Source organism: Rhinolophus hipposideros (genome assembly GCF_964194185.1).
Source record: "Rhinolophus hipposideros genome assembly, chromosome: 8".
NCBI lineage: Eukaryota > Metazoa > Chordata > Mammalia > Chiroptera > Rhinolophidae > Rhinolophus > Rhinolophus hipposideros.
This window is the reverse complement of record NC_138054.1, coordinates 7,542,562-7,614,650: the sequence shown is the minus strand read 5'-3', so window position 1 is coordinate 7,614,650 and position 72,089 is coordinate 7,542,562. Positions and strand designations below refer to the sequence as shown.

General features: G+C 39.0%; 1 protein-coding gene across 1 annotated transcript; it reads right to left on the bottom strand.

Annotated features, from left to right (window-relative positions):
• Positions 1-50,282: 50,282 nt before the first annotated feature.
• LOC308500986 (E3 ubiquitin-protein ligase RNFT1-like) lies at positions 50,283-51,520 on the bottom strand (the record flags this gene model as incomplete). Its single annotated transcript, XM_081056487.1, is given in 3 exon segments — positions 50,283-50,832; positions 50,834-51,263; positions 51,266-51,520. Coding segments are annotated over 3 exon segments (1,185 nt in total). The 5' UTR covers positions 51,471-51,520.
• Positions 51,521-72,089: the final 20,569 nt, after the last annotated feature.

Sequence of the window (72,089 nt, the reverse complement as noted above, 5' to 3'; positions counted from 1 at the left end):
CTCTAACAAGTAGTTTAGGGGCTCTTTGTTAGAAAGATGAGCCTGTATTTTTGTGAACAGAGGTCAGACTCCCTTCCTGCGCAGCCACTGGGCAGATTTTGCAGGCAGTGGCCCCCTCTGGAGCACTGCTCCACCCATACTGCTCGTGTTCCTTTCCCGTTTTCTTGCACAGTGGCCTCCACACGCTTTCTCTCCTGACAGCTAGCATAGGTGTCTGAGGACCACAGCTGTGCTCAGAGTTTGAGAACACCTTCAACTTTGCTCCATCTGCACACTCTGAAAGCTGGAAGTGCCTGGGCACTTACACCCCTCCCCCAACCCCCAGGCTGGCCCTTGGCTGTCACTGATGTGTGCAGCTGTATCATCACCCCACCTGTCTAGGCCCTGAACTCAGGTGCGGTTGCATTGTCTCTACAGCTCCCCCTGCAGGACCGAGCCAGATTTACCCTCTGTGGCACATCCTTCCACTTTTTCCACTTCCCCATGCCTCTGCTGTCTATCCTAAATATACTCCCTAATAAACCTTATTAAACTTCATCTGGGGGTTTGTTTCGGGGATCTTCACCTAAGACAGCACCCAGTTACCTAAAAGTCCAGATTATTCCAAGACCATTAAAGAGTTAGTTGTTTCATTGTTTAATCCTCAGGGGTGACCCAGCAGTGTGGAAGATTTACTCTATGTGAATCTGCACTTACAGAAGACATTCCCCTAATACACAGTCTCCCTCTGTCACAGTTTTCTCTTGAAGCACTTGGCTTCTTCTGGAATACACGAGCATCTGTCCTGACACAGATGAACCCCATCCTTGGAGACTCTGCTCTCACAGCCTCCCTCCTCCTCCCAGGCTCTGCCGTGGTTGCAGAAGCTCCGCTCCATCTGGAAGTCTGACAGGCGTTTTCCTCCATAGCTTGGAGTTATTGCTGGGTATGTTTGGGAGTTGGCTCAGTTTTAACAATCAGCCCATCAACCCCTCACTGTCTGCCAGTGTCACCTTTGCCTGGGTGGGTTAGAAGCCACAAGGAACAGAAGGCAGACATCTTCACTCATAGCCCTGGTTTTAACAGACATTATCAGCCAACCCAAGACAGTTAGAACTAGAGTCAGAACTAGGGGGTGTGTACGAAAATAGCACCAGTTTTGACAATTTTGAGGGAGACAGCAAAGGTGGCACATTCTGGTGTCATGTGATCCCATAATTGTGCTATGAAGTCACTGTGGCTTTATTAAATCTGTTCGTAGGATTCTCATTTAGAGGGGACCATTTTTCCCTTATTCTGAAATACTATGAAAACTGTGTCTGAGTCTACTCGTTTATTCTCCCACTTGTAGAAAAACAGGACAGGAAATAACTCCCTTTTTCAAAGTTAGAAAATTGGAAGTGATAATGACTATTTATTCACATGAATTGTTCCATGTGAAACCAGATTGAGAAAAGCTCTCTGCTGATGGGCCCACGGAGCAGACAGCAAAATCCAGACGTTTCTGTGACGGATCTCATCAGGAGGTCAATTTGGGGCCCATGGCAGAGATAGGGCAGGCTCCTTTTTGAAAAACCCTGTAGTGAATATTTGTTGAATACTTGCAGAATGCCCAGTAATGTACAGACAGGTGCCGGTGATGGTGGGGTAAGTTACAATGACATTTTTGCCCTTCAGGAATTCTGCTGCAAAAATATTATGTTATATTGTAAAAATATGTTAATTTTGACATTGCTGATCCAGAGATTTTATCGCAAATAATAGTGACATGAGAAATCTCCCTCAGATGGAAAACTTGAGATTTTTTATTTAAGTCACTGCATAATTGTTAAAGGCTGTCTGACTGTGCCAGTGATCCCAAGTCAATGGACAGCTGCTTCCTTCTCATCCTACTTCAGGAAAATTGCAATAAATCACGATTTTATGGGAGCTGTTGCTCATTGTGTCTTTTCTATATCTCTTATTTCTTGAAAGCTTTTTGTGGGAAAGTTAGCTTTAAAAAGACTTAAATTTAATTATTTGGGTAATACATTAATGAAAGTAAACATTACTGACAGGGCTAATAAACTGGAACATGTAACAATTATATTTTTTCCCTAAGTGTCATTTTTGTTACATAATTATTATTGCAAAAACCATTAAGCTTGTTTTTTTTTAAAAAAATGAAACAACATAAAAGTAAAAAGTACACCTCTCCCTCAAACTCCACTTCCTAGATTTGACCTCAGCAGCAATCTACATATTTAAGTGAAAATTAAAATGGAAATATTATTTGAGGCACTGAGATAAGAGATTCCCAAGGAAGGGAGAATCAGTCCAAAGGAGATGGCCAGATAACAGTTATAGAACTCATGTACCTTTACTCACCTTATATAAAGGGTTGGTGTTTTGGAGTTAAATAAGGAGATTTGGGGAGAAAATTTTTGGAAAGTACTGTTGGGATATTGTTGTTTCCCTTCCAAAGTAGGTGTGTTTCCCATTTACCTTATACTCATATAGGGGTTTTAAGGAGACCACTTAGAACTTTAAGGCACCCTTGAAGTTTGGGGGTTTTCTGGGCCAGAATCTGAGACCAACCAAAAAAAAAAAATCTAAACGATGGGAGATTGATTGGCCTGAAGTTCTGAGTGAAGGGGAGACTATTCTAGTGGGAATGATCTATCCTTCCAGAGTTGCAGGAGCTAAGCATAGGCGAGTTTTCCCATGGGCTAGATATAGGCCAGATGAGAAGGAAAAAACCAATGTGGGGTCAACTCCAGTCCATTTAAAGGTGCCAGTTCAACAGCAAGAGACCAGAAGTGAATAGCCAGACTGCAGAGGCTGAGGAAGGAGCGTCGAATGATGAGAAAGAACAAACGTGTGTGCTGGTGAATTAGTAGAAGTATGGAAGAAATCTCTCCAGGGATAGTTGAAAGGGTCTCTGAAGAACCCATGAAAATGCCCACAAGGCAAAAAAAATCAGCTTCTTCTTTTGTCAAGATGAGAAAACTCTGCCTCATCTCACTACCACATAAATGGAGAACCTTCTTGCTCTCTTTTTCGTTTGCTTCCCTCAGGGTCTCATACCTTGAGGGTCAAGAGCTAAGGGATTGGAAGAAGAAGCCAGACAACCAGCCCTTCCCAAAAATGATTTCCTACCTGCCATGACTTGAGCTGGGAAGAAGAAAAGAAATCTCAAACTGAAATCAAGTTTGGAGTGCTGATTAGTAGGTGGATATTACACTATTACTAAGCTGAGACTCTTTTCTGTGACTTAAAATGACTGTAGGAATTTTTATTATATGAAAGTAATCAGAAATATTACACCCTGTCTAAGTTTGTATTCAGGGTCAAAAGAAGAACGACTAACCACACTAAATAAACATCAGGGGTTAGAGTATAGGTTGAGTCCTGCTTGATTCACATGAGAGTTATATAAATGCATATATGAAATCATAGACACACATATACATGTCTTGATATCATAGTTCCCAATATACATGCTCAAGGATTAAGGATTTATTGGCATCTACTGTAAGAACAGCAGTGGCCTCGATTTACCCCGCTGAGAGCAGCATGAGATTACAAGAAACAAGTAAATGGACACCTAAATAAATGCAAGAAACCATCTTGGAATAGAATGTCATCATATTAATTGTGCTCATGTGTTCAGTCACCTTATTATTCAGAATAATTAACAAAAGGCTAATCTTAAAATCTCAGTAACATAGCCAATAAGCTTATTTTGTGTCACATCACCATCTGATACTGGTGGAGAGCTCATCAGCCGTGTAGCTAGTGGTCTCCATGTTCCCCTTGGCAGGGAAAGAGAAAAAGGTAAGGTCCTATTGGCCAGAACACAGTTACGTGGTCCCAACCTAACTGCAAGCAGGGGTGGAAAATGTAGAGAGTGCATAGGTATTTGTGAGCCCTGACCATCTGCTATAGTCATTTACCATATATTCATCAATGTTTATTGAGTAACTACTATATATAAATCAGATACTTTTTGGTAGGGCAAACTCACAACCTTTAGATTTAGAATCAGACATGTCTGGGCATAAATTCCTACCACTTACTGGGTATTAATAATTACCTAGTTTGTAGCTCTCTCTGAGTCTTATTTTCACACCTGTAAAATAAAAATAATTATATGCAACTCCATAGAATTGTTATAAGTAGTAAATGATATAAATCTTTAAAGATCTTGGTACAATAGTAATATGAATAATTCTGGTTACCTTCCACCATTTTGCATGACAGTATTCTGTAAGATAATAAAGATTTCTAAGTAATGATTCCCATTCTCAAAGAGCTTGCAACTTCAGAGACATCAGCAATGCAAGTACTCAAATACTTAAAAGACATTATGAAAGAGCTGTAGGGTTGATATAAATGAGAAGTTCAGTGAATTCAAAGGAAGAACAGTCACTTCTGCCACTGAAGACATCCTGGGAGAGTTGTATTTGAGCTTGGTTTTGAAGAATGAGTGGTTTTGAAGGTGAGACAGGAGGTTCTGGAAATTACGTGTGGACAGAATGATTTAAGTAAAAGTGCAAAGTCAAAAAATTTATGATTATTTGGGAGATGAAAAATAAGACAGTTTTGGCTGCAAAGTGGAGTTTAAAATAGGGGACTGATGAGAAATAGGCTGAAAAAGTAGGCAAGGTGTATGGATTATGGAGGGTCTCCAATGTTAGCTGAAGGAGCTTGAACTTGATCCTGTAGATAATGGGAAATCAATACAAAGTATCAAGGAGTGGAAGCATACTATCAAAGTAATGTGTGTATAAAAAAAGATACAGCATGATGACAAATAAATAACCAAGTCTCCTCCCCCCCACACCACCTTGTCTAACAGGGAGGAGAATCAAGAGAGAAGCAGAATACTTAACCCAACATTGATAACTTACAGGTGAGAGAATTGAGATCAGAGAAATTAAACGACGAGCTTGAGGTATTTAATGAAGGAGGAATGGATACAAGATGTCTGATGTTACCATATTGATGCTGTCACTTTCGTGACTTCTTCTTAATACCTGTTAATATGCTGATAGCCCAGAGCAGCTTGGAATCCTCAGGATTCCCAGTCTTCCCTCTGGATGCCCTTGATATGCTAGTGACTTAGATTTCTAACATTCCCAGAAATGATTATATTCTAATCCATTCAGTGTACGTTTGTTGATTACCTGGTGTACGTCAGGCACTGTGTGTGGTGCTGTGTGGGCACTACAAAAATGACGTAGTGAGATTCTTGCCCTCAAGTATATGGAAAGCATTAAGTAATAACTTAGACAGAGCATTTAGAAATTCAAAGAAGGAGAAGATATTTTAGCTGGGGTTTCTGAAGAGGAAACTTAAGGCAAGAAATGAACTGAAGATGGAATGAATCTCTAAAGTTGGATATTCATGCACTGTGAAAACTGGCAGTCGGGAGAAATCTGACACTCTTCATATCACTCCAGTAAGGGTTTGTCTGCTTCACCTGTCTGTGTATGCAACCCTGGTCTTCAGTGTGCATATGCATGGAGGATTGTAAGTGTATGTGGAAAATGTCTGTATAAACACACATCTTCTCCCTAATAATTATAAACTTTTTGTAGCGGAAATTTGTTCTTTTTTTCCCTTGGTTGTCCATCATCTAATTCCCTCCCTTCTTGACCTTCTACTCAGGGAATATTTAATACAGGACTTCAAGAAGAATTTTTCATTATATCTTGGAAACGTATCCATGACCATTTGTCTGTCCTTATTTTAAGGTCAGATAAACCATTCAGTAGAGTCCCAAAGGTGGGGTGGTGAGAGCAGTCCAGTCCATGTGGCAGGCTACAAGGGAGAGCACTGTCTACAGAAAGTTTAAAAACAATAGCAATGTGAGGACAGAGCCAGGAGTGCAGTTTCCAGGCTCTCGGTCTCACGTTGAAAGGTGCTGGCTCAGGTAGTAAATGGCCATCAACTGTGACTGGATGGCCATCAGCTGCGGCTAGTTGGCCGTCAGCTGTAACCAGTGAGCCATTGGCCACTAATATAACTGCCGTGGCTACGCTAGCAGAAAAATGGTGGCTAGCAAGAAGATGGTGGCTGGCAAGTGCGGATTGCAGTTAGCACGGCAGATTACAGCTAGCGAGGGGAGTCGGTCAGTTGGCAGAAAAGCAGACAGCAGGTCGCACGTTGTGTAAATCCAGTCTCCAGTGAAACGATAGTGGTGTGACTCCACTACCTGTGGCTCCGTGGGTGTTCCTTTTTGGCCTCACCATATCCTGTGTTCTTATGTGGGGAGCGGGACCAGAGATCCCGCCTGTCACCCCGCACGATAAGCAAACCCAGTGAAAAGTTAGTCTCCTTATCCCTCTGCAACTCCTCTCAGCCTAAGTTCTAACAATTGCTTGCACCAGGACCAACTGTTCCCCTTGCCCCACTCTGGACAGCTGGTGGTTGGAGTCAGAGAACCATTCCAACCACTTCCTCCCCGCCCCCCACTCCATCTTCCTTGATGGAAGGGAGGACTGGGGAGGAGAGGAGCCTGGTTTGGGAAGGGCAGTGTTTGGGAGGGAGCATTATTTTTTCCAATCATCACTCATTTGGGAGGAAACAAAAGGCTTCCCAAAGCCAAAGGAGAACCCTTCATCTCCATAGGCTTTCCCTAGCCCTCTCCCAAGGCAATCTACATAGCCAGCCAACTTTCTGGTCTGCTCCTAGTGACTAGAATCAGAGAAAATCACATAATTGGGGAGAGATGGCATGGTGTGGCATTGCCAGGCAAAGTGCAGCCAGTTCTTCCCTTCTGCAAATTTACCAGTTTCCAAGAGGCATGGTGGCTGCAGACCAAGAGGTGTCCACAGAGAGATTGGACAGGGGCTGCCATCTTGCCAGGACTGTTAGTACATGAGGGGGAGGGAAGTGGGCAGGTGAGGCAGTGGGGAGGCCAAACTGTTTGTTCCCACCAGCTTCTCGGGTAGTTAGAAAATATAGCCCTGTGTTCAGGAGTGAGCACTTTATTTGGAGCTCTGCCACCTGATCACAAGGACACACACATGACCATAATAATACCCAGTTAGGTCCAGGGCACACTGATCTCCTCCCTGCCTCCTAGAGGGGGTGGGACCCTTGAATCACAAAAGAGATTCAAGTTTTAAATAAATAAAACAGACTGAGAAGTTCAATCTGTTTTTCCCATTTAAGTGAACTCCAGGTGTAGGCATGCAATTTGAGCTTGGCCAGGCAGGTAACCCATCCTGGCACTTTGAATTTCAATGAATAACAGGAGCACATGGATTGGTTACAGTGAAGGGGCATATTCAGTGTCCCTGCTATGGGACCTTGACTGTGGTTACTGCTACTGAGACCATGGAGCTCCCTTGGCCTCTGCCCATTTTCCAAGCCTGTTTACCTTTCCCAATATCCTAGGATACCGGAAGTGGGTTTCCACAGCTGACAGTCATGGGTCCTGATGGAATCATTAGCTGCTGGATCTTGCCATGTACTTCTTTCCATAGCTTTACAATAGCACTGGACACATAAAATTCTGGGCACAATAGTAAGTATGTAATTTTTTTTCTTTATAAGATGTAAACATTCCCAGATAATGTTCAACAATGTGTTAGCATTTCTGCCATTGATTCCTTGGCTTTTGTAACCCTTACTCTCAGGTTCTCCATCTTGTTCTGTGGCTGCTTTTTTCCTGTCTTCTTTGGCAACTACTTCTCTGCCTGACTTTAAAATGATGGAGTTCCTTAGGCTCAGCTCTGGACTCCCTTTGCATGCTCTTTTCTCTCCCCAGGAGATTTCTTCCCTCTCCTATATTTAAAAAATAATCTGTAACAGGCAGGTATGTTAAACAAAACAAAACAAAACATCTCACTGAGCAAATTTAAACTCATCTTTCTAATTTACAACTCGAATTAGAGCTGATTAGTTGAGACTCCTCACTTCCAGATTAGGGATATTTAAATATATTCCCTTTGAGGAGCCACCGTCTCTTGATAGCTTAAGAACATAAGCAATCCAAAATGGTGCTATGGGGGGGGATGACTCCATTTTACACTGGAAAACCTGGAATCTCGTCATCCTCATCAGTACTGTTGCTTCTTGCTGCCATAACACATGCTACCCAGGAGGGCAGATGTCACTGCTAACCCAGAGCCCGAGGAGATTTCCACAGACAGCATTCCCTTCCTCAGTTCCAGGTGTGGCCAGTGTGCTTCTTGTTTGTGAGTCTCAGATCTCAAGTTTTGCTTTTCCCCAGAGCCCCAGCCACTGGAGGACTGTGTCAGAGTCTGCAGAACTCACTCTGTGGAGATCGAGAATCATTGTTCTCGTCTCCGCTATGAATCTATCAGCTCAGGTCAGCCAGTGCCATCTATCCTGTCCTTCAACACCAAGGTCTCAGGAAGCCCATTTCCCCCATAATGGGTTCTAATATCCTCCCAGAACCCAAGTGTAGCAATAAAGAATCCCCATTGCTTTCCCTAACACTGCATCCCGATGAGATCCAAAAGCCACCCTCCACTATTTGAACTGAGAGTGCTCTTTTGGTGACTTGCCCTCTGAAGGCAGACAAGGTGGTATTTCAAGCTCTATTCATTAGAGTGGTAACCGTCAGAAAAATTGTGTTTGCCATGACCCACAGTAAAACACATATTTTATAAAAAGAAAGATTCAGGAAATGTTCCAGATTAAAAGAGATGAAAGAGACACACAACAGATGAATGCAACACATGATCTCAGATCTTTTTAGCTACAAAAGACATTATTGGAACAATTGTCAAAAATCTCAACATGGCATGTAGATAAGATGATAGTAGATAATAGTACCATTTCAATGTTAATTGCCTGGCTTTGATAATTACACTGTGGTTATATAACATAATTACTATTTAAGACATAAATACAGATATAAGGGTAAAAGGGCATTATGTCTACAATGTCATAAATATATATACACAGAGAGAGAGAAGAGAGAATGCAGCAAATGTTAAATTTTGGGGAATCTGGGTAAAGGATAAATGGTATCTGAGAATTCTTTGACTTTTCCTGCATATTTTCTTTAAATCTAAAATTATGTCAAAATAAATATAATAAAAATAGATTTTACACCACAACTCAGTGAATGTACATATACATATGTGTCCACATGTTTATTTATTCAATTAACATTTAGCAAGTGTTCACCATATACCATTCTAGGCAGGCAATGGATATACACAGTGACCAAAACAGACAAAAATGTCTTTCCAAGGAGCTTTTATACACAAACACACACATACACACACACACGTATATATCTATCTATGCTAATGTATGCATGTGTGTATGTGTGTGTTTATATTTACATATGCATACACAAAATGGGAGCAAAATTTTATTTAAATTATACTTATTACTAGTGGTACATCATGTTTTTAAATTTTCATCTCATTTTAAAAATGAAGCCAATGAGGTGAAAAAAATACTGATTTCATAAACCATTAAGGGATTATAATCATCGATTTACAAAACATAGCACTAGATTAAAGAAATAAAAGCAACAGCCCAAATCACCTCAAATTTAAGTTTTCATCAATAGCATCTCACAACACAAATTTGAGAATCCAACCTAAACCTATTTTCTGATCCCTATTTCTTTATTTCCAACTGCAAACTTGCCATAGCCTCAGCCATTTCAGACTTTCTCAGTCCAAAATTAAACTCTTGATCTTTCCCTTAAGACTGTTCTTCCTTCCTCCACTGTTTCCCATTTCAGGAAATCGCACCTCAACCCACCCATTGCTCATCTTAGAAAGACTGGAGTCATCTTTAACACCTCCCTTTTCTTCACTTCCTATAATGATCAGTAACCAACCTCTGTTGATTTTCTATCCTAAATATAGTTCAAATTCATTTTTTTCTTTTTGTCTGACACTTTTAGTCTAAATTCACCAACATCTTTAACCTATATTATTGTAATAGTTTCCCACTTGGTTTTTCTATTTACAATATTTTTCCACTTCAATCTTTCATATGACAGTCAAAGTGATCTTTTAAATCATAGGCAAGTATGCCATAACTTTTCTGATCTTCCTAGTACTTGTCGTAGAGAGAGACTAACACATTCTTAGCAGCTTATTAAATAAGATTATGTTTGACCATGAAGGACAAAAAACCTAAAATAACAGTGGATTAACAAGCTAGAAATTTCTTCTCTATAACAATTAGAGAAATAAGAGGTAGGCAGAGTAGGGCTGATTTGGTATAACATGATATCCAAGACCTGGACACTTTCGATTTTGTTCTGGTATTTTCAATATGCAGTTTTCACTCATGGTCAAAATGGCTGCCTAATGGCCAGTCATCATATCCATCTTCCTGCTATCTAGAAGGAAAAAGTGAAAAAGACACTCTCTCCCTTAAGAGACCATTCTGCTCACCTTGCTTTGTCCTTAAGTTTATAACACAACCACATCTAGTTGCAGAGAAGGTAGGATATAGAGTCTTTTATCCAAGTAGACAATGTCCAGCTAAAAAATGGATATTAATAATTGGGTATTCATTAGGAAAATTTTGAAAATGAATGTTAGGGAACCACTACCTAGCATTTAAGGTCCAGTAAAAGTTGGCCTTCCCATTTCCTTCTTGCTCGTCATCTCTAACCACACTGGGCTTCTGCCTTCAGTGAGCAAACATTCTATCTCTGGATCTTAGTTGCTGTCTTCCTGAAATGCTTTCATGCCTGTCCCCTTGGAAAGAACTTCTTTGACCTAAGAGACAAGGTGATAATTGCTTTCTCAACTGCTTAAACATTTCATTTATAGCATTAATTCATTTATATGTTTATGTAAGCTTTTGATGAATATTGTTGTACTGTGTTTGAAATACTCCAGCATGAGCAGTGAAGCACGTGTGTATAAATAGGTTAAATGTAACTTGTATCAATAATTTAGAGCTGGCCAATAAACTTATAAAGTAAGCAAGTTAAACTAATCTATATCACATAATCTATATTATGTAAGGAATGATAGAAGTGATAAAATTTGGTATGTTCAAAATACATGACTTTTTGGGAGGAAGATGGCTGACCCACTGCCCTTGTATGAGTAAGTTGAAAAAAGCTGGTAAGTCCATTATTCTATTCTAATGGTACTTACTGTCCGGAGCCCACCTAGTACAAAGCAGGCATTCATTTGTTGACTGAATAAGTAAATCAATTAACTGAGCATTCACTGTGGGGTTATCTAATGATTAGAATAAAACTAAAAACCAAATTTAGAGAGAAAAATCAATATTTTTTGCTGTATGTTTGAATTACTTTGCTGTCAAGTAGAAATAAGGCAAGCATTCATTTTTTTCACTTATTATTAATACCTTTATTAATATACAACTCATATAACATGAAATTCATCCACTTAAAGTATATAATTCAGCGGATTTTAGTATATTCACAGAGTTGTGTAACCACCACCACAATATAATTTAGAACAATCTGATCATCCCCAAGTGAATTCCCATACATGTTAGTAGTCCCTCCCCATCCTCTTGCTATTTATTTCTGTTCCTATAGCTTTGCCCATTTCATGTAAATAACTGACTTCTTTCACTTAGCATAATGGTTTCAAAGTTTATTCACATTGTAGCATATATCAGTACTTCATTCTTTTTTTTTTTATTGCAAATATCATTCCATTGTTTGGAAATACCACAATTTGTTTATCCATTTATCAGTTGAACATTTGGGTTGTTTTCATTTTTTTTCAGCATTATTATGAATAATGCTGTAAGAATATTTGTATACAAGTTCTTGTGTGGACATATGTTTTCATTTCTCTTGGGTATTGTATTAGTTTACTATCATTGCTATAACACATTACCTCACACTTAGGTGTTTAAAACAGCATAACTTTATTATCTTATAATGTTGGTGGTCTGAAGTTCAAAATCAGTTTCACTGGGCTAAAATTAAGGTTTACTAGTTTTAAAAATTTTTTAATCGATTCCTTAGAATTTTCTATTTACAATATCATGTCACATACAATTAGAGATTGTTTTATGTCTTCTTTTCCAATCTGAAGGTCTTTTATTTCTTTTTCTTGCCTAATTGCTCTGGTTAGAATGTTCACACAATATTGAATAGACGTGGCAAGAGTGGACATGGTTGTTACTGATCTTCGAGGAAAAACATTGTCTTTCACCATTAAGTAAGAAGTCAGCGGTGGATTTTTTTGTAGATATCCTTTATCAGGTTAAGGAAGTTTCCTTTTATTCCTATGTTGTTGATTGTATTTGTCATAAAAGAGCATTAGATTTTGTCAAATTTCTTTTCTGTATCTGTTGAGAAAACTGTGGTTTTTGTTCTTTATTTGATTAATGTAGTGTATTACATTGATTACTTTTCAGATATTAAACCAACTTTAATTTTTTAGACATAGTTTCTTTTGGTTCTTAGAACGTATTATAATAGCTGATTTATAATATTTGTTTAATAAGTGCTATATCTGGGCCCCCTTAGGAACTTTTACTTTTGACTGCTTTTTTTCTTATGTATGGGTCTTACTTCCCAGTTTCTCTGTATATCTATTACTTTTTTATACTAAATTGGGCATTTTAAATAATAAATTGTGACAACTCTGTATATTAGATTCAACTTCACTCCCCAGAGTTTGTTGTTGCTATTTTATTGTTACTACTGTTTACTTGTTTAGTGACATTCCTTAACTAAATCTGCAAAATCTGTATCCCCTGTATTGTTAAGTCACTGAAGTCTTTGCTCGGTTAGCTTAATGGTCAGATAACAATTGGTCTGAGATTTCCTTACAAGCCTTGAACAAATAAGTCTTCCACCCTTTGCTGAGGAGCTCTGTGCTATGTTGGGGAATGCTTTCTTTACTCAGATAGTTTATAACTCTGTCTTAGCCTTCACTTCCTACTTGTACAGGGCCTAACGTTCAGCCAGAGATGGAGCCTGAGGTCCTCTCAGATGTTTATGGGGAAAGCACATGGCCCTATACATGTGTGTTGACTTTTATGTCCCTAGGAATATGTACCAGCTTTTCAAAGTTCCCTATGGACATCTCATTACCCAGATCTTCCTTTTTCACTTTGTGGCTAAGCTCTTATTTGGCTCAATTGATATTGCAGCTTCAGGTAGCTGTGATGATAAACAATTGCCATAGGTTGTTTTCAACAAATACTCTGGGGATAGGGCTTTTCTGGCAGAGCAAGCTTCAAGTCAGGTCAAATAATGACTGCAAATATGGCTTTTCCAGGGAGCTGCAAGTCAAGTCAAATAGTGACATTGATCTGGATATGGTAGTTTCTGAGAAGTTCAAAATCAAGTCTGTCCCTTCTAGTGGCTGCAAGAATACTGGTTTTCAAGGCTCTTAAGGAGCCGCTGAGAGAGCAATGGAGTAGGACAAGTTAATAGGTCACAAAGCCCCTGTTCTTACTGAGGTTCAACAGTTTTTCTTAAATAAATGCTCCTCTAATCATTGCAAGCCTTTCATTAATTTCTAGAGCTCTAAAAAATTGATTCTGATGATTTTTGCTATTGCCTTGTTATCTTATAGAGAAGCAGATTTGCATCAATCCTTACGTCACCATTTCAGAACTCCTACTCCTCCACAAAAATCTCATTGACTTATTAATATTTGCATTTCTTCACTAATTTAAAATAAAATTTAGAACCTAAACAAACAATTCAAACTTGGATAATTTTAAAATAGATTATAAGTCGCAGTGGCACATAATAAGCCTTAAGAAGGGATCAGTTTGACTAGTATTTTAAACTTTAAAGTACTCTTCTTGTAAAATAAGAATATTTACAATATAGAACTAAGTTAAGACCTCAGAGAGCAAAGAACACATAGACAAAAGGGGGAAAAAATCATGGTTGTATTTATACTAGTCCTGGTAATTACCCAATCTCTTCAATAGTAATAGACCATTCTCCCTATTTCTTGGCTCAATATTAAGTACAAAAATTTTATGTAATTGTCCTGATACACAGCCTCCAACTGAAAAGCATGTAAAACATTCTATTGTTTATTCAGTTAATATGGAATTTGTTCCTTTAAGTTTGTAAGTGAATTTACAACTATTGTATTAATCACTATATAATTTATGTAAGCTCCTCTGATAATCAGGAAAACCACAGACCCTGGGATCAAATTTTCTCCTCCCACACTGCATAAAATAAAATGTGACCTAATTGATTCAAATTCAAGTACAAGAAGAAGCCTGTATTTCTTAGCAGTAGTTTATTATTAAACATTATATACATTGAATCTTGGTGATAAACATAGTTAAGTGTATTGATATAGACATATTTAAATTCATATAAGTTATTATCTATTCTTTCAGCAATAGGAGTAAAAGGTGACTGTTAGTGTTTTAGACAATGCTATAGAGTATAGAAGAACAATTTATAGAAAACTGTAAACTCTTAAAAAAATGTGAGAATACATTTATGTTTTCACTTCTTATAGTATATATCTTGGATTGGTACTGATGCCATCTTTTTAAAATTTTTATGTTGATTCATCATGAAGAAAGAAGAACCTGGTGATTGGACACTTTCTAAATTGTGTCTTTCCCCCAAACGCTTGTTTTTGTTCAAAGCCTTTGAGATAAACCCGTACCTAGGAGGGAAGAAGAGAAGTCCAGTTGTCATGCTCTGAGCAGTTCAAGATAGACTTCAAGATATTCCATTCTGACCACAAACACCCCCTTCTTGAACCAAGTCAAGTGGAATGAAAGGTGACTCGGGGACTGGCCTTGGGCAAGGGGCAGTTTATGGATGAACCGCCTGCTAGCAACATGTCTTCCTTGCAGAGAGCTGAATCAGAGCAAACTTAAAGCAAATATTCTGACAGCTTTTGAAGAAGAATTTGCAAGTTGTTCCCTCCAATCTGGCACAAACCCAGATAACAGAACAAAATATAAGTTTTGTGCTTTTTTTCCCCAGTTGTGTCTGGGTATTTTTCTTTCTTTTAAAAAACTGACTCAAATGTTTCCACTTGGTTCCAATCAAGATGCCATGGATGGGCTAAATCATCCTGGCAGAGGGAAGACCTGAGACTGTGTTCCTGAGAAGTGTGCCAGGAAGTAGAGTCCTCACAGGAGGGTGGAGGTAAGTGCAGACGCTCCAGAGGCCTGGTGGCAGCAAAGATAGATGGCTGTACTTGGCCCGAATTGAGGCCGTGGGATGCTCACCGGTGAATATTGGCAGGTGTTTGGTTTGTTTCCTTGCTTCACCATGTAACTTGAATAAGCCATTTAACTACATTAATACCTCTTTCTTCCAGTCCCTGAAAACAAGAGATAGTGTAACAAACGGTGATGTACCTTTTCTGAAAAAATATATTCTTGCATAGATGAACATACATTAAGTAAATTAAAACATATCATTTCACTGATACTACATTTTTGAAATTTGTTTTCTTCTATTATTAAGCACCTCTTTCTTTCTCATCCTGTCTCATTCTCTCTGTCTCTGTCTGTCTTCCTCTCTCTATATATAGATAGATATAGATATAGATGATATAGATATAGATATAGATATAGATATAGATATAGATATAGATATAGATATAGATATAGATATAGATATAGATATAGATATAGATATAATTTGGAAACACCTGTAAGTTAGTGGGAGCTCAGAATGAGAAGGGCTATGAGTTCTAAAATGTATTGTTTTATTAAAAAACATCTGGGTGTTTGTGTTGTCAGTGTGGCTGATATTAATCTTTTGATTAATGACAACTTGTCAGCTCTAAGAGCTACAACTACAGTTCGGATGGGAACACCTCAGGGTAGCCCACATCTGTACATGAGCACTTGCAGGGTGTGTGCACACAGTGGGAGGACTAGTCAATCGTCTTAAGGAAAAAAATGGCTCCACTCAGGAGAGGAAGTGGTCATCGGGGAGAATTGGGGCCAGTGGCTCTGGATCCATGGGATGCTAGATGCTGAAACGAGAGCCTAAGCCAGTTTTTCTAGGAACAATTGGTACACTGGGAAGTGATTGCATATATGAACAAGAAGAGCTGATTCTGAAACATTGAGGTGTGAAGCAGGCTTGACTGAATTTAGTGCTGAAGGTATGGAATTATTCTCTCTTAAATAACTATCGTGTCTGTATGGAAACCTGGACTTGTATTGCTACAAAATACACAAGCAGCAAGGCAAGATGCAGCACTAAGCTTTAAGACCAAAACTGGGTAATAATGATAAAAGTAACAATGGTAAACTGATGAGATTGTATATTCTTCTATGCCTGATGTTAGAAAAGGACCAAGTCCTCCCTTTGGAATGAGTAAACCTCTAGGGTCACTGGACCACATGTCCACTATGTTGGGGATGAGGGGCCATCATAAAAAGGAAACTACTACACTTTTTAATTGGAAGGTAGTTGGGGTTCCAGTGATTATTTGGAAATATTAAATACATGTAACCATAGTATTACCTAAATTTTAAATCAGGAAGTAAAAGAAAGGCATAGGTGAAGACACATTTTATATGTAAAATAGAAATAAGCCTCATCACTGACTTCTTTTCATCAGGAGCAAAGTAAACCAGAAGGCAATGGAATGACATCTTTAAAAAGTTTAAAGAAAAATAAAATTGTTAACCCAGAATTGTATGTCTAATAAAAACATTCCTCAGAATCAAACCAAATAAATGCCATTTTTAGATGGACAATGCTGAGAGAATTTGTTACTAGCTGACCTATACTACAATGAATGTTAACAAAAGTTCTTTAGACTAAAGCCAAGTGACATCAAATGAAAATTCAGATCTTCAGAAAGGAATGAAAAGCACCAGATATAATAAACATATAAGTAACTATACAAAGAGTTTTTTCTTGTTTTTTAATTTCCTTAAAAGATAATTGCACTTTTAAAGCAAAAGTAACCAATAGTTAAGACAAAATAGGTTACTTAAGAAAAAAACTCAGTAAAAAGAAGGCAGGAAAGGAAAAAAAGAGAAACAAAGAACAGATGGGATAACTAGAAAAAATAGCAAGATGATAGACTTAAACCCAATCATATTAGTCATACCAATTAAATCCAGATTGGATTAAAAGGCAAGACTTAACTATATGTTGCTTGTGAGAGATATACTTTAAATGTAAAAACACAAGTTAAAAATAAAATGATGAAAATATTTCCCATGAAAACACTAATGGTAAGAAAACTGAAGTGGTTATATTAGTATCATAGTAAATAGACTTCAGTACAAGAAGTATTACCAGAAGTAAAGAGAGATATTTCAGAATAATAAAAAGACTAATTCGTCAAAAAGACATAACAATCTTAAATATACATACAACTGATAAAATATTTCACAATGCATGAAGGACAAAAACAAAGGAAGAAAGACAAATTCACTAATAGAGTTGGGAACTTTAAAACTCTTCTCTTGATACTTGATAGAAAAGGTAGACAGAGCTTTGAATAACTTTATCTAGAAATTTAACCTAAATGGCTTTTTAGATCTCCAGATGCAACAACTTTAGAATACATTCTTTGCAAGTGTGCATGGAAAATTCACTGAGATAAGTATATGCAAGAGAGATAGACTACAAAGCAAATCTCAGTACAAATTAAAGGATTGAAACAGAGTATACTCTCTAGCCACAATGAAATTATACTAGAAATCAAAAGGAAAAAATTCTTTAAAAATTCCCAAATAATTGAAAATTAACAATGTATTTTTAATAATCCTTATTTAAAGAAAAATCACATTTGATCCAAATAATGACCCAAGAGCAACTTATTAAAATATGTACTATGCAGCAAAGCAGTACTTATAAATGAATTTATAGCTTTTTATATTATAAAATGTTTATATTATAAAAGAAGATATTTTAAAGTCAATGATCTAAACTTCTATCTTAGGAATTTAGAAAAAAAGAAATAAATTAAAGTAAGTAGAAGGAAAAAAATAACAAAAAGCAAAACACAATAAAATAAAAACTAGACCATTAGTATGAAAACAACAAGGAAACCTAAAGTTGGTTCTTTGAAAATCTCAATAAAATTGATAACCTCCTAGGTAGACTAATCAAGAAAAAAAGGAGAGAAAGAGAGAAGACATAAAGTATCAATATCAGGAATTAGAGGGGAAATCATTCCAGATACTATAGGCATTAAAAAGATAAGATGAGGGATATAAATGATGAACGTCTAAGTATTACCTTGTCTTGTACACCTGAAACTAATAAATAAATAAATAAATAAATAAATAAATAAATAAAGATAAGATGATATTAAGAACAACTTTATGCTAACAAATTAATTAAATGCACAAAAATCTTATAAGATATAACTTAGTAAAATTATCAAATAAAGATAGAAAAATCTGAATAGCACTGCCCCTCATAAAGAAATTGAACTTGTACTTAAAAACATTTCCACAAATAAAACTGCAGATTGCTTAATTGGTAAATTTTTTCAAATATTTAAGGAAGAAATAATATGAATCTTTCAAAAATCTCCTTCAGGTTAGAAACTGATAGAACACTTCCTAAGTCATTTTTTTCAGACTATCATAACTCTGATACCAAATAAAACAAAGACATTACAATAAAATAAAATTATATACAAATGTCTGATGAACAGAATGTAAAAATCACTTACATAATATTAGCAAATTAAATCCAGCACTATACATAATAGATAATATCCAGGAACATTGATGATTTTCAGATATTAATACTTTAACATTTGAAAACCACACAATCCAATTCACCATATATACATATACATATATATATATATATATATATATATATATATATATATATATATATATATATACACACACACACACATATATGTATGTATATATATTTGTACACACACACACACATATAAAAATCTAATGACAAACGATAAGAAAACAATCCAATAAAGACTAGGGCAAAACTTGAACATTTAACAAAAGGTCTATCAGTAACCAATTAGCTCTGATATATGCTGTGCATTGTTAGTCATCTGAAATGAAATTAAAACTACAATGTCTAGTACTAAACAGTCATCAGTTTAACATTAAAAAGACAGAGAATACTAAACTTTCATGAGTATATGAAGCAACTGGAATTCTCGCACATGATAATGGGAGAGTAAACGTGTATAACCACTTGGGAGAACAGTTCCAAAACTTCTTGTAAAGTTAAAAACAAAACAAAATACAAGTACCTTATCTCCCAGATATTGTACTTTTAGTTATTTCATCAAGAAAAATGTAAATGTGTCTCAAAAAGACTGCATCACAGTTTGCTTACCTGTCCTTTTATTGAAATACTTAGGTTTTTCCAGTTCCTGGCTATTATATGTAAAACTGCATGAACGTTCTTGGCAAATAACTAGAAACAATATGGAATGGGTCTAACAAATTATAGTTACATCTGGACATTGCTTATATACGTCCATGAAAAAGGACAAGGAAATTCTTTATATGATGATATGAATTTATCTAGAAGATATTTTGTTAATTGAAGAGCATGCTGTCACATCTGTGTATCTGTGTAAATAAAAATAGATTAATGTAATGTAATGTAAATGTAATATAGGCACATGCCATATGTGGGAGAACAGTAAGAAACTAACAGAAATTGTCTAGAGGGAGGGGGACAGTAATACTGAAAGACAAGGATGAGAAATGTACTTACTTTTCATACACGGCAAAAGGACATGACACCTTTGTGAGGCATTTCATTTTTGTAGTATTTGCACAGATCTGGCCTAGAGAAGATGATCAAAGTATTGAATAAGTAAATGAAGTTTAAGTTAGCAAAAGTAGCAAAAGTTTGTTTTTCTACATAGACATATATTTAAGGCTGTAATATAAATTACAGTAAAAAATTAGCATAAACAATTTCACTACAAGGATGTCATGGTTATCTATTACTGCATAACAAATTAGACTGACACTTAGTGGTTTAAAACAATTTGTTCTGATTGTATGTCACAGTATTGCAGGTTAAGCATTCAGACTGGGCTTGACTGGGCAATTCTTTCATGTGGCTTGGGATCACTTGGTGGTATTCAGCTGATGTCTTGGCCAGCATGACTGGCAGAGCTGCAGGCTGACTCAGCTGGGATCCAGAGAGGTGTTCCAATGAACAAAGGTGGAACCTTGCAAAGCTTATAACCTGACCTTGAGATTCATACAGTGTCACTTCCACTGTCTTTATAGGTCAGGGCTGTCACAGGCCAGTCCATATTCAGGAAGGGAAATTAATTCCATCTCTTGATAGGAGGAGTCAATGAATTTTTGGCCATCTTTAGCCAATCACAAATATTATAAATAAAAGGTACTATATATTAAGAGGAGGGAGACTAATTCATCAGTGTAAGAGTAGTGTCACGAAACTGTCATTCAGTAAAATGTATTTTGTCTCGCTTTAGAATACATTTATTTTTGTTTCTCAAGATCAGAGGTGATGTAATACACAAGTATTGTAAACCAGAGGAACACATGGGCTTTTCTTTCTTTTTTTTGTTTTATTAATTTGTTTTTTTTTAAATTAAAATTTATTGGGTGACAATGGTTAGTAATAGTGGTTACCAGAGGGTAAGGGGGGAGCGGGGTGATAGATGAGGGTAAACGTGGTTTTCTAAGATTCAAAATGACAGTTCGTAAATTGACTCACTTAGAAATTTTTGCTGTTTTGGTTTTCTTTCAGACCTCAGGTGCAGAATTCAGTTTAACATTCCTTGTTTCATAGTACATAATTCACTATTGGTCCTCATTAGGGCACTCTCCCGTTATTCATTCATTTTCTTTTCAATTTACGCCTTTCTCTCATGTACCTCTCCCTTACTTCATAGATGACAATTCTAATGAGTAACTATTTGTTTACATATATATGAAATGGGCATTACTGTCTTATATGGATTTTTTTATTATGGTAAAATATATATAGCACAAAGTTTACTGTTGTAAGTATACAATTCAGTGTATACATTCACAATGTTGTGTAACCATTATCACTATATATTTCTAAAACTATCATGACCTCAAAAAGCAACTCTATAACTCTGAATTTCCTGTTTATACTGGATTCCAAGTGGTTTTTTTACTGCAATGGTTGCTTTGTTGGAGGGAGCAATTCCTAGATTTTCCTACTCCACCATTTTGCATTTTTTAATCTAATCTACCTATTTTTCCCTCTTAATAGGAAAGTTTAACCTACTTACATTTAATTACTGATAAGAAAGGATTTACTCACTCAATAGCTAAATAGCTCAATAACTGTCAATTAGCTATTTGTTCTGTATGGCAAACATGTTTTTTATTCTTCATTTTTTCATTGCTGCCTTTTGTTTCTATTTAGTTGATTTTTGTAGTGTACCATTTTGATTCTCTTTTTCACTTTTCTGTATATTTAAAAAAATTGCTTAGTGATTACATTGGGGATTACAATTACCGTCTTAAACTTAACAGCGATAATATCAATTCGAATAATATCTGAGTTTCAATAGTATACAAACACTCTCTCCACATCCCATTCTTCCTCCTTTATGTCGCTATTGTCACAGATACATCTTTACCCATTGGTGTCCTTTGAAATGGATTCATAATTACTGATTTATGCATTTGAATTTTATTTTTTACATTTTTATTACATTTATTGGGGTGATATTTGTTACTGTGTTTCCCCAAAAATAAGAACTAGCCGGACAATCAGCTCTAATGCATCTTTTGGAGCAAAAATTAACATAAGACCCGGTTTTATTTTAACTATAAGACCGGGTCTTCTATAATATAATATGATATGATATGATATGATATGATATGATATGATATGATATGATATAAATCAGGTCTTATATTAATTTTTGCTCCAAAAGATGCATTAGAGTTGGTTGTCTGGTTAGGTTTTATTTTCGGGGAAACACTGTAGTAAATTGTATAGGTTTCAAGTGTACAATTTTATCGTCATCTATATATGACATTGTGTGTTCACCACCCAGAGACAGTTCTCCTTCCATCACCATATATTTGACCCCCTTCACCCTCTCTCCTTCCTTACCCTCTGGTAACCACTAAACTGTTGTCTGTGTCTAAGAGTTTTTGTTTATTTGTCTTGTTTGTTTGTTGCTTTCAGTTTTATATTCCACATATGTGTGAAATCATATGGTTCTCGACTTTTTCTGTCTTATTATTTTGCTTAGCATGATAATCTCAAGATCCATCCATGTTGTCACAAATGTCAGTATTTCACCTCTTCTTATGGCCAAGTAATATTGCATTTTATATATATATAAATATATATATATGTGATATATATGATCACATCTTCTTTAACCAATCATCTATCAAAGGACACTTTGGTTGTTTGGCCACTGTAAATAATGCTGCAATGAACATAGGGGTACATATATCTTTCCTGATTTCTTTGGTGGATAACCAGAAGAGGGATTGCTGGATAATATGGTAATTCTATTCTTAATTTTTTTGAGGAAACTCCATACTGTTTTTCACAGTGGCTGTACCAATTTACATTTCCACCAACAGTGTATGAAGGTTCCTTTTTCTCCATAACCTCTCCAACACTTGTCTTACTGATAATAGCCATTCTAACAGGTGTGAGGTGATATCTCACTGTGGTTTTGATTTGCATTTCCCTAAAAGCTAGTGAAGTTGAGCATTTTTTCATATATCTGTTGGCTATTTGTATGTCTTCTTGGGAAGAAGTATCTGTTCATGTCTTCTGCCCATTTTTAAATTAGATTGCTTGTTTTTTTGTTGTTGAGTTGTATAAGTTTTTTACGTATTTTGGATAGTAGCCCCTTATCAGAGGTGTTGTTTGCAGATATCTTCCATTCAGATGGTTGCCTCTTTGTTTTTTTTTGTTTTGTTTTTTATTGTTTCTTTTGCTATGCAGAAGCTTTTTAGTTCGATATACTCCCATTTATTTATTTTTGCTTTTACTTCCCTTGCCTTGAGGTCAAATTCATAAAACCCTCTCTGAACCCAAGGTCCATGAGTTTAGTACCTATGTTTTCTTCTATGCAGTTTATTGTTTCAGGTCTTATATTTAGGTCTTTTATCAATTTTTTAGTTAATTTTGGTACATGATTTCATTCTTTTGCATGTGGCTTTTCAATTTTCCCAGTGGTATTTATTCAAGAGGATTTCTTTTCTCCATTGTATGTTTTTGACTCCTTTATCAAACATTATCTGTTCATATACATCTGAGTTTATTTCTGGGTTCTCAGTTTTATTCCATTGGTCTGTGTGTCTGTTTGTCTGCCAATACCATGCTGTTTTGATTATTGTGGTTTTGTAGTATAAATTGAAGTCAGGGAATGTGATACCTATGGTCGTGTTCTTCTTTCCCAGGACTGCTTTAACTATTTGGGGTCTTTTGTGCTTTTGTACAAATCTGGTGATTTTTTGCTCTATTTCTTGAACAAATGTCATTGTGATTTTGATGGGGATTGCATTAAATCTGTATATTACTTTGAGTAATATGGCCATTTTAACTATGTTGATTTTTCTAATCCATGAACATGGAATATCTTTCCATTTCTTTGTGTCTTCTTCAATTTCTTTTAATAATGTCTTGTAGTTTTCAGTGTATAGGTCCTTTACATCCTTTGTTAAGTTTATTCCTAGGTATTTTATTCTTTTTGTTGCAATTGCAAAAGGAATTTTTTTCATTTCTTTTTCTGAAATTTCATTGTTAGTATACAAGAATGCAATGGACTTTTGCACATTGATTTTGTGTCCTGCTACTTTATTGTATTTGTATTTTGTTTCTAATAGTTTTTAGTGGAGTTTTTAGGGTTTTCTATATAAAGAATCATGTTACCTACAAAAAGTGACAATTTGACTTCTTCATTCCCAATTTGGATGACATATAATCTTTTTAATGTATTGCTGTATTCAATTTGCTAGTATTTTGTTTAGGATATTTACATCTATATTCCTCAGAGATGTTGGTCTGTAGTTTTCTTTTTGTGTGTGTTATTTTTACCAGATTTTGGTATCAGGGTAATGTTGGCTTCATAAAATGTGTTAGGATGTATTGCCACTTCTTCAATTTTTTGAAAGAGTTTGAGGAGGACAGGTTTTAAATCATCTTTGAATGTTTGGTAGAATTCACTAGTGAAGGTATTTGGTCCTGGTATTTTCTTTTGGGGAGGTTTTGGATGACTGTTTCAATTTCCATACTGTTTATCATTTTATTTAGATTTTCCAGTTCTTTGTGATTCATTCTAGGAAGGTTATATATTTCTAAGAACTTGTCCATTTCTTTTAGGTTATTGAATTTTGTGGCATATGGTCCTTCATAGTATAAGCCTTTGTATTTCTGTAATGTCTGTCATAAGTTCTCCTATTTCATTTCTGATTTTGCTTTTTTGGGTCTTTTTTCTTTTTTCCTTAGTGAGTCTAGCCAGGAGTTTGTCAATTTCATTTATCTTTTCAAAGAACCAACTCTTTGTTGCATTAGTTTTTTTCTATTGTCTGTTTGTTCTCTGTTTCATTTAGTTCTGCTATAATTTTGATTATTTCCTTTCTTCTGCTGACCTTGGGTTTCATTTGCTCTTTCTCTAGTTTTTTTTAAGATGGAATGTTAGGTTTTTTAGTTAGGATTTTTGTTTATTGAGATAGGCCTGTAATTTCCCTCTTATTACTGCTTTCACAGTATCCCAATAATGTTGATATGTTCCATTTTCATTTTCACTTCTTTCTATGTATCTTTTGATGTCTCCATTTATTTCTTCTTTGACCTTGTAAAGCTAGTCCGTTAGTAGCATGTTGTTTAATCTCCACATATTTGTGGGTTTTCCCACTTTATTTTTGCAGTTGACCTCCAATTTCAAAGCATTGTGGTTGGAGAATATGCTTGGTATGATTTCAATTTTCTTAAATTTGTTGAGGCTGATTTTATGTCCCAACATATGGTCTATCCTTGAGAATGTTCCGTGTGCACTAGAAAAGAATGCATAGTCTGGTATTCTGGAATGAAAGGCTCTGTAACTGTCAGTTATCACCATTTGGACTAATGTGTCATTTAAGGCTGATACTTCCTTATTGATTTTCTGTTTGGACGATCTATCCATAGCTTTCAATGGAATATTTAGGTCCCCTATTGTAATTGTGTTTTTCCAGTTTCTCCCTTTTCTACTTTAATAGAAGTGAGTAGTTGCTTTATATATTTCAGTGCTCCCTGATTGGGAGCATATATATTGATATATGTTTTCTTGTTGTATTGTTCCCTTTATCATTATGAAATGTCCATTTTTGTTTCTTGTTACCTTTTTTATCCTGAAGTCTATTTTGTCAGATATAAGTATGATTACACCTGATTTTCTCTGGATGACATTTGTTTGGAGCATCGTTTTCACTTTGAGTCTGTATTTATCCTTGCAGCTGAGATGTATCTCTTGGAGGCAACATATGGTTGCGTTTTACTTTTTTTTTAATCGAATCTGCTACTCTGTGGCTTTTTATTGGTGAGTTCAGTCCATTTACATTTAGGGTGATTATTGGTGTATGAGAATTTCCTATAGCTATTTTATCTTTGGTATTCTGGTAACCCAGTGTCTCCATTGTTTCTCTGCCTTTGTGTTTCTGTCTATTATTTTAGTTTGGTGGCATTCTATAATGTTTCATCTGTTTTCCTTTTTTTTTATATATGTGTCTCAGTTCTGTACTTTTTTTTTGAGTGGTTACCATTAAGTTTATATAAAAGAAAGTTTCATATACACAGTAGTCCTTTTTATTCAGCATGTATCTTATTTCCAATCCCTTTTGCAAATTCAGACATTTACCCCCTCTTCTTTTATGTTTTTGTTGTCACAAATTATCCCTATTTATGCTGTGAGTTCATTTCCAAGTTGCAGTAGCAAATTGTTTTCTTCTTCTCTTTTTCTTTTTTATATTTTTATCTCCTTTACTCTTTATGTTATATTTCTTATTTTGAGTAGGGGTTGTCATTTCCTGATTCTGTCTGTCTGTTAGTCATCTTACTCATAGTTTTGTATTCTTTTGTCTTTTTGTTTCATGTAGAATAACCCCCTTCGGTATTTCTTATAATGCAGGACTTGTGGAAAATTCCCTCAGCTTCTATATCTGAAAATGTCTTTATTCCTCCTTCATATCTAAAGGATAACTTTTCTGGATTATTATTCTTGGCCAGTGATTTCTCTCTTTCAACATTTGATTCCACTCCCTCCTAGCTTGTTGAGTTTCTGCTGAAAAATCTGATGATAATCTAATGGATTTTCCTTTGTGGGTTACTATCTTCTTTTCCCTGGCTGCCTTGAGAATTCTTTCTTTGTCATTAATTTTTGACAGCTTCAATAAGGCTTGGATAAGTCTTGTAAGGATTGAGATAATTAGGTGTTCTGTTTACTTCTTAGATTTGAAGTTCTTTCCATAGGTTTGGGACCTTTGACTATTTGTTTGAATAGGCTCTCTGTCCCTTTCTTCCTCTGGTATAACCATTATTCTTATATTGTTCTTTCTGATGGAGTCAGATAGTTCTTACAGATTTCTTTCATTTCTTTTAACTCTCAAGTCTCTCTCTTCTTTCATTTGCATTATTTCCAGATTTCTATCTTTGATATCACTAATTCTTTCTTCCATCCCATCAGCTCTATTTCCTAAACTCGCTGTTTGATTCTTCATCTTTTATTGAGTTCTTCAGCTCCAGAATTTCTATTAAAAAAAAATCAATCTTTTTGGTAAAGTATCCATTTGTTCTTTGATTTAATTTCTGAGTTCATTAAACTGCCTTTCTTGTATCTCATTGAGTTTTTTCAGAAGTGCAATTTTGAATTCTCTGTCATGTAAGTCATATATTTCCATGTCTTTAAGTTTAGTTTCTGTGAAGCTAACACTTTGTGAGCTATCTTGTTACCTAGATTATTCATGGTAATTGATGGATTATTTCTCTTCCTAGGCTTCTACAGGAATGAATTCTGCAGCAGGTTGATACTAAGAGGTTTTGCTTTTGTTTTCCAGTAGGTAACACTGCATTATTTTTATCTTCTTTTGCTGTGTTCCAGCTTCTCAGGATAGAAGATTCCCTGGGGAGGTCAGCGTCTCCTCTGTGACCAGGTTTCCTCAGTCTCAGGGCACTATGCCTGTAGGAGAATATGGTGGGTGATGCGGTTTTGAGTCCCTGAAATCCCAGTGGTGACCCTGCAACCAGGTGCAGAGCTGTGCTGCCTAGTGGCCCTGGCCGCACCCACTGGAATCAGCCACAAAAGGCGAGGATGGGGTGGGCTGAGAGAGGTTCCTGGTGAGTCTGTGGTTTTGTTCTCCTCCAAATAACGGCAACTGCCAGACAACAGTTGCCTTGCCCCTATATCTCCACCTTTGTCACTGAGAATAGCCGTAGTGTGCATCTGCCACTCAGGAACTCTCTGTCTAGTTCTCAGGGCTGTAGATATTCTACTCTTTAACCGAACACTGCTTCAGTTTTTTCTAGGGCCTGCTGTTAGCTCTGGGAGGGTACAGGGAGCTGAGCTCTGGGAAGGTAGCGGGGAGAAGCCAGGTTCTGTGGCTTTGTTTTCTGCCTGGCAGTGAGGTCTGCTAGACCACAGTTATAGAACTTCTGTATTCAGTCTTTGCCCTGAGATCTATGTCCCAATCATTGGGTTCAGCCATTTCATATATTGATCACTCAAGCAGAAATGCTTGGGGCCACATAGAGTGTACCTGTAGCCTGAATCCTCTCCCAGGACTGCAGTGAGCTCCAGGCTGCATGCATGGCAGTGAGCTCCAGGTGCATGCATGGCAGTGAGCTCCAGGCTGCATGCATGGCAGTGAGCTCCAGGCTGCATGCATGGCAGTGAGCTCCAGGTGCATGCATGGCAGTGAGCTCCAGGCTGCATGCATGGCAGTGAGCTCCAGGTGCATGCATGGCAGTGAGCTCCAGGTGCATGCATGGCAGTGAGCTCCAGGCTGCATGCATGGCAGTGAGCTCCAGGCTGCATGCATGGCAGTGAGCTCCAGGTGCATGCATGGCAGTGAGCTCCAGGCTGCATGCATGGCAGTGAGCTCCAGGTGCATGCATGGCAGTGAGCTCCAGGCTGCATGCATGGCAGTGAGCCCCGAGCTCCAGGCTGCATCCATGCACCCATCTCTGTTCTTCTATCAATTACACAGGTTTTCTTAAATCATGACATTTTACACTTTAAATCATAGAAAATTGCTAATATTAAATCATTTTTTGACCTACGAAAATGACAGTTTTGTGTGGTTCCATCTAATAGTCTATCTCATTATCTAATGGAGCAAATTTCCTAAGTCTCTTCTCTTTGCTCTTTTTTAAGTTGATTTGTATGTTTATACACATTTATTCTGCCACATAAATTCAATATTGTTTAATAAGTTTCTTTCTAGAATTCAACTGGTATTATGATTGAGTTTCATTGAATTTTAGATCAATGTAGGGAAATCAATATTTTAATAATGTCAAGACAGCTCATTTAAGAGCATGGAATGTCATCATTTATCCCCCCAAAATTTATATTCTTTATTAAAGCTTTAAATTTTTCTACATAGAAATCGTGTACATTCTTGATTTAATTAATTTGTAAATCTTTTGTTATTTTGAAAAACATTTTACGTTTTATTTTGTGACAGCCTTACTGGAATGGAGAAATACTATTGATTTTTCTAGATTGATCTTCTATCCAGATACCTTGCTGAACTCTCTTTATACTTCTATTTGTTCTCTATTAGAAGTTTGTTGATTCTATTTGTTTTTTCTAGATATATACAAACAATGATAGTTTTATCTCTTTCTTTCCAATATTTAAAACTATTTTTTTTCTTTTCCTATAACATTAACCAATAGTATGTTGAAATACTGGTGATAATAGGGAATCCTTATTTATTGTTAGTCTTAAGGAGAAATTTCAGTTTCTCAATACTTGTAACCTTTAACATTTGGAATTCTCTTTGTACATCTTAACCCCCTCAGGATGACCTCAGAACATTTAACCAGCTACCTCCTCCACACACTTTGTCCTTATGCTTTAAAAATCACATGCAATTAATGTCTCAGCTAGAAGTAGGTTGGAGTATAATTACTTTTTACATTGTGTATCTCCCTGGTATAGCAGTTTAGCAGTTTCTTACAAAACTAAACATACTCTTAACATACAGTTTGCGATCACACTCAGTGTTTTTCACTCCAAAGGAATTGAAAACTTATGCCTACAAAAAAACCTACAAACAAATGTTTATAACAGCTTTATTTATTATTGCCAAAAGTTGGAAGTAAACAAGATGTCCTTCAGTGGGTAAATGGATAAATAAACTATGGTGAATGCAGGCAACAGAATATTACTCAGCAACACCAACAAGAACAAAAATGACCTATCAAGCCATGAAAAGACATGGAGGAAACTTAAATGCATATTACTAAGTGAAAAAAGACAACCTGAAAAGGCCACACACTGTATGATTCCAACTATATGACATTCTGGGAAAGACAAAACTATGGTGACAATAAAAGGATCGTGGTTGCCAAGGGTTGAGGAGAGGGAGGGATGAATAGGCACAGCATAGAGGATTTTTAGGGCAGTGAAACTATTATGTATGATTCTACAATGGTAGATACCTGTCATTATACATTTGCCAAAATACACAGAATGTGCAACAAGAAGAGTGAACCCTGATGTAAACTGTGTACTTTGGGTGATAATGATGTGTCAAAGTAGCTTCATCCATTGTAACAAATGTCTCACTATGTTCAGGGATGTTGATAGTTGGGGAGTTTTTTTTTTTTTTTTTTTGTTTTTTGTTTTTTTTTTTTTTGTGTGTGTGTGTGTGTTTGTGTGTAAACATGGGAAATCTCTGTACTTTCCACTCAATTTTGCTGTGAATCTAACACTGCTCTAAAAAACAAAGTCTATTTTATTAACTAAATAAAAGATAAAAGCTAAATAAAAGTCTTTGAAAAAAGTTTTTAAAGTGATGGAAAAGTTTAATGAAAGTAAGTTTTTAACAATGAGCCCCCACTTCCCACCTTTTTTTTTTTAAATCACATAATCCATGTCTGTTGGATATCCCAGGCCTGGGAGTGTTCTCTGCCACTACCTTAATCAGTCCTCAACATTCTGGAATACATTTATGCAGAATCTTGTGATTTATCCAACAGAATGCTAGAACGTTTTTTCTAAGAAATATATCTGATTTTTAAGCAATGATATTCCATAACATCTTGCAGAGGAGAAGTTAGTATGAACTCATATTTAGCTTAATATAGGAACAGATTGCTATATAAAGAAATATTTACACATGTGAAAAAAAAAGATTGGTAAGTACATATATATTTCTTTGCTCTGTCAGCTGAGAGGACTTGAAACAATGAGATCCCAGTAGCAATGAGCATATCTAAGTGCCCAGATTTTTGTTTCTTTCAATTTTTTTCTTCCTATGGAAGCAACGACGAAGGAATGACTCACATTTATTGAAAATCTACTAGGTATTAGTAGATGCTTTCGGATGTCATCTGTTTAATCTTTCCCGTCCTGGGAGGTAGACTTTATTCTATTTCTTGGTGTAGATGAGAAACCCAAGGCTCTGAAATGTTGAATGACTTGTCTAGAGAAGAACTTGGGGATTTTAAAAAAATTATTTTGACTAATTATATAATTATCTAGTACCCCTGCTACCTTTTTCAAAGAAGTGTGCTGCTTTGCTGCGAATACCAGGATGAGGATTTTGGAAGATAATGAGTAGCTAATGTGGACCCCAGAAGGAAACCACCCAACAGATTGGAGGTCAGCCTCTTGAAATCTTGTAGAGGAGAGATAGGACCAAGAGTTCAGATATGGCCAAGTCCCCCTACCTTTAAATACACCTCCTTCTAGAACCCACTCATTGCTCTCTGATTGCTTCAGGACCCCCTCAGAGGAACTACTCAGACAGCCCCACCTCCAGCCTCCAGAGACATCTTCTTTGTGGCTTCCTTGAGTGCCATTCCTGCCCAACATCTGCATGTTAGGAAAAGAGTAAAACCAGATTTTCTAAATGAGGCTCTGCAAAGGGTAAATCCTAGTGGATCAAGGTCCATAATCTGCTTTGGAACTCTCGGTGATTTTTGTCTTCTGACACTGGATTAGGGTTGTGTGTGTACCAGACTCCCTTTAATGTGAACATCTGGATTAGACTTCTTACAGCAGATTCCTAATGGGGAATGGATGACAACAGGGAAATAAACACAGCTACAACCATGAATCCAGACCAATGTACACTAAAGAGTGTTTCAGCAGATATTGACACATATATTCAGGAGTCCAAGAAGATTGGGAAATTCCTGTAGCCCCCGTCTTAGTCAGCTTGGAATACCATGACAAAAATACCACAGACTGGATGGCTTAAATAACAACCATGTATTTCTCACAGTTCTAGAGGCTGGGAAGTCCAAGGTCAAGGCACCAGCAGATCAGGTATCTGGTGAGAGCATACTCTTGGTTTGCAGACAGACTTTTCTTATTGTATCATCACACAGGAGAGAGAGAGGAGAGAGAGAGAGAGAGAGAGAGAGAGAGAGAGAGAGAGAGAGAGAGAGAGAGAGAGAGAGATTTAGTTAGGTTGGGCTGCTATAACAAAATATCCTAGACTGGGTGGTGTATAAACAATAGAGAGAGTTCTAGGTAGCAGACTGCCAACTTAGTTCACATGGCAGAAAGAGACCCAGATCTTTGTTTCCAGTAATACCATTCGCCAATAAAAGAAACCAAGGTTTCTTACAGAAATATCTGGTTCTAGGACTGGAGCAGGAATTATAGAAGATGAATCTGGAACATCTTGTAATTCCAGAAAGTAAGGAACTTTTATTTAAAAAAAATTTTACAACACAATATTGTGGGGGAGGGTGTCAAAGAGACACAGGGGCCAATTGAAAGAGCTCCCACTGGACAAAGCTCCCAATTTGAGCAAGAAAATAAATAGTGATAATGGATTATAACCCAAAATATAAAACAAATATCAGTGAGTCCATACTGGTATAAATTTATGATTGAATAAATAGGTGAATGAAGAAGAATAAATAGCCCCATCTCCCATGGAGAATAATTCCAAGTAATTCAAGCAGGTACTCTGCTCTCAGATGGTAGAGAAGAACTCCCCATTCTTTATGTGTGGGCTCCACATAGTAAGTTCCTTCCAAAACGCACAGAGTGGACACCTGAAATAGTATGTGCACAGTGGAGAAACCGACAGACACTACCTTGGCCAGGTGATCAAGGTCAACATCTACAGTGGGAAGTCACTGATACTATGTACCCTGGATAAGATGTGATGACAGAGGCACTTTACTTCTGTGCTCTTCCTCTCCCAAACCTGTAACCCAAGTCTAATCATAAGATAAACATCAGTGAACCTCAGTTGAAGGACATTATACAAAATACCCGACAAGTACTCCTAGAAACTGTCAAGGTCATCAAAAACAAGGAAAGTCTGAGAAACAATTACAGCCAAGAGTAATCTAAAAAGACAAGAATACTAAATGTCATTTGGTATGACATTTAATATCCTAGATGGAATCCTAGAACAGGAAAAGGACATTAAGTAAAAACTGAGGAAATCTGAATGTAGTATGAACTTTAGTTAATAATAATGAATCAATATTGGTTCATTAATTGTGACAAATGTATCATATCATAACATGTTGTAATAGAGGAGAACTGGTGTGTAGAGGGAACTTTCTTAGTATCTTTGTAATATTTTTTTGTAAATCTAAAATTATTCTAAAATAAAATTCTTTTTTAAAAAACCCTCCAAAGTCTCCACATAGAGCTCCAAGTACAGTGCAGCGTTGGGAGAGGGTAGAGGTCATGGGAGGAGCTCCTCTAGGCATTTCTAGGCAGTTTATGTCAGTGGTTGTGAATAAAACAGGCTGAGAATGAATGTTGCTTTTGCTTAACACACTTAAGAATGTGTACTTCCAAACAGAGGCCAGGGCCTCTACGACTCTATGTGCACAGGTATGCTTGGGCTCTGTGTACCTGGTGATAGCTTCTGTGCAGGAAAATGAGCACTCGAATTAAAGCCAGGATATACACTCTGACTAACAAAGCAAATGAGAATCCATGCAGTGTGTGTGTGTGTGTGTGTGTGTGTGTGTGTGTGTGTGTGTGTGTGCGCGCGCATGTTTGCACATACATATACACACACAATACTAGAAATGACTTAGACTCAGACCACTCAGACTTCCTGCTCTTCTGGAGGCAGTTTTTTAAAGATGAATGCAGAACTCCTTGGATGAGGTACCCAGAAGGGCCAAGATGCGTCCCTGTGTCCCTAGAGCTTTTCTTTTAAACTGCCTTGGCCCAGGGCCCTCACCCGAACAGCATCACCATCAAAGATGAGTGATCACACTAGTCTTTTTTCCTCTGCCAGAAAGTGACTTTTCCTCTACCACCTCCAATCCCCACCGCACGCACACTCTTTGTTCTTATTTTCAAGGTCTCCTGGCATTACCTCAGGAAAAACTAAAATCTCTTCAGATTGGACCCTTGAATAATTCCAGAGGGGAGAGTTTCTTTGTGAATTCTGTTTACTTATGGGTTCCATACAGTGTTTGCAAATTCTACAGTGCTGGAAAGCCTCCAGACCTATTTAAATCCCTTTTCCAATTACCCAGCACCATCAAAGATGTCACCGACTTGAAGCAAAAATCCAAAAAGGTTCTTTTGTGCGTGAAAGTCCAGAATTTTTAAAAAGCGTGTTGCTTGCAGGATACCATCAGCTGGATACCAGGATGCAGAGCTTCTGGTAATTAGTCTTGTCTTGTTGGCTACTGGAGCTAGAGGCAGCTGGGCTCTGCCTCTGGCAAGTGGTCAAGTATCCCAGCAGGTAGGAGATTTAGAGCAAATTGGAAGAGAACATTTTAGGCGCAGCCACTCACATTCAGCTTGGGTGCTCCCAAGAGCTACAGCTGAGTGGTCGCTGCGACTCGGCTGGCAGTTGTCCCTCTCACCTCCTGAAAGGCTCCTAAATGATGGAAATCTACAACTCTGATTATCCTGTGACCAGGTGTTTTTCCTTTTCAAGAAGAGCAAGGTGACAAATTGGTATATATTAGGCCTGGGAAGCTTTGTGAGCTCATTACATAGTCCCTGGGCTTTTGGGATTCTAACTTGGGAATCAAAATCTTGCATTGTGGCTGCCCATGGCTGCAAGTGCGTTTTGTTGGCTCATGGAGCTGTCTTACCTTGAAGGGGATAAAGTCCCAGGACAACTTTCCCTAGTGTCACCCGCTCTCCCCACTGCCTGAAATGATGATCCTAAGCCCTAAAATGGAGTCTTATTAAGAAGAAAATGCAGCCACAGCATGTGATCAGCAGAGCCACCAGTGTGTGTTCATTGATGTCCCTGTGTCCCGGGGTGGGATGCTCATTAGGGACTCTTAGTTATCTCTGGCTACTATAACAAAAATGCCTTAGACTGGGTGGCTTATAAACAACATAAATTTAATCCTCACAGTTCTGAAGGCTGGGAAGTCCAAGATCTAGGTGCCAGCATGGTCATGTTCTGGTGAGAACTGTCATGCGGGGTGTCAGGCGGGGTCTCTGCTCCCGCTCCCCACATAAGAATGCAGGACACAGTGAGGCCAAAAAGAAACACCCATGGAGCCATAGATAGGGGAGTCAAACCAGTATATTCTCGCTGGCGGCTGGGCTGGAGACATAGGAAGCAGGATCTACATAATCTGCAACCCGCCATCCTAACAGCCGTCTGCACTTGCCAGCCACCATCTTCTTGCTAGCCGCCATTTTCTGCTAGCGTAGCCACGGCAGTTATATTAGTGGCCAATGGCTCACTGGTTACAGCTGACGGCCAACTAGCCACAATTGATGGCCACCCAATCACAGTTGATGGCCATTTACTACCTGAGCCAGCACCTTTCTATGTGAGGCCGAGAGCCTGGAAACTGCTTTCTGGGGTTCTGTCCCCACAGAACCCACGCGTGGTTCCCATCCAGCCATCTTCTCTCTGTGTCATCACATGGTGGGAGGAGCTTGGGTGCTCTCTACAGTCTCATTCATGGGGCTCTACCCTTATGACCTAATCACCCCCAAAGACCCCACCTCTATATACCATGACACTGGAAACTAGAATTTCAACATATGAATTTGGGGGAGACACAAACTTTCAGTCTAAAGCAGGGACAGTGCATGCACTCCTCATCCCTGAGCTGGAGGCCTTTCCCTGCTGACTGGTGGCCCTACGCACTGGCTGGGAGCCTGGGGATGATGGTAGCATATTTCTCTGCTGAGTCGCCAGTGCTGGTGTTTAGGTACCTTAGAGACTTAGCATCTCTTTCTGTTAGATTCTCATTCATTTCCTGATTTTGAATTGTGTGCCCAAAGTCTTCCATGGTCATGAACTGGTGCTGCAGAATCCTTCTGAACCAGCTGGAAGAAGTGTCTAGTCCATGGACTTCATTCTTTTGGAAGGACACCTGTACAATTCAAGTGTCTCTCCTCCCTCTCATCTCAACCCAGTGCTGTGTTTTATTGATCATGCATGCTTCTTGCGTGCTTTCTGTTCAACACCAGGAATCAGTCCTCATTCTTATGGGCCTTACTCTGCCCTGGGCTTCTGTGGCCAGGGTGACTGACCTACCTGGTTCGACCAAGACTGTCCCAGTTTTAAAACTGAAGACTCTGCATCCTGGGAGCCCCTTCAGACCCAGGGAAACCAAGACTCTATCTATGGCGCACGGCCCTGCACTCAGGTGAAGGGCATGAAGCTGCAGCCCAGCCTATTTGGCTAGAGCACTTTCTAAATGAGATTGCCGAGACTCTGATCATCTGTGTTCCCCAGCATTCAGGAGTGGCCAAAACACCTGTTTTGTTTTATGGCTGAATCTCTTTTGGTTGTGGGAAGAGGTCGACAATTAACTGGGGCCCTGCTAATATTCACAGGTCCCTGGGCCCCTTTATCAATAAGGCTGCATGTCTCTAAAGTTTCTTCATATGCTGAACCAATGGGCTACTCTCAGCTCTGCCAGATGTAAGGCCTCAGAAGAACATGCTGAGAACACCTGTATCAGCTCCCCCAGTGACTGGGCCACGAGGTTCCCCAAATGTAGCTAAGCCTGCACAGTGTTGTTTACTGGGCTCTGGGAAACAAAACCACATCACCAACTGTTCATTGAACAGTAACCATGCTTGCTGCCACTGCTCTATTACAATCTCTGAGTCAGATGAACACTAGAATTTCTGAGAAGAGAGGGATCTAGGTTTGAGAGACCCAGGAAGGTTTCTGGACAGCAAAAGGCTGAGCTGTGTTTTGAGGAATAAAATTTGAAGACTGGAAAAGGACTCCTGGGGTCATGTTCTAAAGCACAGAGCCACACCATGAGTCCGTGAGACAAGTGTACTCACACACTTGGCTTACTTTCTCTCCTATTTACAACCATTCTGGTTTTGGAGACAGAAGAAAACCTCGAGTGACCTTTGACACCAATCCTTCCCCCAACAATTGTATCTGCCCCTAAACCACCCAAATATTTAGTTGACTGTACTATTAAACCTTCCAAGAAAAGGAACAACAAAATGGACTTTAGTAAGCAATTTTATCCATAAAATGTCCTTCCAGTTAAGTATTTTTTTCTCTTATTTTTCCTGCATTCTTAGCAGTTTTTGCTTCATTGCTATTATCATACCTGCAGTTTTTCTTTTATTAAATTGTAGAAGAAACCAAGCTAGAGACAGAGTTTCCCTAGTGTTTGAATCACATCATGGGAATAAGTTGGGAGAATGTCTATTCTTTTATCTATGTGGGTTTGAGTGTGCAGGGTGAGGGGATGTTGATGGCAGAGCTGAGAAATTGGTGAAGCAGTTTGGGGAATAATGAGAGAAATGACAAGAAGTGTGACTATGCACTAATTTGCTCCTAGTAAATAAGATACTGGTATGCTCTGTCAAAAGTATGTATTAAATTTTCTATGAGCCCTTTTTGCATCTATGCATATTTCCCCTCTTTCGCCCCTCCCACCTCAGATTACTTTATTTTCCTGACTGCCTCTCCAACCAACGCCTGTGCTCATAATATTTATTCTCACTAAGGTGTAAATGACAGATGGCAGATCAAAGGAGGACCGTTTGTAAATTCTTTTCTATTTCCATTAGATTACACTCAAACTATAAACATGGTGGCTAAATTGTGGAATATCAATTATAAGATGATTGGCTGGGAGGGATTGTTAAGCCTTTGGGGATCCTGCAGAATACAAACTGGCATATCTGACTCCACCTAAAGATGAAGCCAACTTTGACAGAGAGGAATTTAACCAAAAGTGAAAATAAAGATGAAAAATTAATTTTTCATCATGACTACAATAACTCATGAAGCCAGGAAACTGATGTTGCAGAATTAGATTAATATTCCCACCCTTTCCTATTTGCTGCTCAACTATAATTCTTTAAAATTCGTAATCACTTCCTAAAAGTTTAATGGATTTAAACTCAGCCAACAGGTTATCTATTATCTCTTCCCAATAAGTCAATCTGCTAATGTTCCTTGAGAGCCTATATATGAGAAGCATTTTACTGCTTCCTCTGGAGGATACAAAATGCATACATGAATACCTTCCTTACAGGATTCTTTTAATAATTAGATGTAATCTTTGCAAAGTGCTTAATATTTAGTATGAAATGAGCCCTCCATAGGTAGTTGCTATTGTTGCTTTATCATTATTCCAGCTCTAATGCTTTCTGTTTGCTTGACTTTGAACAAGTTAATTAACTTCTCTGAGCCTCAGTTTCCTCTTTGGGAAAATGGAGATAATGTGTAGTTCTGACTTTACAACTTTGCAAGTCTTAGATAAGATAATATATGTAAAGTTGTTTTGAAACCTATGAAACACCAAGAATTATCATTCATCTGTTAGAGGGATGAGAGCTCAGTCCCAAATGAGTGAAGGAAACAAGTGCTCTTATGTCTCCTACTATGTGGAACAGGCTTGGGAAGAAGTGTTGGGACATGTCTACTGTACTGTCCTCTGCCAGAGACATGAGTCCAGTTCTTTGTCTGATTGGATACATAGGATGTTAGAAGGTAAGGTTGAAATTGGTCTAAATTCTCACCTGGTTGCATCATCCATTTGTTTATTCATTCAATCTTTATTTCTCGGTAATGAGAAAGACAGAGAGAGAAAGACTGAGGTGGGGGGAGAGAGAAAGAGAGAGAGAGGGAGAAAGAGAGAGAGAGAGAGAGAATATTTTGCTGAACTTTTGAGACTTTTGAGGGTTACACCAAGAGAAGAATCTCCTCTTCAATTCCTCTTGCTGAGCAAGGTGAGATGACGTATCTGCCTGAGAGGTGACTGGGTCACAGTGAGCTCCTGAAGTGAGCCAGACCCTTGATCTCAGACTACAGCTGCTACATTCGAGGAACTATGGCACTGGGCTGCTGAAGATGTCACAGAAAACCTCCCCTCTGCAACGCTGCTTGGAAGGGTTAGTGGCGTCTTGAGTCCCAGAATCAATGAGAGTGGCTATGGAACACTGTGTAGAAAGTGTTGTGTAACGAGCCTTTGGTTCACTGATATGCATGTGTTTTTATAATCTATCTAAGGGAATTGAACTCCTCATTAAGACAAAATGCAGACTCTTCAAAGTTTTAGTCCTCGTAGCAGACTGCCTAGGTAAGACAAGGTATTTGTACTAAGTACATCTACCGCTATTCTTTTGTGTGTGTGTGTGTGTGTGGTCATATTTTTTTTTCTTTTTAAAGTTTATCTATCCCGTGGGTTTGTTCTCTTTAATTACTGTGGTCAATATTGAGTTGGCTTCCTTTCTAAAAACTATGTCCTGGGAATAAATGAATATCACTTTTCTGAGTTCTCAAATTTTGAGGACTAGAATTTTCTAAAAGATTTTACTTAATGCCACAGAGAATAAATAGGGAGTAGACAAGGCAAATGTAAATACAGAGCACAGGTTTCTGATGGACAAAGCCTCATCAATTCCTACCCATCCTCTTTTGATGTGAGCAGAGAGGTATATAGTCTTAGTCCCGAGGATGGAGCAACACTTTGCTTGAGCTCATGGCTTCCTAACTCCTCACATACCCTGTCCCTGTAGATCATGTCTTAGATGCATTGCACATTTGGAGCCCAAGCCAAAGTTAATAAAGAGGTAGCTTTAGAAGACTCTCTACCCAGTCCTTATTTCTGGTCTGAGGTACAGACCTTTTCCCAGGTGATTGGAAGATGTCTGATGATATTCATGATGAAGGCGTGACCTCACGCTTCTTGTACTTCTACACACAGCAGCCTTATCTCCATCACAGCCCCTGTATTAAAAAGAAGAAGCTAATTTAATTTCAACCCATCCATGGGATGACAAGGACCAGTGTGGTGGCCATAAGAATGTACCACACTCAGATCTGCTGCAGGAACGTATGTGACAACAGCCCAGCCACTGCCCCCTGGATCCACTGTCATGCTCACTGGAGGCCCAGCCCCCTTGTGAGCCAGTATCAGCCAGACTGAGCATGGCAATGGCCTGCAGCCAGGCCCATTCTGATGAGACACTGGACTTCCACAGGTCATTGGACTAGAGGCTGAAACTGACCTGGAATTTTGCTGCAGTTCAAAACTCCTCTTGCCCAATTCTCCTTCCTTCCTTCTCTCCTCCCACACTTACCAGACCTGTCAAGTGGTCTGAAGCTCCTGCCTAACTTCTCTGGATGTCTCTCCCTATAAATTTCTGGGAAATCTAGTCCCAATCTCAGTAGACACAAACTAATATAATCAGTAACTAAGGAGGTGTTTGGTTACGAATATGACGCAGGTATACTGGTGTCACCTGTGTGAATTTGGAGGTCCATGTGTCTCAGTCATCCAGGCACCTGCTAAACTCTGGCTGCCACGGTACTTTAGGTAAATGGGGTAGCCGGTACAGTCAGAGCAGAGTGAAATCTGGTCTCTTCTCACTGGGGTTTTTCCCTCTATTTTCTAAGGCAGCTGTAATCACAGGAGGGGACATTAGCATACAGCTGCTTCCAGATTGGGAGCGTAACTCTTCAGGAATTCAGCCAACGCACCTCACCTAGGTCTAGCCAGGTTATATTAGCCAAGCTGTTGGGTTACTGTTCAGTAACGTAAGTGGTCAGGAGCTCCTGATAGCAGTAAAAACAAAGCAAAACAAAACAAAACAAAACAAACCACATCGTTTGGGAAACCTTAAAAAATGTAGGACTGTGGTCATTGGCCCAGTAAAAAATATGCTGTTTGTTTGAAAAGCAAAATAAAATCCCATCTGTGTCCACAGCTGTGCTGGATACTCAATACACAGACAAAACATGAGCTCAGAGAACTAGCAACGCAGAGGCATCAGTTAATTGGGAAGGGTCCCATTTCCATAAACCTATTCAGAATTTTGCACTTAAAATGATTTAAATGGTTTCAGATTTTTTTTTTGGGGGGGGGGTGGTTAGATAACCAGGAGAGGGGTTGCTGGGTCATATAGTAAGTCTATTCTTAATTTTTTGAGGAACCTTCATACTGTTTTCCATAGCGGCCACACCAATTTACATTCCCACGAGCAGTGTATGAGGGTTCCTTTTTCTCCAGGATCTCTCCAACACTTGTTATGTATATTATTTGTCTTGTTGATAATAGCCATTCTAACAGGTGTGAGGTGATACCTCACTATGGTTTTGATTTGCATTTCCCTAATAGCTAGTGAAGTTGAGCATTTTTTCATACATCTGTTGACCATTTGTATGTTTTCTTGGGAGAAGTTTCTGTTCATGTCCTCCGCCCATTTTTTAATTGGATTGTTTGTCTTTTTGTTGTTGAGTGGTATGAGTTCCTTATATATTTGTGATATTAGCCCCAATCGGAGGTGTTGTTTGCAAATATCTTCTCCTATTTGGTTGATTGCCTCTTTGTTTTGTTGGTGGTTTCTTTTGCTGTGCAGAAGCTTTTTAGTTTGATATATAATTTATAAAATAAATTCATTTATTTTAGCTTTGACACCCCTTGCTTTTGAGGTCAAATTTATAAAATCCTCTTTGAACCCAAGGTCCATAAGTTTAGTACCTGCACTTTCTTCTATTCAGTTTATTGTTTTAGGTCTTATGTTTAGGTCTTTGATCCATTTTGAGTTAATTTTGGTATATGGTGACAGATAGTAGTCTAGTTCATTCTTTTGCCATGGCTTTCCAATTCCAGCACCATTTATTTACAGTGGCCAAGACATGAAAACAACCAAAGTGTCCTTCGATAAATGATTGGCTAAAGAAGGTAGCATGTATATGTGCTACTGTATTTCCCCAAAAATAAGATCTAACCAGAAAATAAGCCCTAGCATGATTTTTCAGGATGCTCATAATATAAGTCCTAGCCCCCCCAGATAAGCCCCAGTTAAGATCGTCAGCCAGGCAAACACATTTAGTATGTCCGTTGCAACACAAGACGGACATATTGAATTATAAAATAATATTAATATATAATTAAATATAAATAAATAATATTATTGACATTAATACTTAAAATAAATGATAATATAAATTATATTAAGTATTTGTAAATACCCAAACGGGTGCCTTTGGAAGAAAGGTAAATGCCTATGTAAACAGATAAACTGGAGACTTATTGCCGAATGACCAATCAGAGTACAGACACAATGCACGTGCGCACTTGATAACGAATGGACGTGTCTAATATGAATCCTCATAATGCAATACATTGTGTGTTGTAACAGACGTACTTAATGCACTCATTGAAATAAAGAAACATTTTCTGAATTTTGGTGCCTGCAATTTTTTGTTGCTTTTGTGTGGACCATCATTCTTAACAATAAGTCATCATTTTTGTTGCCACTCCTGTCTCATAAGTCTTCAATTAACACTTGATTTAATGGTAGATTGAAAAAGAATAATATTTCGACCCCCAGACAAGATGAGTGCAAAAAGAAAGTGCTATTCTGTCGAGTGTCCGGGTGCAAGAAAATTACGGCTCTCTGTAAAGAGAAGTTGGATCTCTGAATGGTCTGAAAATGGCGAGCAGAGTATGATAACCTCAGTTAACAGGTGGATGAGGGAAATGCTAAGAAGCACAAGTGTGGATTAGGTGGGTAACCATTATTTCCTGAGCTGGAGGACATCATCTGGGAATGGATTGCTGACAGGAGAGCAAAGGCTTTGGTTGTGTGCAGGGCTGATACTCAAGCATTTGCCCTTGCAGTGGCACCACAGTTAGAAATATCCCCAGAAGAATTCAAAGTATCACAACACTGCCTGGATGGATTCCTTCAGCGATGTGAACTGTCTCTAAGACTGACAACCCTGTTCAAGCTGGAAGATACTGAAGTTATTAAACATGCACTTGCATTCAAGTCCCTTGTTGATGGCATTGACTTTTATAAATACCAACTCTCCAACATGATTGCTATGGATGAAACTGCAGTGTTTATGGGCCAAGGATCTCCAATGGCAATTGATCAGAGGGCTGCCTTGTTAATCTACAGTCCCTCCACCTGTTACGAAAGTGCATATGTTACCTGTATTTTGGCAATTCATCTGGATGGAAAGAAAGCCCCACCTCTAATCACCACTAAGGGCAAGAAAGATAAGGTTGAATGTGTTTCAGGCATTTATGTTCTTGAAACCGCAAAAGTCTGGTGTACACAAGCAGTTATAAGAAAGTGAGTCGATTTAATGCTGCCACTTGTTTTGCAAGGTGGCCAAAGAGGTCTGCTAGTCTGGTATTCAGCCAGCACTCACTGCCCTAAAGACACGAAGAACTTCCTTGCAGAGAGAAGAATAGATCAAATAGTGATTCCTGCAGGAGTGACTGCCTGTCTCCAGACTCTCGATATTGCAATAAACAAGTCATTCAAGGGCGATTTGCACATGGAAATCAATGACTACATTGAAAATAGAATGGAGAGAAATCAGTGTGGAAACTTTGTGAAGCCTGGCATGCAAGAGGTTGTGACTTGGGGGAAGAATTCATGGCATAAAATCACTGACAGCTGTGTTGCCAATGCACTATGAGCAGGCGACATGCACAAGAAGTGCTGATTTAAGGAGAGCTCTATTGCTGGACATGAGAGATTGGGGCCAATGGTTCTACAGAAAATGGAGTCGCACGAAATTCAAGCCGGAATTTGGGGTTTGGAGAGTTATGATGATGTTCCGGAAGAAGATGACATGACTGTATTTTAATAAATGTAGATTGTTGTACATGAATACATGTAGATTGTTGTACATGAAGAAATGGAACATCCCTTGAAAATAAGTCCTAAAGTGTCTTTTGGAGCAAAACTTAATATAAGACCCGGTCTTATTTTCTGGGAAAATACACACACACACACACACACACACACACACACACACATAATGGAATATCACTCTGCCGTAAGAAAAGATGAAATAATGACATTCGTGACAACATGGATGGATCTTGAGATTATAATGCTAAGCGAAATAAGTCAGACAGAAAATGCTGAGAACCATGTAACTTCTCTCATATGTGGGATATAAAACTGAAAGCAACAAAGGAACAAGAGAAACAAATAAAGAAACAAAAATTCATAGACACAGACAACAGTTTAGTGGTTGCCAGAGGATAAGGGGGGGGAATGGTAGTAGAGGGTAAGGGGGATCAAATATATGGTGATGGAAGGAGAACTGACCAGTCCCTACACACGCTCACAAAAGGGTACCAATCAGTGGTGCATGGGTAAATGCCGAATAGTTGAAAAGGGGCCCTGGTTTGCAGTATTTGGTCTTTTCTTTGGTGTACATGCTCCCACTACGGGAGGTTCCAAGTTGCCAATGTAATGTCACTAACCACATTGAGAAGAGATGCACGTGATTTGCTCCCATGAGCGAGTGGAAGCAGGGTCCAGCAACCCCTGCTTCTAATGTCCCCTATTCTCCTTCGAATGGCAAGGACATCTTAGGTAGAGAACCACTTTTATAAAATCTACCTCAGAGGCCTCTTGTCAAATTAAGCCACTGCCTGTGTTTTTCCAACAGCCCAGGTTTCTTTGGAATTCCTATAAATAATATGCTCTGCTTCCTAGTATAAAACATCTATGGCCATTACAAGAAAATAATTCCGGTGACAGTGAGGATAACTGTAGGAGTGGCCTCCTTTGAGGATGCTGTTCTCAAAATTCTAATCTCGCTCCTCTGCCTTAAGAAAGTTGTTTCACTGTCAGCATGTGGCAACGGCTAAAGCATTTTGGCCAATTAAGTTCAGAGATGAGCTTAATGGTTAAGTCATCAGCCCAACAGTAAGATTCTCTAGGGAGCCATGAACTGCTTTAAGGATCTAATAAACGTTATCATTCTTGCTACTGAAAAATGCACAAGTATTTAAAAGTATGCTTACAATTTCATGGGCGTCATGGTTTCCCCCTTCTCCGTATCCCAGCTCATTTGTAAACCCTTAATTAAGGACACCTACTTTAAAGTGACTCTACAGAAACTCTTTTCTCTATGTCTGAAAGGTCCCAAATCTAAGCCGATGGAACCCAGGAGAACTGTGCATAGGAAGGGCAGTTGCCCTGTACACGGAAACATTCTTTACAAGATTTATTCAGACCAAGCATGTTGCATTGCAAAAAGAGGTTTTTAAAATTCCTAATGTTAGACTCTGCAGAGACACTGCCATGCACAGAGGCGTCTGATTTCCCTCAGGATTCTGTGGAACTATCCAGATAATGAACATGAACTGGAGTGACAAGAGTTTGGAGCTGCTTCTACCAGAAGTTAGTGCTGATTAACGAGCTAATGTCCATAGAGGTGACAGGAGCAGGGAAAGGCAGGGAGAGAAAGTTTGGAGGGGCCAGGAGCTGAGGCCATTGGGTGAGAAAGGCTAGAAAATACAAAGTAATCTCATTAAAAATGCATACTGTTGAGCAAGAAACCTTTACACAGCCTCATTTTTTTGCTCCCTCTGAAAAGACTTCCTAATTCAGTGGGCCTCTGATGAGTCTATTCGGTCACTTTCCTTTTCTCTACCAAGTGCCTTTTCCATTTCATTTAAGTTCTACTGATATCACCATCACCCCTGGGTCATGTGGGGTGCCTCTGCCATCATTGTATAGAAACAAACCTCCCAATCTATAAATTAGGGCTCTGAAGAAAGAAAATTAGCTTTAGAAGCTGCTTCAATTTCCCCATTTTCTTAAGCACTGTGGGACAAATTCCATTACTTCTGCAGATCTCTGTGCATGTTTTTCACTGGTCATCACTGGTATTTGGTTTTACAGAGATTTTTTTTTCTGGTTCTGCAATTTGTGCCCAGAGGCTTTGATCTTTAAAATGATTCTAAGAGATTTCTAAAGTGCCTAACATTAAGGAAAGTCTTGTCCAGTTTCATTCAGTGAGGATTGAGTGCCTTCTATATGCTAGGCACTGAGCTCGGTGCTGAGCGAAAACAGACATGGTTCCTGCCATCAGGAGAGGAGATATCTGTTAATAGAGGCATCACACAAATGAAAGTAAAGTCACACCTGAGATATCCAGGGCAAAGGAGAGGTGAGAGGTGCCCTGAAAACTTGCAGTGCAGGACCTGACCTAGTGATAGGCACCAAAAGATTATTCCCAGAGAAGGGACAACGTAGTTAAGACCTGAAAGGAATAGAGGAGGTAATGGTAGGGGGCAACTAAGCAGAGAAGAGAATTTGTACTAAAGGAAACAGCATGTTCGAAGTCCCTGGTGGTGATGGTGGGAAGGCACAAAGTATTCAAGGGTCTGCAAAAAAAGGCTAGCTGCTAAAGATAGGAATAACAAAATAATGGGCATGATAAAACATAAAATCTAGGATCATGGTTATGGTTGGTGCACCAGGAATAATGGAGGGAGATGCAGTCTCGGAGGGGAATGCTGAGGGCTTCGACTATATTATAATATTGTTTGTTTAAAGTTGGGCAGTGAAAACATGGAGTTCATTATAACCTTCTTTATATTTTTTGTATATCCAAAACTTTTAACATTAGTTTTTCTTACAAGGAAGACCAGTGAGCCTGAGTGAAAGGAGGAAAGGAGAGAAAATGGTGGAGAGATGAGGCTGGCGGGTTAGAAAAGTTATGAATTAGAGGATATGTTGCTCAGCTTAACTAAATTAAAACAGTATGATGGCTATTTTCACAGTATTGTTTGAGTGTCACAATCCTGAAGTTCTAATTTTTGCAGTGACTGCTTTAGAGTGACCTAAACTATTGCTTATGTAAGAGCACTCACCATTTGAACATACAACTATCACCATGGAGGGGATAGGCATTAACTGAGCTAAATATTAAGAACTCTCTTACTATTGGTTATAAATATATAGGAAAATGAAAAAATAGCTAAACTAATATTCATTTAGTACACTGTAATTTAAAACAGTAGAAACACTAAGACTTGAAGTTTTACTTTTTATCAAAAGTTTTTCAAGAGTAGTCTGAACGGTGTTTGCCTTCTTCTTATCATATAACTTACTCTGTGAAGCCAGAATCTTTCCTGTGTGTTGGCCGATTGTTATACTCTTTGCTAAGTTCGGATCAGCTTCCAACATTTTCTCCTTTGAACTTTCAATGTCATGAAAAATTTCTAAGTTCCTTTAATATGATTTTCCTCCTTCCTTTCATCCTTCCTTCCTTCCTTCCTTCCTTCTTTCTTTCCTTTCTTCCTTCCTTCCTTCCTTCCTTCCTTCCTTCCTTCCTTCCTTCCTTCCTTCTCTCTTTCTCTTCCCCCACCCCTGCTGGTGTCTCTTCCTCTGGGACAGCTTCATCTTTTTTGTCATAACCACTCTCCTACTTTTGTGTATAAGTTCACTTTCCTTTAGTTTATCTGGCTGCAGGTCTAGGGTTTCCCAGTGGGGACAATGTTCACACTTCCAGTCAGCTATTTCTTGTGAAATTCCAGTTATTTTCTACTTGAATTTCACTTTCAAGTGCTGCCACTTTTTGTTTCTTTATTACAGTTTCATCTTTGTTGGCTAATTCTTTCTTTCTTTGGATTATCCACTTTTGTAAAATGTCACATGGGTGGGAGACCAGAAGGTCACACAATGACATGCTTTGCTGTCTGTGCATGAACTGATAAGAGATGTACAGTGCCCAATTGCCAACAGACTCTGAAGGAAGAGACATGATTAGTCCCTAATCATGACACACATCTGTGATTTATGTAGTGATCTCTCCTCTGAAGAGCAAGTAGCAGTTTGTACTTGATGAAACGAGTGACATTTAACACACCTTGATAACCGAAATCTGAGGTGTGTTGATGGGGGACTGGTATTTAACTAAATGGATGTAACTGAAATTCATGCATTTTGGGATTGTGCAAAGTGAGGACTGCTTATATTTACGTTTGAGTCAGAAAGAGTCTTTCAATTTGGAGAGAGCAGAGCAGAAGAGAGCAAGGCTCTGAGGAAATGAAACACAGGACAGTTTAGGCGGGAAAAAGGAAAAATCTGGAATCTAAGTTTTCCCGTAGTGAAATGCAACACTAGAAACATGGTTAGAGAATGTAGGAAGGGGGTGGAGAAGTAGAGAAAAACAGGCAGCAGCTGAAGGAAGAAGGTTCCCAGGGCAAAATCAGAGAGTGACCAAGACCAACTACTCTTGCTTTAAAGTTTTCCTAGGCTGGCCAAAAGACCGTCGAAGATTATACGGAGAACATCTGATTGATTTTGTGTCTCTCCCTTCCTACATACAATTTTTTCCTTGAGAAGTCTGAAACAGAGCAAATCCTATATATAATGAGTATTTTCTCTTATTTTTCAAATGAAGAAATTATTATTAAACAATTAGAATCATTAAGCAAGCCTGTTTGAGTGCCCACTGTTAGCTATTTGTACATATTTTCATGTGGAATTTACATGTGAAAGCTTCTCATTGCAATGTAAGCATGCCAGGCATAGTCATTCCTATAATGCTGCCAAAAGCTAAGGATTTGATGGAAAACACCTGGATGAAAGTTGGTGAACAAGTTTGGAAAAGTTGAGAACACACATGAAACACTTTACCTTGCCAATGACATGAGCTCTAAAATAATCCTTCGTTTTAAAGTGATGGAGAACTTTGGTTTTGTTATCCTTTTTTTGACATTGTAGATGAGTCAAGATCTCTTAGCAACTCCTCTGGGTTTGAAGAGAGTCTCTTTTCTAACTGTTCACAACAAAAAATGACGTATTTTAGAATCAGAGTGAAAATAGCATCATGAGAAATCAGAATGAACTCCAAACCAGCAACTTAAATACATTCAGAACTTATAAGTGCTTTGATCGAGGTGAAAAATGCTAGGCTTGGGACTATGCTACATATTTCTTGGAAATAACTGTTGCTTAGATATAAAATCACCATATATTTTGGTATGGCGAAAGACTATAGATCTCAGGGAGGCATCCTTTATGGGGTAGCTAATAAGTTTGGAGAAATGTCTAGTTTGAATTGTAATTTTGTTATTTTGGCTCTCCACATCTACAGCCTAAATGGTGCAATAAACTTAATTAATTTGGGTATGTTTTTAGATTTGAAATTAAACAGATCCAGTTCTTGCTTACTTTCTAGGCAGGCCTTGGGAATAAATTAAACCATTTTCCATTTTCAGAGTTGAGCTTGTTTTCATGGACACACTAGCTTTTGGAGTAATTTAAAGATTTTTCATTTAGAATATTTCTGTTACTCCAGGATCCCCGTGGACTTGTTTTTACTTTTTAAGAAAGGTAACATTAAATCACGACTTTTGAGCCACCCTCATAAACAGACTGAAAAATTACTCCTTTCGTGTAGGAAGTGTATGTTTCAGTTATCACTTGGAAGTCTTTTCTACTCTGTATGTTTATGGTTGTCATGTGGGGAGTCATGCAGGGTCTCTGGTCCCGCTCCCCACATAAGAACACAGGATATGATGAGGCCAAAAAGGAACACCCATGGAGCCATAGGTAGGGAAGTCATATTACTATATTCTTGCTGGCGGCTGGGTTGGAGACACAGGAAGCAGAAGCCACACTATCCGCAACCCTCACTGCTCTGCTTGCAGGCTCAGCCACCATCTTCTTGCTAGCCCCCACTTCTCTGCCAGGGTAGCCACGGCAGTTATATTAGTGGCCAATGGCTCACTGGTTACAGCTGTCGGCCAACTAGCCACAGCTGATGGCCATCCAATCACAGTTGATGACCATTTACTACCTGAGCCAGCACCTTTCTATGTGAGGCCGAGAGCCTGGAAACTGCTTTCTGGGGTTTTGTCCCCACAATGGTAGTAAGAGTTCTTTTATTAAGAAATCATTTCTCGGTATTTGAGAAGTCTGACACAGAGCAAATCCTTAAAGTAAACAAAAAAGGAGAGTATGAGCATGTCGTTTGCTCACAAATGATCTTGTTGGAGACTTTATAGTGATTTCAATTTGGGGTCTGTTTCTAAAAAGCAGCCTAAATGCCACTATAGTAAAAGGAATTAAATAAGGAGATGAAATGTAATTATGTGCTGATAACATGATTATTTACATTTAACTGTTTATAAAAGAAGAAGGAGCTATACTTTCTTTCCTTTTTTTAAATTTCATAGTTGTTTACCAAAATTATATCAAAGTATACATAATATATATCTACTCATACCTAAAATGTTCTCTTTTTTTGCCCTTCTAAGCACTTTATTTACTTTTTGTTATTTTTTAATTATTTTAATAGTTACTTCAAGACAGTCCATGGCACTATACAGGAAGCAAGAGTACGAACATTAAAGTTGATGGCAGGATTGTATGTATGAGGTCCATAAACAAAATGAATTTAAATCATTATTCTCACTGATTACTAATAATACTACAGAGAATAATACAGTATTAAAATATATCATCCTCAGTTAATCTTCACTTAGAAAATCTGATTGTTATAGGTAAAATATAGCATTTAGAACTTTCATTTAAAAATACAAATTTTATGAAAATTTTAAGAATTTTTAGAATGGGAATTATAAAAGTCAAGCTAAAGAAAATTCTACTTTCAGATAATGTGTATCTTAAAACATAAAAAATATTCTTTAGTCTGGGAACATTGTCAGGAAAGTATACCTGAGTTCCTCTAAGATCTACTCATTCTAGTTATCTAATTGCTGTTTTGGTAACATTAACAAGAAAACACAATTTAACACTGCAATCACCTGTCAAATAATTAGGATAGAATAAATGTTCATATGCATCAGGTTGAACATTACTTACATATTTTTTAAAACATAGGGTTCTTTCATTTAATCTTTTAAGTCTTATGACAATATTCTAAAACCATTTGGAAACATTTTCCTTAACAGCTAGCCCTGAAAATCCATTCTAATGTCTTTTATCAATACTCACTATAACCAAATACAATCAGTGTTTTGTGGCCTTAATAGTTTATATAACTTAATATGTTTGAAGGTGTGATGAAGTAGCTCCATCTTTCCATTTGTTTATATGATCTGAAATCACAATTCTGCACAGTGGACATGTTTTCTCTCTGTTAAACCATAAGGTAATGCACTCTTCACAAAATATATGCTGACAGATGAGAAGAATTGGCTTTTGAAATTCAGCTTGACATATTGAACAAATATCACCCACATCTGAACACTGTCTCTTGCTGGCAGCCACTCCGTAACTTGGTCGTATAAAAAACATTTGCAAAACCCGTCGGAAAGTTCTTAGATGTCCAAAAAAGTCCAAAAGTTTTAGTATGAGGTAGAGTAAAGCCAGCAATATCCCAAGACTCCATCTAGTTACATTACCAAAGTCCCCATGGCTTATAAGGTAACAAAACCAAACTGGTATGGGAACAAAAGTTCGGTAATACTGACATAATTCTTCTAAAAGCATATACCAGTAACCCTTGGATTTAAAAGGCATGATGAAAGAAGGCACCAATAAAATAAGGCATTTTAAGCCCATGAAGAGGAATTTTAGAATGAAGTCTACAGACAATCCAAAGTACTTCCCAGAAGCTTGAACGGTCCAAAGCAGGATTTAAAAAAATTAAGCTGTAATAAAGTGACTGAGAATGAAAGGTGTAATATAAAAGAACAGAAGATCCTGCTAAGAATACCAGTAACCAAGCACACTGAATCTTTGAGCACCTTTCTCTTAGAAAAACCTGATTTACAATGCTTTTGTTTGCATACGTAAAAGTTGTAAGCAGCCCAATTCCAACAGAAATTCCTGTTATATGCTGCATAACAAGTTTGACACCAAGAATCAAAATATATGGAAGGCTTTTTTGCAGCCACTTAAAGAGATATCGGAATTCTGAGAAGGAGCCACTGTTATGATCTCCAGACTCCATGGCAGTATCATCAGGCTGCCTTGCTTCGTTATGGGAGTGAATCCGTGAGAGACTATGTACACATCCAGGGTACAGCCATGGACACCTGACCTTATGTTTCTGGAGCTTGGATTTTCAGCACATTCTTTAGGTATGGAGTTTATCTGGATATGCACATCTACAGAATGAAAACAAGAACTTTCTCTCAGTCTTGTAGGGACACATTGGGAGGCTGGGGCATCTTCACTGCCTGCAGCTCCTGGAGGACTGTGCAGTTGGCTATAGTTGGCTTGCATGACCCTTGAATACTTTCTTGTGATCCAGATTTCTTTGCTTCAGGGCTCTGTCTCCTGCAGTTCCGGCCCAGCTCGGAGGCAGTGGTGGTGGTGATGGCGGCGGAGACGCGAGCCTATTTACTTTTTTTTGACATTGAATATTATTTTATATTAACTTCAGGTATACAACATAGTTGTTAGACATTTATATAATTTAAAAAGTGAATCCTCTGACTAGTTTAATACCCACCTGGCACTATATATAGTTATTACAATATTATTGACTATATTCCATGTGCTTTACTTTACATACAACCCCATGACTATTTTGCAACTATTAGTTTGTATTTCTTCTTAATCCCTTCACCCTGCCCTCCCAATTCCCTCCCATCTATCAATCTAACAAATCAATATACATCTACACCATACATAGTTATTACAATATTACAGACTATATTCCTTATGCTATACACTACATCCTCAAGATTGCTGTGTAACAACAAATTTGTACTTCTTAATCCTTTTTCTTTTTTCACTCACCCCCAACCCTCCTCTCATTTGGGGCAACTACAAATATGTTTTCTGTATCTATGAGTTTGTTTCTGTTTTGTTTGTTTATTTTGTTCTTTAGATTCCACACATAAGCCGAATCACATTGCATCTGTCTTTCTCTGTCTGACACTCCACTCAGCACAACACCCTCCAGGTCCATCCTGTTGCTACAGATGATAAGAACCCATTCCCTTCCCTATCCAAGCAATACTCCATTGTATATATGTACCACCTTCTCTTTATCGATTCTTGCATTGGCAGACACACAGGCCACCTCCACATCTTGACTATTGTAAACAATGCTGCAATGAATACATGGGTGCACATGTCCCCTCGAAGTAGCATTTTGAGTTTCTTCAGATAAATACACTGAGGAGAAATTACCAGGTCCTTCTTTGTCTCTTGTTATAGCCTTTGTTTCAAAGTCTACTTTGTCTTGTATAAGTATTACTACTCCTGCTTTTTTTTGGTTTGTTTCCATTTTCATGAAATATCTTTCCCATACCTTTACTTTCAGTCTGTGTGTGTCTTTTAAACTGAAGTGAGTCTCTTGTAGGCAGCATTGTATGTAAGGATTTTTCTTTTCTTATTCATTCAGCCCTCCTATGTCTTTTGAGTAAAGCATTTAAACCATTTACATGGAAAGTAATTATTGATAGACACGTAGTTATTGCCATTTTATTATTCATAATTTTGATATATTTTTTTAATCTTAAAGAAGTCTCTCTAACATTCCTTGTAATACTGGTTTGGTGATGATGAACTCCTTTAGCTTTTTCTTGTCTGGGAAGCTCTTTATTTGTCCTTCAATTCTAAATGATAGCTTTGCTGGACAGAGTAATCTTGGTTGTAGGTCCTCACTTTTTATCACATTGAATATTTTATGCCAAGTTTCTGTTGAGAAATCAACTGACAATCTTATGGGAGCTCCCTTATAAGTTACTAGTTGTCTTTCTCTTGCTGCCTTTAGAATTCTCTCTTTGTCCTTAACCTTTTCCATTTTAATTATAGTGTATCTAGGTGTGGACCTCTTTGAGTTCATCTTATTTGGGATTCTCTGCACTTCCTGGGCTTGTATGTCTATTTCCTTCACCAGGTTAGGAAAGTTTTCAGCCATTATTTCTTGAAATAGGTTCCTAATCCATTGCTTTCTTTCTTTTCCTTCTGGTACCCCTATGATGTGAATGTCATTATGCTCAATGTTGTCCCAGAGGTCTCTTAAACCATCCTTATTTGGGGGATTTCTTTGTTCCTTTTGCTGTTTTGGTTGGGTTTTTCTGCTACCTTGTCTTCCAAATCAGTGATTTGGTCCTCTGCTTCATCTAGTCTGCTGGTGATTTCTTCTAGTGCATTCGTCACTCAGTTACTATATTTTTTCACTTCTGACTGGTTCTTTTTTATGGTTTCTATGTTATTTTATATGCTTGCTAACTCTTTGTTGAAGTTCTCACTAAGTTTCTTGAGCATCCTTATAACCATTGTTTTGAACTCTGTATCTGGTAAGTTGCTTGCCTCCATTTTGTTTAGTTCTTTTTTTGGAGTTTTCTCCTATTCTTTCATTTGGGATGTATTTCTGTTTCCTCGTTTTGGCTTTCTTCCTGTGTTTTTTCTATGTATTAGGTAGAGCTGCTATGTCCCCTAGTCTTGGCCAGGAGATCTTATGTAGTAGGTGTCATGTGGGGCCCTGGCAAAGTCTCCCTGGTCACCCACATGGGATGGTCCAGTAGTGTCCCTTGTGTGGATTGTGTGTACCCTCCTGTTATAGTTGAACTTTGGTTGATATTGGCATGTCAGTGGGTGGGATTGACCCGCAGGCTGAATGGCTGTGGGGTTTGGCCACGTCCACAGCTTACAGGCTGCTGTGGGAAGGGAGCTTACCCCACTGAGTGTTATTCACCCTAGTGGGCTCTGGTGCCTGTTGAGACTCCCCTTTGAGTGTGCCACTTGTGGAGCTAATTGGATGGTAATCTGCTGTGGTCTGAAGCCAACTTCCAAGCATATTGGTTTTGGGGCCTCTTGTGAGGGGCTTCAGTGCAGGGCCAGGTCACCCACTGCCTGTAACCAGCTGGGGACTACCTGGTAAGAGCTATAAAGTGACCTGCAGTTTTTCCCTGCCCTTGCTAATCCTGGAGGTGCATGGGAGAGGCCACTCTGTGACTAAGGATGTCTGCCACCAGTACTGGGCCTGGGGTAGCTCTGCAAAATGCCAGGACACCCAGAGGCCTGCTGCCACCTGCTGACTCCCTTAAGGTATAAAGCCTCATGAGGTGCACAAGTTGCGTGAGGCAGGGTCTCAGGGAGTCACTAGAATGGGAAGAGCTGTGGTCACCAAGTTAATGTGAATTCTGGTTTGATGCCAGTGCTGAGCCTGAAGCAACTCAGCAAAAGTCTCAGAGTACACCAAGGCCAGTCACTGCCCGCCTGGGGTCTGTGGGACTGTGATAATTTTCCAAGAAAGAGTGCAGTGCCGGTGGGGCGGGCTGCTCTTTGAGAAAGTGCCTCCAGCATGGGGGGGCATTGCATGGGTGGGGTCCCATTGAGTCAACAGGGGAGAGCTGCAGAGCTCACCAGACCAATGAGATTCATATTTGACCTGTGGGAAGTGGGTTCAACAACTAAAGGAAAGATGATGTCTGCCTGCTGGCTACACAGGAGGAGGAACTTCTCACAGGGAAATGGCAATAGTCCTCCAGCCCTCAACCTGAAGCAACACAACTCAGTCTGCCCGCCATATGTCTCTAATAGCCCCCGAGTTAACTGTCCCTCCACTGGAACCCAAGGTGAGTGCCTAGGAGTGAATGAACTTGTGTGCAGGCTCTTTAAGGGGACGTCTGGGTTTCCTGCTGCCTTCCATCCCATCTGGATGGTCAGAATCCCCACTGATTATCACAGCCAGATGTTGTGGGGGCTCCTTTACCTGGCACCAGTACTCTGGGCTGGGAAGGCCGGTGTGGGGCTGGACTCCCTCGCTCCTCTGGGGGGAAGCTCCATGGCTGAGATATCCCTCCTGGTTCTCAACCGCCACATGGAGGTTAGAGTTAGCCAGTTTTGCGTCTCCACCCCTCCTACCAGTCTTGATATGGCTTCTTCTTTATATCCTTAGTTATAAAACTTCTGTTCAGCCAGATTTCAGATGGTTCTCCTGGTTGATTGTTGTATAATTTAGTTGTAATTTTAATGTGTTCATGGAAGGAAGCAGGCACAGTGTTTATGTATTGAGTCATCTTGGATGTGTCTATCTTATTCAAATGCGTAGTCACATTCCCAATACTTAGAAGTAGGCTGGATGCATAGCAGACAATACATATTTGAATGAATGAGTATAACTTCATAGTGTTTTCTCCATGTTTATCCTGTAACAGGTTTAATCTCTGAGCCTTTGTCCCTGCTTAAGTATAGGAGGGGCCACACTGTGTAATGAGTGATAATGAATTAAATCTACATGCACACTGCAGCATCAGCCCCTTCTTCTAACTAGAAAATTTGACTTTTCAAGTTGAGATCTTGGCAAAAGCAGTTTTATGTGGAGTGGTGATGACAGAGCCTATTTCAAGTGGGAGAAAGGAAACGAGCAGAAAGATTTTGACCACTAATACAGCAATTCAATTCTGCTGGTCATTACCTTCCATCTCAAATTCTACTTGTTTCTTATTCCAATTCCTAATCCCCACCCTACCATGTCCTCAACAAACGGTTCAAATTCCAACATAAGTGGAAATAAATTCAACAATCTTATTGATCAATTGATTGATTACCTCTGGTTCTTTTTTCTGGTTGCTATGTTTATTAGCTTTCCTTAGCAGCAATTTGAATACCAGTCTCCTGAGTGTAGTGGTACCAAAGGGAAACCAATTTTTCTTCTAGCTAGCTTGCCTGTGAACTCTCTGTGGGCATGTGACATTACAAAAATAGAAGTGGCAGAGCAGTACTGTCAGTTACGTGTAAAACATGAATTTGGTCCAATTGACTTTGGTGAACTTGGCTGCAGTGTTGACCAGGGCTCGCTAGTGTGTGAGAAGGTGCCAGTCCTTCTTTTGTTGAGTGCCTGGTAAATTATAGGAGCTAAAATTTATAGAATTTTGGAACGTTTAACATTTAGTTCTGGACATTACTTTGATTTTCAAGTCTTGTATTTTCCAATTGAATTCATGTTTCAAATGAATTCACTGGTAGTTCTGTGGAATTTAGCTTTTGATTCTAGTATAGTATTCAGTAGTTGCTATCATTTCAGGATTCAGCAAAGTGTTGCTTTTTAATTTGAACAGGGCTCATAGTTCAAATCTAAACATTAGTAATGAAATTGTTTTACTTAATCATGTGATAATTAAGTAATTCAAATATCGTGAACTTTGTTTTTCTAGTATAGTTTACTGCCCAGAATCTGAAAGGGGAGGATGAGATAACATTTATACTCCATATCCAGACAATCAAGAATTAGCAGCATTAATCTCCAGAAGGCACTAAATATTATGCCAAGCTTTTTGTATGTGGTTATAGTAACCACATCCTGGAGATTAATGCTGCTAATTCTTGATTGTCTAGATGTGGAGTATAAATGTTATCTAATCCTCCCCTCTCAGATTCTGGGCAGTAAACTATATCAGAAAAACAAAGTTCAAAGTATTTGAGTTACTGAATATGCATAAAATCTTTTTGCCCATTAGAGACATTTTGGGACATTTATTATGGTTCACAAGTTGCTTGAACAACGCTTGACTTAATCAAAGCATAAAGGAGGTGGCTTGGTATAGGTAGAGCATGTAACCTTGGATTCAAGTCCTGCTCTTCCCACTGACCAGCTGTATGCTCTTGGAAGAATACTGCTCTATTCAAAGCAAGTTTCAGTTTGCTCATAATTACATGAGGGATAATCCAAAGATACCCTTTATCCTCTCTATGATTATTGTGAACAGAGGACAGGAACTGTGTCCTATTCACGGTGTAGCCACTTTGCTGAAAACACTATGTAGTTGTTTAATAAAATATATTTAATGTTAAATGAATAGTAAGCTAGCTTGCAAACTGTAAAGCAATATACACATCTAAATTGAGTTGCATAAACGGTTGAATTATCTAATTCCTTCCTCCTCCTCCTTTTCCTCCTTCTCTTCTTCCCTCTTCTTCATGTTATAATAAAGAAGAAAAGAGTGTTTATCCAGAAAAGTCTAAATGTTTTTTCCCTCATGTCCCACACTGGTGCAACTCATGGTTAATACAATTCACTCAGCATGATTTCTAATTTTTTATTCATTCACTCATTCATTAACTCATCATATACCTCTGATCACCTTCAGGGAACAGAGTTGTCTCTATGGCTGATGTGGAGAGACCAAGATGTGGCCCATATCTATGAACAGGTTTGTTCTGCAGACAAATCCAGGAGAGCTTAGCTTTGCTAAAATACCAGTCTGGCTGTCTAATCACATCAAGAGTCAGTGAAATAGAAATTCCTTCTCCGACCCATGTGTCCTACAGTAGTAGGAAACCAGGAGAAGGGAGTAAATTTTCCTATTTCTATGGAAACAGACCTGATCAGAACGTCAAGAGATATGCATAGCAACTACCTGGATGATAGAATATGGTTCTCGTGCTGGGTACACATTACAAATGGGGGCAAGGGGCACCAGCAAGGTGTCTGGACACCAGGTTGAGGAAAGTATAAATGTTTGGAATCATTTTGTTCACAAGATACTGAGATATGCTTGAGTATTTGTAAGAATTGGCTTAATGAAGAGTAAAGAATTTTGATATTTTTTGTAACTATATCTACAAATAGATACAAATCCACAAACTCTATCAGAGATACTAAAAGTCTAGTGCAAAGTGCTTCTCTTGAGATCTTTGTAACTGGGAGAGATGTGCGGGAATGCAGACATGAGGGGAAAGGGAGGACTTCCTGCTGGTGCATATAACAACCAAAGCAAGGGCTGGCAGGCACTGGGCACTGCCTAGGCACCAAGGACTGCTAATTGCTGCATGGGCATCATCTTTCTTAACCCTCAGAACAAATTTGTGAGGAACACAAAGCTCATAAAGACAGAGAAAATGAGGCCCAGTGAGTTTAAGAAAGTCACCTAAGGTCACATAGTTAATGAGAAGCAGAGCTGAGATGGGAGCCCATGTCTGTTGGATTCCAAAGTCCAGGCATTTAATCATTACATTCTGTAACATCCTGTGGGGTCTCGACACTGTGACCATTCCAAAATTAATTCCTATTCAAAATAATCCAAATAATTCGCCTATTTATTTATGAATTTTGTTTATGTATTCCACTTGACTGCATGTCCAAACACAGTATCTAAGCATGAAATAAAGGAATGTTGTAATGATGGAGCATGTAAGAGAAACCAGCAATGCCTGCAGTTCCTTTCCACCATCTTATTGTATAGTAGCCATCACCAGGCCAGCATCAACCACCAGCACGTGCAGTTCGACTGGCAGAATAGAATTACTGTGGTCATATTTTGTGGATGGGCAGTTCAGAGAAAGCAAAACCGTATGTGCTAGAGATTAGTCCAGAATTCCATTCATTCATTTGTTCAAGAAATATTTATTGAGGACATAATGTGTACTGACAATCTAGAAATGAAAGATGTGGCCTCCATCATCAAGGGATTTGACCAGGGGAACAGAACTGAAAATCTGTGTCACGTGTGCATTAATAGAGGCGTGCTCTGGGTCCATCAGCATGCCAAGGTGAATCTAGGAGAAGGGAACGGGAAATATCAGGGAGTGCTTCCAAGAGAAGTTAGTGCTTCAGCTGGGTCTTAAGGAACAAGCAAGACTTAGCCAGAAAGATTCGAGGGAGATCTGTGAGGCATTCCTATGGAGAAAGCTAATGGGTAATAGGGGATTTGCTTGTTTCAAAACCTTTCAGTTATTTGATTATGAATAGCACTGAAATAGCGCCACTGCACAGATGAAGCATCAGTCCACACAGGTCCTCCTAAGAGCTATGGTGACACTCTTACATTTGGATAAGATTCTCACTGCTTACAGTCTATTTTTACACCATCAACGCATTTGATCTCCTTCAAGACAGACATCATTATTTTCATTTTACAAAAGAAGATGCTGTGTGACTTGCCCAAGTTCCCGTGCTCTGAAAGTTAGGGCCATGAGTCAAACTGTCACCCCCCAACCCCCACCCCAGAGCCCCTTCTCTTTACCATGTGGCCTCCCTCCAATTGGAAAGTGAACTTGCCAAGAAGTTCCATGCTTCTGAAATACGCCCTGAGGACAAAATATGTTATAGTGGATGCAGGTGGCTGTGAGGGCTGCTGAGCAGGAGGAGCTGGGACAGATAAAAGGAAACTAGCTTGGAGGGCCTGGTGAGGAGGCTAGCAGTGGCAGAAACAAGAAGGCAGGAATGGGTTTAGCGTCTAAGAGGTCAGACGGTCAGCCCAAAGGCACTAGTGTAGCTTTAAATCTAATGCTGAAAGTTTGGGTTCATTAACCCTGAATGCCCACAGATGCTGATAAATCCTCCAGAACTTATTAACTGTCCCCTCCCCACCAGCTAGGTTGGAGTATCTTCTGACAGATCAGAACAGACCTTGGCTATAAACAGCCAGACTAGCTTTGATGGTGCAGAGGCACTGGGTGTTAGCCTTGCCCACCCATCCCCTAAAACACACTCATTATCCAGTGTTGTGACTGCCTATTACTTGTCTTCACTCTTCAAATTCTCCAAGTCCAGTAGCCAGTATGTTGTGGGCAAGTAAATATTAAATGAATTACTAAAAGAAACACATGCCATGCTAAATTTTACCCCTGGCTAAGACAGAAACAGAGAAGTTCAGGTTCATGTATTGATTCTGCTTATTTAATAAACATGTATCGGCAAATTCTTGGTGTTTCAGGAGGGTGACACTTGGTCTCTGACTTCTACAGAGGACCTTATAAGGATCTTGGATTAGATCACCTATACCTGTTAGGCAACTTTGCAAGCTATTGGCTATTTAGTGTCACAATTGTCCTTAAATGGTTGGAAAATAAGGAGATGTGGTCTCATGGAAATAAAACACACTAAGAATAGATAATTGTCTTCTGTATGTGCAGTCCAAAACAAATGCAATACCACCCAGCTGAGTGCCAGCTAACTTTTAGGACAGAGACTCGCTGATAATTAAGGAGTTCACTAACATTGGCTTACAGTCTGCTCTATTTAAAGGATATCTTTTTTAAAGTTCCCTGAAAAAAATAAAAACAAAAAAAGTCTTTAAGAGCCAAAGAATGAAACCATTGTGGTGTAATTATAGGCTATATATTTGACATTTTAGATGGGAGATATTCTCTGAAGTCATTGTGCCAAAGGGGCTGCCCAGCTAACAGCTAACAAGTTCAGAGGATGTTGATGACAAAATGAAAGCTAATTTCTTTCTAGGCTCCTAAGAGATCATGGTTCTAAGAGGGAGAGGTATTTCACATCGTTATGGGGAAGAAAACTCAGGCAGAATAGAATAGCATCAACAGTCAGGCAAGTGATAACTGGGAGCTCACTCTGCAGGGAGAGGGTGATATGGCTGCTGGGGACCCCTCTCTAAGGAAAATGTTGATGCCCCTCTTGCTTCTTTGTCCTGGGCTCAACAATAAATCCCAGATCTGGTTCCACTCTTGTTGCAACAAGATGCTTATTTCCCCCTCTTTGAAGCCCCCAGTGCGTCTGTTTACCTTGACTGATAGTGCATTCTGTCTGCGGGGAGGTGTGAGTAGACTTCCCAGGAGCCCCCTACTGGGGCCTCCCTTGGCCTCCCTCCCTAAGTGCAGCGGTGGTACAGAGATGTCCTGAGGCTAGGGGCAGCATCTGCCCTTCCCAGGAGCACTGTGAGCTGCCTCTCCCTCATACTAGCTCCAAGTACATTGTTTTTGATGGAGCTGTGGAGTGAATGCTTTGCAAAACCCTCAGAGGTGCCAAAAAATGGCTGAAAGCTGGTAAAGATACTAAAGGGAAATCTGATGTCTGCCTGCAGGTTTTGGAGGGTTGTCATGTGGAAGTGGGAGCAGGGAAGGAAGTGAGGATTCCCAGAAGGTTAGGCAAGGAAAGGGTTCCAGGATCATCTATTCCAACAGGATCTTTTATTCCAACTGTTTCATTTAACAAAGTTACTGGGCTGGGAGATTTGCCTAAGAATGATGGATGGAGATAATAGAAAAACGAATTTAGGGTTAAAATCCTTTTAAATAGGTAGATATCCTACATGGAATGTGTATCCCATGGGACAAAAAACTCTTCATTGACAGAATGTGGACAAAGGCTAAATGTCACCTGTATAAGTTTTAGTGATAGTTAATTTTGTGTGTCCACATGACCGGGCCATGGGGTGCCCATTACTTGGTCAAACATTATTTTGGGTGTGTCTGTGAGAGTGTTTCTGGATGAGGTTAACATTTGAATTGGTAGACTGAGTAAAGCAGATTACACTCCCCACTTAGACCTCATCTAAGCAGTAGAAGGCCTGTATAGGATAAAAACACAAGCCTACCCTGAGTAAGATAAAATTCTTCCTTCCTAACTACCTTCAAGCAGAAATATCCATCTTCTCCTGCCCTCGGACTGGAACTCACACCATTGGTTCACCTAGTCCTCAGTCATTTGGACTCAGATTGGAACTAACCATTGGCTCTCCTAGGTCTCCTGATTACAGATCTTGGGACTTCTCACCTTTAATAATCACATGGAAAAACTTCTTATAATCTCTCTCTCTCTCTCTCTCTCTCTCTCTCTCTCTCTCCCCCTGACTAATACAGAAAAGTGCATAGCAGCACTGTCCAATAGAAATATAATGCAAGCTATATATATAATTTTAAAATCTCTAGAAGTCTCCTCAAAAAGAATAAAAGGAAAAAGATTTTCCAGTCAAGATGGTGGAAGAGGTAAACACTGTGCTGGCCTCCTCTCATGACCAAATCAAAATTACAACTAAACTACAGAACAACCATCATCGCCTGAAGTCTAACTGAACAAAAGTCCTTCAACTGAGGATATACAGAAGAAGCTGTGTCCAAATTAGTAGGAAGGGGAAGAATAGGCCCCACACCTACATGTGCTCATTAGGAATTGGAAGGACTATCTTGGCTATGGAGGTCCCCTCAGAGAAGCGAGCGGTCCAATCCCCACACCAGAATCCCCAGCCCAGAGTTTCAAGGCCAGGAAGAAAAGTTCCCATAACTTCTGTCTGTGAAACCCAGCAGTGATTGCAGCTGAGTGAGATGGGAGGCTGCTGGAGTCGCAGGTGTTCCTCTTAAAAAGCTCATACATTAACTCACTTATGGACTTACTTGCTCTGAGCCCCAGCACTGGGGCAGCAGCTTGAAAGTCACCAGGGACATTCAAGGAGGAATTCAATTGTCTGACTGCAGGGTGAAGAATGCAGGAGCAGCTTTATCCCAAACAGAAATGGTGGCATAAGCCAATGTTTCTTTGTTGAGGCCTTCCCCCCACCCAGCCTTCAGACTTAGGTGGAAGCCAGATCTGAGTCTCCATTCAACTGGCTAACACCATTTAACCTGCCCTCGTGATTCTCTGAGACATCACCCCACCCAAATTGCAGGCCCACCCAAGCAGCTTCAGTGGCTTTTCCATACAAATGGCCTAGCTGGGCTTATGATAGAGACTTTCCTAAAATCACTTGAAGGTTCACAAACCCCAAACAAGCAGCATATGGCCTTAGCATGCCCCATACCTCTTACTGAGCAGCCCTAACTCCGGCGTTGGTGGCAGCAGTCCTCAGCTTGAGGCTTGGCCTCTTTCAGACATCTCTAAGCCAAGAGTGTATGGTGGCTATCTGAAAATTACTTTGTGGCTCATGCCAGGTGGCCAGCCCCAGGCAGGGAACAGGCTTTGACTGAAGTTGGCCTGTGGCAGGATCTCTTGTAGGAGGGCCTAGAACCAGCACACCCAGTGACCAGCTTCAGACCCAGCAGGAGCACCACCCAGGTGGCCCCACAGATGACACACCCAAAAAGCAAACCGGGAAAGCACTAGAGCCCTGCTAAAACAAATCCTGCTCTGTAGGGTCAGGCCCTGCACAACAACTCCTCTACTGTAGTCATGGCCAGTCCTCACAACCAATCAGCCTAAGGAACAATCCTCTCATTGATGTTCAAACAGAAACCAGGCTCAACTAAAACAGGAGAGCACACAGAAACCACACAAAGAACACACCTGAAGTACCCGGTTCAGGTGATGAGGGAAATTGCATCAGTGGACCCCGCAGGACACCTACTACATAAGGTGTAGTAGACCTGGAGACATAGGGGCTTTACCTAATACATATAAAACAACACAGGGAGGCAGCCAAATGGGGAGACAAAGAAACATGCCCCAAATGAGATAACAGAACAAAGTTCCAGAAAAAGAACTAAACAAAATGGAGACAAGCAATCTACTAGACTCAGAGTTCAAAACACTGGTTATAAGAATGCTCAATAATCTCAGTGAGGACTTCAACAAAGAGATAAGAAACATAAAAATGGAGATAGAAAACATAAAAAAGAATCAGTCAGAAATAAAGGATACTATAACTGAAATAAAGAATACATTAGAGGGAAACAACAGTAGATTAGATGAAGCAGAGGATAGAATCAGCAATTTAGAAGATAAGGTAACAGAAAATATCCAATCATAATAGCAAAAAAAAAAAAAAAAAAGAATCCAAAAAAAAATGAGGATGGTCTAAGGGGCCTCTGAGACAACATCAAGCATATCAACATTTGCATCATAAAGGACATGATGCAAGATAAGAAGGACATGAGAGAGCAAGGAATTGTAGACCTATTTGAAGAAATAATGACTGAAATCTTCTCTAACATGTCAAAGGAAATAGACATACAAGCCCAGGAAGAACAGAGAGTCCCAAACAAGATGAACTCAAAGAGACCCACACCAAGACACATCATAATTAAAATGCCAAAGGTAAAGACAAAGAGAGAATCTTAAAAGCATCAAGAGAAAAGTAGTTACCTACAAGGGAGCTTGCATAAGACTTCTAGCTGATTTCTCAACAGAAATTTTGCAGGCAAGAAGAGAGTGGGAGGAAATATTCAAAGTGATGAAAAGAAAGAACCTACAACCATGATTACTCTACGCAGCAAAGTTATCATTTAGAATAAAGAATAAAGAGCTTCCCATACAAGAAAAAGCTAAAGGAGTTCAGCACCAAACCAGTATTCCAAGGAATATTAAAGGGACTTCTTGAAAAAGAAGAAAAGGTAAAAAATATGAATAATAGAATGATAATAACTACATATCTATCAACAATTACTTTCCATGTAAATGGATTAAATGCTCCAATGAAAAAACATAGGGTGACTGAATGGATAAGAAAACAAGACCCATACATATGCTGCCTACAAGAGACTTGCTTCAGATCAAAAGACACACACAGACCAAAAATAAAGGGATGGGAAAATATATTTCATGAAAATGGAAACAAACAAAAATCAACTGGAGTAGCAATGTTTATACCAGACAAAATAGACTTTAAAATAAAGGCTATAACGAGACAAAGACAGACCCAGTGATCCCACTTCTGGTTATTTATCCAAAGAAACCCCAAACGCTATTTCAATAGGACCATATGTTCTCACAGCATTGTTTACAATGGCGAAGATGTGGAGGCAGCCTGGGTGTCTGTTGATGGAAGAATGGATAGGAGTATGTGGTACATATATACAGTGGAATATTGCTCGCCATCTGCAGCAGCATGGATGGACCTGGAGGGTATTGTGCTGAGTGGAGTATGTCAGACAGAGAAAGACAGAGGCAATGTGATTCTACTTATATGTGGAAGCTGAAGAACAAAGCAAACAAACAAACAAACCAGAAATGTATATATACAGAGAATATTTTGATGGTTTCCAGATGGGAGAGGTGTTGGGGGACTGGGTGAAAAAGGGAAAGGGATTAAGAAGTACAAATTGGTTTTTACAAACTAGTCATGGGGATGTAGAGTACAGCATAAAGAATATAGTCACTAATATTGTAATAACTATGTATGGTGTCAGATGGTTACTAGGTTTATCGGGGGATAATCTTGTAAGTTATGTAATTACCTAATTATTATGCTGCACACGTGAAACTAATATAATATTGTATGTCAACTGTAATTGAAAAATTAAAAATTATTAAAACAGTAATAAAAATAAAGTAAAATAGTACGGGAGATAAATAAATAAAAGGAAATAAGTGAAGCTAATTTTTTAAAAGATATGATTTAATTCAATATATCCAAAATAGTGTAATTTCAACATATAATCAATGTTCAATATAAAATTACTATTTTACATTCTAAAATTTTAAAATTCAATGTTTCTTTTATAAAAGATTACATCTCATTCAGACTAGTCATATTTTAAGTGCTTGATTGGGCACAGCAGAAGAGAGTTGGGGCTAGATGACTTCTAACACTGTTCATTCTCCCTGAAAATAGATATTCTCCATTTATTCAACACATATTTATTAAGCACCTACTATATTTAGGTGCCATTCTAAGTTCTTCAACAATATCTAATTTGGGAATTCAGAATGTCTTAATGATTGGGGGGAAAACCCACATTGGATGGAACTAGCTGGCATTTTGCATTTCTTTATCTTATTTCTTTGTTATTAATCTGGAGAAGGTGGTAATCATAAATTTATTCACTAAATGGACGTAGAAATTCATATTTGACCTAAGTTAGCTTCTCTGTCACATGTGATGGTGCGTACACACGCCTCACTGACCAGCTCCAATTGGTTCTATTTGGGCTGAACACAAGCTATACTGTATCTCTATCATTCAGAACCCCAAGTGCCTGCTTATGCATTTTCATTGAGAAGCTGGGTAACTGAAGAAGTGGTTGTATCTACACTGAAACAGGAAAAATGGAGGGAAGGCTGGTATGGAGGGTAAAATGAGGAGCTTGGGCTAAGCAAAATATCCAGCAGGAAATTGGAAATATAAGCCTAACGAGAAGCATCAGACCTAGAGGCACCTTCTCTGTAGAGAAGCAATGGTTGAAACCATGTGAGTAAATGAGGTATCAGAGGGAGAGGGCACTGAGAGAGAAGCTCAGATGGGCCAGTACTTAACTGTAGGGAACACAAACATATACAGGGGAAAAAATAACCTTAAATTCAACTCAACCCAGTTATTTGAGTGTTTGCTATGTGCCGGGTGCTATGTTAGATGTGGGATTTAGGGGTGTAAAAGATAATTGCAACCTCTGCTCTCATGGAACGTATGGTTACATTTACTGAAAAGATCAGGGTATGTCAGAGGTAAAAGACAAGCCAAAGGCCATTCATGTAACCTCGGTGTTACAGTTCAGTGGTAACTCAGCTCGAAGCTGATCGCCTCCAGGATGGACAGCAGTCTTTTCCATTCTGGGGAGGCACTAAATCAGAAAGCACTTTGTCAGCCCTCAGAGATAGGAGGACAGACGCCATGCCCCACACATTACGTGGTATGGATTTCCATTCCATCTCCTCATCATTGGGCTACTTCCCTGTGAGAGCCTTTTATGTCAAGGCCCATCTTAAAGTACATACCCCAGAAGAATTCACAAAGGTCAAGCTCTGGTTTGGCCAGCAAAGAAAGGAAGACAGTTGCCCCAAATGAAGACACAGCAGGTGCCAGGCATGCAGTCCACTAGATGCTTTATAGACATTCAATCCATCATAATCTCATCAATCAATAAGAATAGTTAGACTCCCATGTTCTCTATCCCAAACTTCTCTAAACATAACCCCAACTTCATTTACATAATTTTCCTTGTTAAACTTACAACTATTTTACATTGCTCTTAATCTACTTCTCTTTTCCCCACCCTCAATGTGGATGTTGTTTTGGAAGCACCAAAGATGAACATTTTATAATTGGTTCATTTTTCCAATCTCTTAGTTTCTTATTATCTTCCTTGTGTAATCCAGCACTGTAGGTAACTTTCTCAGCTTCACAGAATCCAAAACTGTGAATAGTGTAATAGCAAAGTTTTTACCTGAGATACTATTAAATTTTAATAGGACAGCATCCCTAATGTAACCCAGTCTAGAGAGTTCTAAAGGCCAGGCTCAGAAACAAAGCTGTGAATACTGGGGATACGTTTAAAAAAGGAGTGGATTTGTTAGCAATGCCAAAGGAAGCAGGCAGGTCAAATTGTGATATTTCTGGAAGGTCCAAAGAGTAATTTCATCAGGATGGGTGGAGTAGAAACCAGACCACAGGAAGTAAAAGCAAGAGCAAGTAGAGAAGAAGTGAAATTAACCATCATGCACCAAAGAGTTTGTTAAATGTGAACCCAACCCATTAACTCTTGAGTTCCTGCCACATGTGAGTATAGGCTTTAGAAAGAAACTAGTTCTCTATTTCAAATTCTTTGAAAGAATTTCTATTAAATTCAAAGTATCCCCAGATGATAAAGGTGGTGTTATTTTTTTTCATTACCAATTATATTCTTGCTACAATGAAGCTACATAAAAAGAAAGGAATGAGATGGAGGAAGCAAGGTAAACAATTATCTTTATCCTGGGTGAGTGTTCTAGAATGGCTCCGTTCTTTTATAAAAGAAGAGCAAGCATTTTCAGATCTAGTTTCTTATTTGCTTGCTTGCTACTATTCAGCTTACTCATAGTTTTTATCTATGCAGAAAAAGCAGTGAACCAAAGAACAGGAAATTTCACCATGCTGCAGGAACTGTCAAAATGGTTGTTCCTGCAAGAAACTACATATTCACGCTAACCACAATCCCATTCCTGCCTCTCATTTCCTTTGCAGAATGATTGGCCAGAAAAGAAAAGAAAACACTGAGAATAAGGTCAGCTAGGGTATCTTTCATATACTTGGACCTTAAATTTTATCCCTTAATAACAATAATGAAAGTAAATAGGTCAATTCTTAAAATTGCAACATTTTTTGACTATTTAGTATATGATAACCTTTATGTTAACTCTCCATGTTTTAGCTTATTTAATTTTCACAACCCCATGAAGTCTATATGTTTATTATCCTCATTTTACAGATGAAAAAATGAGGAAGAGAGTGAGAGAGTGACAGAACTAGACAGAGGACACCAGAGCCCCAGATTTTAATCATAATGTTGTATTGTCTGTACTTTACACATCCCACTAAGCATGGGGAGCACAGCTCCATAAGTATCTACTGAATGAATGAAGAATAAATTAATGAATGTCAAGAACAGAGAAGCAGTTGGAGAAGCAAAATAAGCTTAGACATAAGATTTTGTTAATCACATAAGCAAATTATATCTATAAAATAAATCAGTCAAAAACCCGGTAGGTATATTGCTATCATGAATCAACATGATAACAGCATTAAGACAATAATATAAATGAAACCCATCCTGTAATCACTGATCTTTTGTGTTAGACCAAATCCATGTGTGTGGCAGGAGGACCACAGAGCAAAGAAGCAGTTGTGTTTCAAAATCAAAGTTCAGAAATGGAATAGTTGAAACAGTGACTATTTAGAACTAATTTAGAAGAACTTCCTACAAAATTAGAAATGTTCTCTGTGTGCTTGTCCAACATGGTAGCCACTGGCCATGTGTGGCTACTGAGTACTTGAGATGTGGCCAGTGTGACTGAGGAGCTGAATTTTAATTTATTCAATTTTAATTAATTTAAATTTTAATTACCACATGAAGCTAATTGCTACTGTATTGGAAAATGCAGAGATTGAGGCTGTAATGATTTTTTCCAGAATCATACTGTCCATTAAAGAGAAACAAAACAACAACAACAACAAGAAAATCCTTGATAAATTATTTTAGCATGAAATCTGAGCTTGAGAGCCTTAGGGTGTTGCCATTCCAGCTGAAAGGGTAGGGATGTCTACACCCAAATACCCATCAAAACATGAATAGAAAGGGGGACAGCAGTGATTCCAAGCTACTCAAACATCTAAAATTTAAAAAAGGGGGGGCTGCTAAGACACTGTGCTAACTTGCTAGCGAAAAGGTCCTGGAAGCCAAGTGGGTGACAAACATTTAAAATACAGCAGGTAGTTAATGTCATTTTACTGCAAAAGATCCACAGCTTGGAAGAGGTGAACTTGCCAATTTAGATCTTAGCCAGCAAGTCAGGCTGTGGAATGAGCAAAGGAGCTGTCAGTCCCACTGGGTTTGGTTTGAAGAATGTCAGAAATGCAGTTTGTGAGAGGAAAAGAAAGAGGCACCCTAGAGAAAATCAGAGGGGACTTCATGCTACAAAGTCTCCTCCTTAACGGTGCTTTGCTGTTGTATGTGGGCTGCCCTGTGCACCTGAGCAGTACACAGTGTCTTTTCCTCCTGGGAGTGAAGGCAAACGCGGCTGTGGGTGGCCGTTTCCAAATACATGTGAGCGTCTCTGCTCCTCTGGTTCTAGCTCTATTCTCTCAGGCTCCTTCTTCATTCGTTTCCTTCTCTGTTAAGGGAATAGAAGTGCTTTCCTCTGACCAAGATCTGAGCTATGTCCTGGATAAGGACTCCTACATCAAATTAGTCACCAAATTCTGATTATTAAAGCCTCATAGTGTCTCTTGAATTTATGCCCTGCTAGATTGCCTTCTATTTGCATTTCTATTGCTACTCTCTCCTAATTCAGATCATCACCTCTTGCCTACACCAAAGCAGAACCCTTGGGTTTCTTAGAAGCAGTTAGGGTGGACCCTAATCCAATATGACGATGCTCTTACGAGAAGGGGAGATGAGTACACAGACAAGCACAGAGAGAAGACCATATGAAGACACAGAGGAATGACCATCTACGAGCCAAGGAGAGAGGCCTCAAAAGAAACCAACCCTGCTGACAGTTTGATCTCAAAGTTTTGGCCTCCAGAACTGTAAGAAAATAAATTTCTGTTGTTTAAGCCACTCAGTAGTTGTTATGGCAGCCCAATCAAACTAAGACACTCCCCAGCTAGACCCCTCCTATGTGTAACTGATCTTGTACCTTTCCTCACCTGCCCATATACCGTAAGCCCTAGCCTCATGGTTTTTATATGATTTATGGTCTCTGATTTTCTGTCTTTGCAGTGATGACATCTATACATAGATTTCCTTTCACTCCATACTTCTGTTTGGATCCCCATCCTCTAAAAATTTTTAATACAGCACCCCACATGAGTGCATTGCTTTTTGCCCTATACTTGTACTGCTTACCTCAAATCCATTCTCCCCTTCACCTCTCTTTCTCACTTTTGTTGGGGGTGGGTGAGCAAAGTTTTTATGTGAAAATTCATTTCTCATCCTCTTTCAATAGGGGCTTGCTGGGTACTGGCCAGTGAGATTTAGTGGAAGTTGTTGGATGCGATTCAAAGTGAAAGCCTCAAAATGGGCTGTCATAAGAAAACAATAGAAACACAATTCTAGAGGACAGGAGGCTGAGATCAAGTTGTCAGTAAGGTTGGTTTCTCCCGAGGCTGCTCTCCTGGACTTGCGGACGGTGCCCTCTCACTGTGTCCTGGCATGGTCTTTCCTCTGCACGCATCCCTGGTGTCTCTCCCTCTTCTCGTAAGGACTCTAACCGTATTGGATTAGGGCCCACCCTAACGGCCTCATTTTAACTAAATCATCTCTTTACAGATGTTTTCTCCAGATGTGGTTACAACATGAGTTGGGGGGAGATACAGTTCAGCCCCAAACAGCCATGACATATGGTTTACACCATGTACATCTGTATGTGTGTACCAATTAATATAGAAAACAATCAGGACTGAATGAATGTTAAACAATACCTTGTTCACAGTGCAACACCCAGACAAAGAAGGTGTGATCCTGCTGAATGGTGGCTTCCAGGAGCTTGCAGCTGGGGCCCTATGCTCATAGGACGTGCCCCAGGGGGTCCTGTCCTGATGTTGGAGTCATGCCTGCTGCAGCTTGCCATATACCCTGGATGCTGGGGCATTCATCTGCACATAGCAGAGCCCACAGCCCACCTCGCCTCCCTTGGCCACCTTCCTCAGCCTGTATGGGTCGGTGCCACAGTCTCCCAGGGGAATTTTGTGGTCCCTGGCTATGCGGCCAGCAAGGAGTTGTTCACAGCTGTGGCTGAGGTTTTTCCCCATGTGACAGTGGCACCAAGCTGGCCTGAGGAGGTGCCGGGCAGTGGAAGTGCTGAACAGATGCTCACAGATATGCTGGGACACTGCCACGGCCACTGGCAACCTGTGTCCTTCCAGCTGCAGGCTGGGCTGCTGGGCCAGAACATGGCTGGGGTTGTGGCCAGGCTACTGGCCGCCTCACCCTGGGCCACTGTCACAGTGCAGCACAGCCCCATGGGGGGCAACTATGCATCTGTGTGGACAGTACTGCTTGCAGCCAGGGCTGTGGACAGAACCCGGGTCTACTACAGGCTGCCCCAGAGTTACTGCAAAGACTAGCTGGCAGACGTTGGCAGAAACTGAAGGACCCCTGGGTCATGGCTTCCCATTAGGGAGGCAGGAAGAAATAAATGTCTCTGCCTTTCTCAATGAAAAAAAACCCAAAAACCTTGTCCCAAACTTCCATTGTAGACAGGAAAAGATTCAGCAGGGATTTAATGTCCAAGTTGGGCCTGGGAGTAATGAATTTCCACTATGCAGCACTCCATCACAGAAATAAAGGAGGGAACATTTGAATTTATAAGCTATTCCCATTCCCTTTGAAATGGGAATGGCACAGTAGATTATCAATCTCCATTCAATGTTCAAGGTAGTATTTTCTAAAGTTTTTGTTAAAGAATATTATTTTGTTAAAGAATATTAATCTTACAGATTATTAATTGACATTTATGATATAAGTTTCCTGTAGTCAAATGAATTTGAGAAATTAGAGAAAGAGAGAGAGAGAGAGAGAGAGAGAGAGAGAGAGAGAGAGAGAGAGAGAGGGGAAGGAGGAGGAGGAGGAGGAGGAAGAAGAGGAGGAGGAGGAGAAAAGTATGGAGGGAGAAAGAAAGAGAGAAAGGGAGAAGGAAGGAAAGAAGGAAGAAGGAAGGAAGAAGAAAGAAAGGAAGGAAAGAAAGACAAAGGTAGCATCAAAACAGATCAATGAAACAGAATAGAGAGCCCCAAAATAAAAATATGCATAGATGGTCAATTTTTGATAAAGGAGCCAAGAACATACAATGGG